The sequence below is a fragment of the Lithobates pipiens genome, unplaced genomic scaffold (assembly GCF_037356315.1).
Source record: "Lithobates pipiens isolate NorthernLeopardFrog02 unplaced genomic scaffold, aLitPip1_a1.2 Scaffold_8, whole genome shotgun sequence".
In the NCBI taxonomy this organism is placed as follows: domain Eukaryota; kingdom Metazoa; phylum Chordata; class Amphibia; order Anura; family Ranidae; genus Lithobates; species Lithobates pipiens.
In genome coordinates this window covers 293,452,506-293,524,594 of record NW_027507903.1, presented here as the reverse complement: position 1 = coordinate 293,524,594, position 72,089 = coordinate 293,452,506, and positions in this window count along the sequence as shown.

Sequence of the window (72,089 nt, the reverse complement as noted above, 5' to 3'; positions counted from 1 at the left end):
GCATAACTAAAGTGCGACACAAGGGAGGGTAAATATCCATATCAATACTTAGGAGAGCTTGCTCTGGTTTGAGCGGGTTTAGGATACCTGTCAGTCGTGCTATTACCTTAGAGACTGAGCCCCAAAAACTACGTACAGACATACAGTACCAGAGCATATGTGCTAATGTACCCACCTTATTACACTCCCTCCAGCATAGATTTGATCCCTCTTTGCTATATTTTCCTATAATGTAAGGGGTTCTATACCATCTCCAAATTATTTTCTGGGCTGCCTCTCTAAAATTGGAACATCTGGTGAGTGAATAGTTATAATTAATAGCAGTCAACCATTGGGCTCGTGTGATCCTAATGTTTAAATCCTTCTCCCATTTAAGCAGCGGGGGTAACACTTCAAATCTTGACTTACTTCCAATGATACTGTATAATCTTGTGATTCCTCTCCCGCGACCAAACTCCGGCTGCCACATTTCCCACATACTTTCTGGAATTTCAAGGTGATATTTGCCCGTTTTAGGTATTATACTAGCCAATCTGGCATAAGTCAGGAATTCAGTCGCGGGCAAGGAAAATTGGGATTGAAGAACGTTAAAGGACTTCACTTGCGAGCCTTCCATTAAGTCATGTACATAAGATACACCATGGTCTGACCAAGTTTTTAGGTTTAAATCTGTAGTAAAAAGCGATAATGTCGACAAAGGGATAGGAATAATTCTATGTTTATTCGTCACATCTCTGTTATGCATAAGATAGTTCCACGCCTGAATTGTCGCGGCTATCGTGGGGTGTTGAGAATACAATTTTGGGTCACCAATAGCTGTAGCGTAAATTAGCTCCTTTAGAGATCCTTGGGTTACTTGATGTTGTTCGCAACTACACCAATGTTTTATTTCAGGGGATTGGAACCAGAATCGAAGCTGATCGATAATGGCCGCAACATGATAGTCTTTAAGGTTTGGTACACCCATTCCCCCAGCCTTTGTGTGTTTAGTCAAAGTGTAAAATTTACACCTTGCTTTTTTCCCTGCCCAAATAAAGTTGGCTAATTGACCTTGCAGCCTACGGTAGTAGGAAGAAGGTATCCGTATTGGGAGCGCCCTAAACAAATATAGCAGCTTAGGGAGTAAAAACATTTTATAGGCCGCTAATCTCCCTGACCAGGTTAGGTAAAATTTCTTCAGCCTATTTACCTCTTTTTCCAGTTCTCCTATCAAAATTAAGAGTGTATAGTTGAGATATGGAGTTTGACACCTGAATCCCTAAATACTGTATTGCTCCTTCCGTCCAAGGGTATGGAGTCTCGCCCTGAATTTGCTTCTGGGTCTCCATGTCTACTCCCAAATTCAAGACGTTGGACTTTGTGGCATTTATTTTATAATAGGAGATGTGGTTAAATTCAGTCAATATGTCATGAATAGCACGTAATGACCTTGCAGGGTCTTCAACTGATAGAATCACGTCATCTGCGAATAATGTGATCACATGTCTAGATTCCCCAATCTGAATGCCTCTGACCAGAGGGTGGGTCCGTATTCTCTCCGCCAACGGCTCCATCAGTAGTGCAAAAATTAAGGGTGACAACGGACACCCCTGCCGTGTCCCATTTGTGATACAAAATTGTTCCGAGAACATACCTTCAGTAAAAACATGCGCCGATGGTTTCGAGTATAGAGCCGAAATGGCGGAGAGAACCTGGCCCTTAAATCCAAATTTCGAAAGGACCGCTGAGAGGTAACCCCAGTGGACACGATCGAAAGCTTTCTCGGCGTCCAGGGACAGGAGCACAGCTGCACTCCTGCCCCCGGACGCCGAGTGGATCAAATTTAAAACCCTCCTTGTAGCGTCAGTTGCCTGCCTACCAGCCACAAAACCCACTTGGTCCTGCTGTATCAGGGAAGGAAGCAGCCTGGCAATCCTATTCGCCAAAAGTTTGGCGTATACCTTCAAGTCCACATTCAAAAGAGATATGGGCCTAAAGTTCTGTGGCCTGTCTGGTTCCTTCCCCGGTTTTGGAAGCGTAATGATTGTGGCTTGTAACATTTCCTCTGGGAATGAGGCGGAAGAGGCAGCAGCATGGAACACCCCCTGCATTTTAGGGATCAAAGTTTTAGCAAAGCATCTATAGTACTCTGATGAAAAACCGTCTGGACCAGGTGCTTTATTGATTGGTAGGCTAGTTATCATTTTTTGGATCTCCAAAATCGAGAAGGGGGTATTTAAAATCTCGAGGTCGGCTTGTGGAACAGTCGGAAGATGAATTTTCTCCAAAAAATTGTTAATAAGTTCTGGAGTAGGTTGGGGAGTATCAGTGCCCTCTTTCAGATTATATAAACTATTATAATAGAAGCTGAAAGCATCAGCAATTTCCTTTGGGTTAGTTAATTTAACACCGGAATCAGGATGAAATATAAAAGGGAGTTTTTGTTTAATCATTTTCTCTTTAAGTTGTGTGGCCAATAGCTTTCCCACCTTATTCCCTTGGGTATATTGATTTGCTTTAAGAATATGAATGTTTCGTGAATATTGGGCTAGTAGTAAGGCTCGCAGTTCATTTCTTGCATCTGCTAGTTTATTACTGAGTGAGAGTGAGGGTTTTTGCTTGTTTGCACTCTCCAATTCAGATATGTCTTTCAATAGGGTGTCCATACGCTGCCTCCTCGACCTTTTTAATTTCACACTCTCCTTTATTAGATAGCCCCTCATAAATGCCTTGTGAGCATTCCAAACCACAAATGGATCTACTTCACCATTATCGTTGATATTAAAAAATTCTTCAATTGACTTAGCTATACCTTTAGCAATGTCTGGAACTCCGAACAACTGAGTATCATTTTTCCATCTATTGGCACGAGTCGAGCAAATATTACCACCTATTGTGATCGAGATTGGAGCATGATCTGACCATTCTATACACCCAATATCTGACATAGAAATATGTTGCAGTAGGAACTTATCTACCAGGAACATGTCAATTCTTGAGTATGATAGATGGGCTCGTGAGAAATAAGAAAAATCTTTTTCTGTGGAGTGCTGGCATCTCCAGACATCATATAAACCCGTGGTGCGGGAAAATTTTGATAAGGTTGGTCTACGATAGGATGTAACCGACGCGTTTGCCGTGTCCATATGGGAATCCATAACAGTATTCAGGTCGCCACATAATATTAGGTGGCCCAATTTGACCTTCTGAATTTTCTTCCATAATTTATTTAGAAAATTAACTTGTTTGGAATTAGGGACATATGTATTGACCAATGTATAGGCCACGTTGTTAATTTCAGCAATCAAAATTATGTACCTGCCAGCACTGTCACAGTGGTGAGAAATGTATTTGAATGCCACCGTATGTTTAAGCAATATCGCCACACCTCTCTTTTTTTTCGAAGCATTAGCTAAATAGATGTGGGGGTATTGCTTGTGAGTTAGCATGGGATGGGTAGTATCTCTGAAATGCGTCTCCTGCAAACAGAGGACGTCACATCTCAGAGAGTGCGCCGTCCTCCACAGCATATGTCGTTTGTTAGGTGTGTTAAGACCATTCACATTTAAGCATGACATTTTAAAAGACATTGTAGCTAAATAATGAGAGTCACAATCCTATACCACTAGATTAATTACCGTACTTTTCCGTGAGCTGATCCCCTGCTTGGAAGACCAAAAATTGCATCAAATCTATGCAGTCAAGTGTTAGCTCAAATAATACAAGAGAAGTAAAGATTGTTCGAGACAAAATCAAAAATGTCTGCTGGTGACAAATGTACTGTTGAGTAACCTGGGGAGAAGTTGAAAAACAAGTAAAAAAAAATAAAGAAAAACAAAACGAAAACAATACCAAAAGTCAAAAAGTGAAGTCGCCAAGTTAAACAGTGAACTTAGGCACTATTTCAGTGCGTGATTAACACAATAAGAACAAGCGATTCTTACAGAATCTGAGCTTGTGTAAACAGCTGAAAATTGGGGGTAGGTAATCAATTGGATGCCGGGCGAAACATCCAGAACTTGTGATACTGTTGAATAGAAGGGGCATTGTAACAGTACAAAGAGAGAAAATCTCAACTTATGTCTCCGTCGTTGGGGATCCCTGGCGGCTTCTGGGGCTCGCTTCTTCCGGGATAAGAATCCGCCACTTCTCCAGTAGACGTAATCCCTCCTCTAATGTGTTGACTCGGTAGTCCCGATCGTCTCTATGAATTACCAGGGTGGCTGGGTGGTTCCAACGATAGGGGATATTATGGTTTCTTAATGGCTTCGTTACTGTCATCAGGTTACGTCTCCTTCTCATCGTATGAGCCGAAAGGTCTGGGAAGAAGGACAGGCCTTGTAAACAGTCTGGGGGATCCTCCATGTTTCTGATGGTTTGAAGCAGGTGTTCTTTAACCCGATAAAAATGTATCCTGGCTATTGCATCCCTGGGTAGTTTGGCAGGGATGTGCTGCGGTTTCGGGAGGCGATGGATCCGGTCGATTATCAGATCTTCTAACGGTAGGTCTGGCAGTGCTTCTTTCAAAACATTAGTAAAGTAGGCCATTAATTCTTGGGGTTGGACCGATTCAGGGATGCCTCTTATTTTAACGTTGTTTCTCCTGGATCGGTCTTCCAGGTCTGCTACTTTAGCTTTAAGCCAGGTGATATCGTCGTCATGGTCGTTGTGGGCATCCACCATACTGTTGAAAGTGTCCGTGAATTCCCCCATTTTGTGTTCTATGTGTGTTACCCTTTCGCTGACCACCGTCACCGCCGATTTACATTGGGACATTAAGTGCAGCATATCAGTATGTATAGCACTCCTTAAGGATAGCAGCATGTCCTTTAACGTGGAATCCATGACTGGTAGGTTGTTAGTAGGAAAGGACGCTATGGCGTCCTGAAATTCCAGTGTGTCATCCAGTACTGCTTGGGCCTCCTTCTGTCCCCCTTCAGTAACCTCGTCAGAGAGTCTGGGCCTAGATTTCACCGGACTATTAGCGCTGGATGAAGGCCGGGAAGAAATAGTCAAAGCTCTGGTCTGGCCCTTTTGCTTACGGTCGCTTCCCTTCTCCACCTCTGCCCTGCTAGACTGCATGTCTGAGTGGCCGCGTGTATCGCCGGCGCCATCTTGGATTAGAGAGCGGCCGGAGTGCGGATAAAAGTCCGTCATCTTACCGGGATGTTTCCTCCCGATTTCCTCCGCCGTGACATCCTCCGAGGTTGTGCGAGATATCAGGCACCGAATACAGCGTAGATAACTGCCCTTCGTAGCTTCGGTTGCCGCTGGATGTTTCGGTCCGCTGGGAGCTCTCTTCCTATGCGACCATGCTCCGCGCGCGCCGGCTCCGCCCCCCTGTGAGGTTCCCCTATTAACATCTACTGTGCCTTAAAAAAGTATTCATAACCCTGAGTAGTGCGCATGCGCGGAGTTTTCAAGATGGCCACTTGAGCCGGAGCTCCGCCGAGTCCAGCGCCAACGGCATTCACAGCGCACCGCCATCCGATCGCTCAGAAGCGAAAACGGGCGATCCGGCACCCGGACAACCCGGGGTATCCCGCCGTGTGCCTGGAAAAACGATCCGCAGAGATCTTGTGCCTCAATTCGATGAGACATCTCCACTGGGGTGTACCAAGATAGCCGCCGCGGCCCAGCATCATGCCTCAGGGAGAGAGACCCACGCGGAGATGCGGCAAGTACTCGCCCCTGCTTCTCTCACATATACCCCACCTCAGCTCAGCGAACCTGTACAGCACCTCACTCCCTCCCCGGCATCCACCGAATCTCTGCTCGGCAGAAACTTCTGTGATCCTCCATACTCCCCAGCAGGCCCGAACCTCAACCCACCACCAGGGGGATCCTCTCCATCTTACTCCCTCTCTGAGTCTGGCACCCACACTGATGATCTTCTCCTGAACGACGTGACCAATCAAAACTCAGAACACATCCAGACTCTGCAAGATAGACTGGACACTGCCATACTCAGAATTGATGAACTTGAAAACAGATCCAGACGCTATAATATCCGGATCAGAGGACTTCCAGAACCCATCTCTGATGTGTCACAGGCTACCCAAGACATCATCCAATCCTTGATACCAAAAATACCACAGCATCGTTTGGAACTTGATAGGGTCCACAGGGCCCTAGGACCCCCTAGAACAGACGGAACCCCTAGACATGTCATTGCCAAGCCATTTTTATCTAGTCAAAGAGGAGATCATGAAACAGTCCAGAGCAACGAAACAACTCTCTTTTCAAGGACATCCTATCCAGGTCTTCGCCGACCTTTCCCCCTCCACGATCCAAAGAAGAAGAGCCCTGAAACCCCTTCTGCTGGTCCTTGCACAAAAAGAAATAAAATACTGGTGGACTTTCCCTTTTGCCTTCAAGTTCCAACATAAGGGCAAATTTTACTCCTTCTCCAGCTTCCAGGATGGAGAAAAGATCCTTTTATCCCTGAAGCTCATCACAACGGAATCAGACATGGATATCTCTCACCCGAATTACAATCCAGCTAAGCGCCCACCTCCAACTAGCCCGCTTACACCCCTGTGGAACCAACAACTACCGAAGAGGACAAAGGACCGCTCACAGACCTGAAGCCGGGTTCCCCTATGAGTCCTGGCCTCTCTAACCCATCTCCTACTCCATGATGGAGTATAACCAGGGAACTTCCCCCCACCTGATGTGAGCTTCGGCTCCACTAACCTCTCCCGAAAGGTTTTTCCTTTTCTACTCCAACTGTGGGCTCCAACTCCAGTCCCTCCTCTAGCTGACCTGTTCTTCCGATGGCCTTTTCCTGCCTAAAGGAGGGGGGCTCAGACTAAACTGCATCAAGTTTCGGTTTCTTGCAAAGTTGCAAAGTTTTTCTTTAACACAGGGCTGCACGGGACCTCCCCACGAGCCATTCCTGCCTAATGGTTGAACTTAAACTTTTTGGATGGAATTCTCCACAGTCACCCCCAAGCAGCTCTGTACCGACCCGAGACCCACCTAGAGGCCCACAGCTGGACCCCGATATCCCTAACATGTTTTTATTTTCTTTTACATTCTCTTCTTTATTCTCCAGGTTTTTTCACAACCGTGCTCAATAATTCGAATTTTAATTGACTCATGCAGCTCAGAAGAGCGTTCTACAGTATGTTTCACTTCAACTACATCCTTCATATGTTTGGTGCTTGTTGCACAATTTCATTTTGTTTTACAGAAATGCCGGGCGCTGGACTTGGTACATGCGCCTCCACCTATCCCACGGAGCTTTAATGTTCAGTGGGCTAAGAAGTCTGCCCTCAGAGGAGCAGGCGCTTCCAGCGGGGGTAGCTTCCGGGAGACGACTCCGGGGGGTTACCCTGATACACCCGATGAAGTCTTCTAAGGCCCCCTCCACTTCCTCTCTTTCTTCCTCCTTTCCTCCTTCCACCTTGTATCTTTTCACTATCCCTCTCACACTATCCCAATGGTTCTCAGTGGTCACTCTCTATTCTCTTTTCCTCCAGGTCCTCCAAAGGGTCGTTTATAGCTCATTGTTCCCGCTCGATGGATTCCACCATAGGACGGCAGGCTCTAGGGTCTCCCTAGAGGTATGTGAAGCAGGAATGGAAAGCATCCCCTCTCTTTGTTACAATGGCTGACCACCCAGGCTCCATACTCAAAGTAGCTTCGCATAACGTTCAGGGTCTAAATTCCCCTGTCAAGAGGCAAAGCTCTTTAATAATTACAAAGCCCTAAGATTGGACGTTGTCCTCATCCAAGAAACTCACTTTCCTATGCGGTACAGCCCTAATTTCTTACACCACCACTTCCCCCAGTTTTATCTAGCAAAAACCGAAAACAAAATGAAAGGAGTGGCAATCTTATTTTCTAAATCCTGCAATTTTATTTGGCAAGCAGAATATAAAGACACAAAAGGGAGATTTATTCTGGTTAAAGGGACAATAGACGGACAAATATACTCATTCGTGTCATACTACGCCCCCAACAAGGGACAGCACAAATTTTTCCAATCCATGATGTCCACTTTTGACCCCCTCCTGGAGGGGAGTGCAGTCCTGGGGGGAGACTCCAACATTGCCCTAGACCAAGGACTTGATAAGTCAAACCCGGTCAAAAGCAAGCTCACCCGCCCCTCCAAGGCTAGCCTAAAATTTGCTAAACTGATTTATACTTATGGTCTGGCAGACGCATGGCGCGAGGCCAACCCAACAAAAAGGGATTTCACCCACTTTTCCAATCCACACCAATCCTATGCCAGGATAGATCATGTACTCATGCCCATGCAATTACTGCCCAATATTGAAAACTCCAAAATCATAGACACTGTCCTCTCGGACCACTCCATAGTGACTGTCACACTGCACAACACGCTTCACAGATCTAAACACTACCACTGGAGACTCAATGAGTCTATTTTATCAGAACCCACTAGGGTGGTGGAGGTTCATAACGCACTGCTTGAATATTTTGAGCGCAACAGAACAGAAGGAATCTCTGCAGAAACCCTATGGGCAGCACACAAAGTTTCCATTAGGGGGAAATTTATTCAAATAGCATCACAACTCAAAAAAGAGAGAGAAGCTGACATCCGCAAGCTTGAAAAAACTTATGCTGAACTCAAAGCCCAACACAAAAGAGATCCACATAGTATTCCCTCTTCCCAACTGGACTCCGCCAGGCTGGAATTAAACCTCGCTCTGACAGTGAGAGCTGAGAAACAATTAAGATGGAGTGGGGCCAAATTCTACTCTCATAAGGATAAATTAGGGCGCATGCTGGCCAACAAACTCTCCCCCAAAACACGAGTTAGGACTATCCCTAAAATTCGAACTCATGACCACATAACCACCTCTGACCCCACTAAAATCATTTCCGCTTTTCAGGAATTTTATGCTAAACTGTACAAAGATGACCGTCAAGTTCCCCCTAGTTTTATAACGAAATTTCTAGACACTTTACCTATCCCGTCCCTCTCAGGTACTCACAAGGCCATCGTGGAAGAGAGGATCTCTGTAGAAGAGACCTTAGCGGTAATTAAGAACTTAAAGAGGGGCTCGGCTCCGGGATCGGATTGCCTAGCGGTGCCCTATTATAAATCCTTTGCCGAGATTCTAGCCCCCTATATGACGAATTTTTTTAATGAAAAAGTGAACGGCTCCCCACTGCACCCTGATTTGAACTCAGCTTTTATAACAGTACTTCCGAAACCTGACAAAAACCCGGAAGAAGTAAGCAATTACAGACCAATCTCCCTGATAAATAACGACCTCAAAATCCTCACCAAAATCCTCGCAAATAGGCTAAACTTCTTTATTCGCTCTTATATCCACAAAGATCAAGTCGGCTTCATACCAGGCAGACAGGGACCTGACCAGACCAGGCGTACTATAGACATCATCTCTATTCTCCAATGGAATTGGCCGGGGAGACCCAAACAACAGGGCATGCTGCTCTCCTTAGATATACGAAAGGCGTTTGACTCAGTCTCATGGCAATACCTTTTCACGCTATTAGATAGGTGGGGGTTCGGGGAACGCTTTATGGGAACCATAAAAGCTTTATACTCTACACCCACAGCTGCCATTAGATCCCAGGGATACCTATCCACCCCCATCAAAATAGCTAGAGGCACGAGGCAAGGGTGTCCTTTATCCCCATTACTCTTTGCTATAGCGATTGAGACACTAGCAATTGCAATCAGGACAAACCCAGACATCAAAGGGGTACTCTGTGGGCCTCAGGAGCACAAATGCGGACTGTTCGCGGACGATTTTATACTCTATATCACCTCCCCCCTTACTTCCCTACTGAATTTATGTAACACCCTGTCCTCATTTGCAAGAGTATCTGGTCTGGAAGTAAACTTCTCCAAATCCCAAGCCCTCAATGTTTCTCTCCCCCCGGTGTAGTGTCACATTTTGCTGCCTATCACAGGATGCTGCGGAAGTGACGTTGCCGGCAGAAACTGCGTACTGCGCATGCGCGATGCGTTCCAAACACTCGCGCCGTGCGTTCCAACATAGTTTCGGCAATACAGTTCAGCGAAACCATCACATAATGTTACGGAAGTGATGTTACACATAACCCAAACACTGGGCCGTTCGTTACAACACTAATACTTCCCTTGTTACCTAGTAGGTTTTACATTGCTGGGACTTGTAGTGCCTACCCTGAGCTACATGCTTCAATGTTCAGTGTCCTCATCCCTATCCCCGAGCTTCAATGTTCAGTGTCCTCATCCCTATCCCCCTGCTTCAATGTTCAGTGTCCTCATCCTTATCCCCGAGCTTCAATGTTCAGTGTCCTCATCCCTATCCGCAAGCTTCAATGTTCAGTGTCCTCATCCCTATCCCCATGCTTCAATGTTCAGTGTCCTCATCCTTATCCCCGAGCTTCAATGTTCAGTGTACTCATCCTTAACCCCGAGCTTCAATGTTCAATGTCCTCATCCTTATCCCCAAACTTCAATGTTCAGTGTCCTCATCCTTATCCCCGAGCTTCAATGTTCAGTGTCCTCATCCTTATCTCCGAGCTTCAATGTTCAGTGTCCTCATCCTTATCCCCGAGCTTCAATGTTCAGTGTCCTCATCCCTATCCGCAAGCTTCAATGTTCAGTGTCCTCATCCTTATCCCCGAGCTTCAATGTTCAGTGTCCTCATCGAAGCAGGGGGATAAGGATGAGGACACTGAACATTGAAGCACAGAGATAAGGATGAGGACACTGAACATTGAAGCAGGGGGATAGGGATGAGGACACTGAACATTGAAGCTCGGGGATAAGGATGAGGACACTGAACATTGAAGCATGGGGATAGGGATGAGGACACTGAACATTGAAGCTCGGGGATAAGGATGAGGACACTGAACATTGAAGCTCGGGGACAAGGATGAGGACACTGAACATTGAAGCACAGGGATAAGGATGAGGACACTGAACATTGAAGCACAGGGATAAGGATGAGGACACTGAACATTGAAGCTCGCGGATAGGGATGAGGACACTGAACATTGAAGCTCGCGGATAGGGATGAGGACACTGAACATTGAAGCATGTAGCTCAGGATAGGCACTACAAGTCCCAGCAATGCAAAACCTACTAGGTAACAAGGGAAGTATTAGTGTTGTAACGAACGGCCCAGTGTTTGTGTAACATCACTTCCGTAACATTATGTGATGGTTTCGCTGAGCTGTATTGCCGAAACTATGTTGGAACGCACGGCGCGAGTGTGTTTGGAACGCATCGCGCATGCGCAGTACGCAATTTTTTCCGGCAACGTCACTTCCGCAGCATCCTGTGATAGGCAGCAAAATGTGACACTACACCGGCACTGGTAGACCTACTCAAATTGAACTTCCGCTTTGGCTGGAAGATCATGCCATTACTTACCTAGGCATAAATCTTACCCCCAAATTCGATACTCTATATGAAAAAAATTATCCCTCCATGTTTCGCAAGCTAGACGAAGACCTACAATTTTGGTCCACACTAAATATCTCCTGGCTAGGCAGAATCAATGCCATTAAAATTACCCTGATGCCAAGATTACTATATCTTTTCAGAGCTCTTCCAATCCCGATACGATCTGACCATCTTCGATCTTTCCAAAGCAAAATCCTGAAATTTGTCTGGGGAGGCTCAGGCTACAGATTTTCCCAACAAATCCTATACTTACCCCGCAAACAAGGTGGCCTTGGTCTCCCGCATCTTCATAGATACTGTCAAGCGGCCAGATTGGCGCAGCTCTCAGCGATATACTTTAATGGGGAGAAACCTGACTGGCAACAAATAGAAAGACAAGCAATCCCACGCTATACCCTGTACAATACCCTGGACTTCTTGCTTTGGACCTCACCTAAAAGTAGACCCCCAATCCTGGCCCCTACACTTTCCCATTCCTTTTCATTATGGGACAAATTAAAGTTGAACCCGAACATCACGTCGGGCCTAACATATTTGTCCCACATATTCCGTAACCCAAAATTCCCTCCGGGGCTAGATATACAGGCTTTTCAATGGTGGCTAGACAAAGGGCTGTACCGCATAGGACACTATTTCTCTACCAATGGACCCATCTCTCTTGCGCATTGCGTTAGAAAACTAGACCTTCCACGAATGGAAAGGTTTAGATTCAGACAAATTAGCCACTTTCTACACAGCCTTTGGCTTGACAAATCAAACCCTCCACGCTTCTCTACTTATGAACTCTGGTGTGGCCAGGCCGTGGAGCAGAGAGGAGGGATCTCACTCATCTATGCTTCACTATCGCAACCATCGGGAAAGTCCTCTTACATGTTAGCCTGGGAGGATGATCTCCAATTTCAATGGAGTCTTGAGTCCTGGCAATCTGCTTTTTCTACAGCCTTTAAAGGAATCTTAAACACCTCCCTCATGAAAGCAAATATAAAAAATAGTCACTAGGTGGTATCTAACCCCCGCAAGACTAGCTGAGATGTTCCCAACGGCCGATCCTCTGTGCTTCAGGGGTTGTCATCTGTTAGGCACAATTGCACACATATGGTGGGAATGCCCCAGAGTTAGGCATTACTGGAAGACACTATTTAACATCATCAAAAAAGTGACAGGATATGAACTCCCTAAGTTACCACAAATTGCCTTATTGAATGGACATCTTCCTCATATTCCTAAATATAAGCGGAAATTGATCCATTTCATCCTACTGGGGGGGAAAATGACCTTAGCCAAAGCGTGGAAGCAACCCACAATCTCCGCTAGGCAAGCGATAAGGAAAATCTCATGGATTATGACCCAAGAAAAAATAGCGAGTTCCCTTATTGATTCCACGCAAAAATTTGAGCTGACTTGGGAACCCTGGGCCTAATTTGTGGGGATCTCCCTCATTCCAGGGATCCCCCCGACCCATGCACTGAGTAAAGATTGACCATTGGGAACCTAATGAATATTCTTACCCTCTTTCTCTATCTTCTTCTATCTTTCCTTTCCTCTTTCTGATTCTTTATGGCTAGCCTCCCATTCTCCCAGGGTAACTGGTCAACCCTTACAACACTCTAGCATAACCGATCTTGAACACCATGGGGGGGTGGCTGGGAGGGTCCGCTCTCTGAGCGGGGGGCCCTCTCCCTGTGCAGTGTGATCCCGAGAGGGGTACAGGGACGGGGGTACTCCCTATGACCAACCCAGGTTGGGCTCAACCTGGGAATTTGAGTCTCCCCTGCTAAGACAAAGTGCATTTAGGCTTGACCTTGGCGGAATTTCCGGGCCACTCCTTCCCCCTTTTGATGAAGGGAACTAGGCTCATTACTTTTAGAGCTGTTATTTTCTCATATGTGTTTCGTTAGTAATTTCCTTCACTCTTTATTTGTCAAGAAGGTTGATCTGTTAGCTACCATGACTACCACCATCACTCTGTATTTATACAAATACTACCTGTCAGGCTGGGTGACTCAGTTACTCTGTACTTTTTTATATGAAAATAAAATACTTTGAAAGAAACAAGTATTCATAACCCTTGACATTTTCCACATTTTGTTATTACAACCAAAAACATAAATGTATTTTATTGGGATTTTATGTGATAGACCAACATAAAGTGGCACATAATTCTGAAGCGGAGGGAAAATGATAGTTTTCAATTTTTTTACAAATAAATATGTGAAAGGCGTGGCGTGCATTTGTATTCAGCCTCCATGAGTCAATACTTTGTAGAACCACCTTTTGCTGCAATTACAGCTGCAAGTCTTTTTGGGGATGTCTCTACCAGCTTTGCACATCTAGAGAGTGAAATATTTGCCCATTCTTCATTGCAAAATAACTCAAGCTCTGTCAGATTGGATGGAGAGCATCTGTGAAAAGCAATTTTCAAGTCTTGCCACAGATTCTCAATTGAATTTAGGGCTCTTTCACACTACTGCTCCATTCAGGTCCACCTGTCAGTTTTTCAGGTGGACCTGAACGGATACTCCATAGAGGTCTATGGAGTGTCGGATGTCAGCGTGACATGTCCGCTGACATCCGACCCGCTCCGCTCCGATCCGAAAAAGTGTGACGGAGGAAAAACCTACTTTTCCATCTGTCATCGGATCAGATCAGGTGACAACGGACTCTGTGGTCCGTCGTCATCCGATCTCCCATAGGGGAGAGCGGCGCTCTGACAGGTCTGTCTCTGCGCAGTGTGCAGAGACAGACCTGTCATCTTCCTGCTCAGTGAGGGATCGACGGAGCGATCCCTGCTGAGTAAGCGGATATCCTGAAAGAGCCCTAAGGTCTGGACTTTGACTGGGCCATTCTAACACATGAATATGCTTTGATCTAAACCATTTCATTGTAGCTCTGGCTGTATTCTTAGGTTAGTTGTCCTGCTGGAAGTTGAACCTCTGCCCCAGTCTCAAGTTATTTGCAGACTCTAACAAATTTACTTCTAAGATTGCCCTGTATTTGGTTCCCTTCATCTTACCATCAACTCTGACCAGCTTCCCCATCCCTGCTGAAGAAAAGAATTTCCACAAAAGGATGCTGCCACCACCATGTTTCACGGTGGGGATAGTGTGTTCAGGATGATGTGCAATGTTAGTTTTCCACCACAAATAGCATTTTGCTTTTAGGCCAAACAGTTCGATTTTGGTCTCATCTGACCAGAGAACTTTCTTCCACATGTTTGCTGTGTCCCCCACATGGCTTCTTGCAAACGGGACTTCTTATGGCTTTCTTTCAACAATGGCTTTCTTCTTGCCACTCTTCCATTAAGGCCAAATTTATGGCGTGTATGACTAATAGTTGTCCTTTGGACAGGTTCTCCCACCCGAGCTGGATCTCTGTAACTCCTCCAGAGTTACCATGGACCTCTTGGCTCCTTCACTGATTAATGCTCTCCTTGCCGGCCTGTCAGTTTAGGTGGACAGCCATGTCTTGGTAGGTTTGCAGTTGTGCAATACTCTTTCCATTTTTGGATGATGGATTGAACAGTTCTCTGCGAGATGTTCAAAAGCTTGACATATTTTTTTATAACCTAACCCTGCTTTAAACTTCTCCACAACTTTATCCCTGACCTTTCTGGTGTGTTCCTTGGTCTTCATGATGCTGTTTGTTCACTAAGGTTCTCTAACAAACCTCTAAAGGGCTTTACAGAACAGCAGTATTTATACTAAGATTAAATAACACCAATTAGGTGACATCTGAAGGCAAATGGTTCCACTACATTTTAGTTATGGGGTATCAGAGTAAAGGGGGCTGAATAAAAATGCATGCTACACTTCTCAGATATTTATTTGTAAGAAATGTTGAAAACCATTTATTATTTTCCTTCCACTTCACAATTATGTGCCACTTTGTGTTGGTCTATCAAATAAAATCCCAATAAATTACATTTATGTTTTTGGTTGTAACATGCCAACATTTCTAGGGGTATGAATACTTTTTCAAGGCACTGTATATCAGAGCCTCCTCTAGAATAAGGGCTTGGTATAGATGAATGGAATCCCCGGCCGTTCTGTTTGCAAACAGAACAAGGTGGCTGAGAGCTGACATTTTACTGGCAATTTAAACAAACATACTCTTTCCTTTTGTAAATATCATTTTTACTGTAGCATGTTGTATAAATCATACAGGTGTGCCACTTCACAGGAAGGGCCAGACCATCTCTCCGGGCATGTTATTTAAATAAATCTTGCATTTTTAACCCCCTGGCGGTATTCCCGAGTCTAGCTTGGGGTGAAAATTCAGAACCAAAAGTGGTAACCCCCGAGCCAGACTCAGGATTGCATCGCTGGATCCAGGATGAGTTTACTTACCTTGTCCCCTGGATCCAGCGATGTCTCCCGCACTGTGAGCGGCTCATCCTCCACTCGATTCATCACGGAGCTGGGCTCCATTCCCTGCAAACGTTGCGACACACAGGGACGGAGAACGGCGCCAAATTCCAAAAGTAAAACCCACACAGTACATACAGTAAAATGTAATCTTACAGATTACATTTCTGTATGTAATTATTTCACATTCCCTTTGTCCCTAGTGGTTTTAACAGTGTCCTGCATGCAGTTTTATATTATAAAAATTGTTCTTTATGCCTGGAAACTGGAGATTGTCCATAGCAACTAAAACTGTCCCTTTACATCAAAAATGATTTTATACCAGCTAGAAAACAGCGATAATAAATTAGAATCACTCACAGAATTGAGCGATAGCGATTTGTGGGGAGATCCGTCATCAAATACTGAAAAGTAATGACAGTGACAATTGTGCAACTGAGCGGATTTCTGTGTTTTTGATTTGATTACATTATTGAATCATTTTTATTATTATTATATTATTATTTGGTGTAATTATTTATAATTATTTATTATATTATAATTTATGATTTCATTTTTCAAACTTTATCCTAACCGGGATGTCTACTAGACTCTGGTTTGGACAGATTTAAGTGAGTTATTCCTAAGAATTACAGGACTACAATAGAAAAAACGCCAAATTTCCATGCAAAATAATGGTACCGCTTTCAGCACCTAAAATCTGAAGTAATCATACCGCCAGGGAGGTTAATGTTTCACTTTAACTAGTTGCTGACCGCCGGCCGTCAAATGACGGCCAGGCGGCGCACCTATTGTGGCGGGAGGCCGTCATATGAGGCCGCCATTCGTTTTGGCTGTTTACCACGTGATCGGCCGTGATGAAGTCACGGCCGATCACAGATGGTCACACCCCGAACGTGCACGGCACATGCGCGCGATCGCGAGCGCGCTGCGCGTGCACGTCGGTGGCGGCGTGTTCCCCGGGAACACTGCTCGTCACCGACGCTGGTAAACAGCCATTGGCCGGCTGTTTACCCACGTGATCGGCTGTGATCCTTTCACAGCCGATCACAAAAATGTAAACAAACTGCGGTAACGGGATGTTACCGGGTTCTCCTCCTCACACACCGATCGTGTGTGAGGAGGAGATTGCGGTAACATCTCGTTACCGCATACAGTGTACACCAATCATACTGATTGCCCCCCCCCCAATAAAGAGGACCTGTCACCACCCCTCATAGTACCTGTCAATCACAGTCCATCAGAGTACCTGTCACAGTCCATCAGAGTATTTGAGTACCTGTCACAGCCCATCAGAGTACCTGTCAGCCCATCAGAGTACCCGAGTACCTGTCACAGCTCATCTGAGTACCCGAGTACCTGTCACAGTTCATCTGAGTACCTGAGTACCTGTCACAGCCCATCAGAGTACCCGAGTACCTGTCACAGCCCATCAGAGTACCCGAGTACCTGTCACGGCACATCAGAGTACCCGAGTACCTGTCACGGCACATCAGAGTACCCGAGTACCTGTCACGGCACATCAGAGTACCCAAGTACCTGTCGCGGCACATCAGAGTACCCGAGTACCTGTCACGGCACATCAGGGTACCCGAGTACCTGTCACGGCACATCAGGGTACCCGAGTACCTGTCACGGCCCATCAGGGTACCCGAGTACCTGTCACGGCCCATCAGGGTACCCGAGTACCTGTCACGGCCCATCAGGGTACCCGAGTACCTGTCACAGTCCATTAGAGTACCGAGTACCTGTCACAGTCCATTAGAGTACCGAGTACCTGTCACAGTCCATCAGGGTACCCGAGTACCTGTCACAGTCCATTAGAGTACCGAGTACCTGTCACAGTCCATTAGAGTTCCGAGTACCTGTCACAGTCCATTAGAGTACCCGAGTACCTGTCACAGTCCATTAGAGTACCCGAGTACCTGTCACAGTCCATTAGAGTACCGAGTACCTGTCACAGTCCATCAGGGTACCCGAGTACCTGTCACAGCCCATCTGAGTACCCGAGTGCCTGTTCCAGTCCATCTGTGTACCAGAGTACCTGTCACAGTCCATCTGAGTACCCGAGTACCTGTCACAGTCCATATGAGTACCTGTCACCGCCCTTCAGAGTACCCAAATACCAGTCACCAGGCCATCAGAGTACCCGAGTACCTGTCACCAGGCCATCAGAGTACCCGAGTACCTGTCACCAGGCCATCAGAGTACCCGAGTACCTGTCACCAGGCCATCAGAGTACCCAAGTACCTGTCACCAGGCCATCAGTGTACCCGAGTACCTGTCACCAGGCCATCAGAGTACCCGAGTACCTGTCACCAGGCCATCAGAGTACCCGAGTACCTGTCACCAGGCCATCAGAGTACCCGAGTACCTGTCACCAGGCCATCAGAGTACCCGAGTACCTGTCACCAGACCATCGGAGTACCCGAGTACCTGTCACCAGACCATCGGAGTACCCGAGTACCTGTCACCAGACCATCAGAGTACCCGAGTACCTGTCACCAGGCCATCAGAGTACCCGAGTACCTGTCACCAGGCCATCAGAGTACCCGAGTACCTGTCACCAGGCCATCAGAGTACCCGAGTACCTATCTCCAGCCCATGTCTCATAGAATATACGTTGGGGTGTTTGCTTTCCAAAATGGGGTCATTTTGTGGGTAATTTCACTGTCCTGGTGGTCCAGGACCTTCAAATGTGTGATGGGTAGGAATGAAATGAGATGTGTCATTTATGCTCCTAGAACGCCTGCACGTACTACTTCAATGTTCAACCTCTCTATGTGGCCAGGCTGTGTAAAAGTCCTACACATGTGGTATCGCCATACTTGGGAGGAGTAGCAGAATGTATTTTGGGGTGTAATTTTTACTATATACATGCTATGTGTTAGAAATATTTTATAAATTGACAATTTTGTGTAAAAAAAAAAAATGCGTTTAAATTTTTTTCCACATATTCCAAAAACTTCTGGAAAAAAATGAACCGTTCAAAAGACTCATTATGCCTCACAGATTATACGTTGGGGTGTTTGCTTTCTAAAATGGGGTAATTTTATGGGAAATTCCATTGTCCTGGTACTCCAGGGCCTTCAAAAGTGTAATAGGTGGTTGAGAAATGAGATGCGTAATTTTTGCTCGTAGAACGTCTGAAGGTACTACATCAATGTTAGTGCTCTGGATGTGGCCAGGCTGTGTAAAAGTCCTACACATGTGGTATCGCCGTACTCGGGAAGAGTAGCAGAATGTATTTTGGGGTGTAATTTGTTGTATGCATATGCTGTGTGTGAGAAATAACCTGATAATATGACAATTTAGTAAAAAAAAATTAAAAAAAATAAAAAATCTTCATTTTGCAAAGAATTGTGGGAAAAAATGAGAACTTAAAAAAACTCACCATGCTACTTACTTAATACCTTGGGATGTCTACTTTGTAAAAAGGGGTCATTTGGGGGGTATTTGTACTTTCCTGACTTGTTAGTGTCTCAAGAAATGAGGTACACCTGATGTACTGAAGGCCTGATCAGAAGTGATCAATTTTCAGTGATTGGCACCATAGTTTGTAGACTCTATAACTTTCACAAAGACCAAATAATATATACTAATGTGGGTTATTTTTACCAAAGATATGTAGCAGTATAAATTTTGGCCAAAATTTATGAAGAAAAATTACTAATTAGCAAAAATTTATGACAGAAACGAAGAAAAAGGCATTTTTTTCACAAAATGTACGTTTTATTTTATTTATAGCACAAAAAATAAAAAACCCACTAGTGATTAAATACCACTAAAAGAAAGCTCTATTTGTGTGGAAAAAAGGACGCAAGTTTCATATGGATACAGTGTAGGATGACTGAGTAATTGTCATTCAAACTGTGAGAGCGCTGAAAGCTGAAAATTGGTCTGGTCAGGAAGGGGGTGTAACTGCACTGTACTGAGGTGGTTAAGCATTGCAAAAATTGCTGCTCCCACCAGACAGAATAAAAAAAATAAAAGATTTGACTTCAGTACATGTTCTTTAGGACAGTTCCCAGGTGTGATTTGTTTGACAATCCTTTACCTATACTTCTAGAAAATGAGCATTACTGGTTTTTACATTTGGCTCCTATTGACTTCAATAGGGTTTGGATTTGGCACCCGAGCTGTAGGGACTTTTGCAGAAACTGCCCCAAACTGCACCCAGGTATATTCAGCTCATCACCATTTCTGATTTCCTCTAGCATTTTCAGCTGCTTTCTAGCCACATGCACTCACTTTGGTGTCAGCTGCAATTTAAGATTAGAACTGGAGCAGACAGAATCTGGAGCAGCTGTGCATGGCAACCTATCATTTTCCATCCTTAGCTTGTTTAGCTATGCTTTAAAAATGAAAGATAGAAGCTGATTAGCTGCCATGAACAGCTGCTACAGATTCTGCCTTCTCCAGTTTTGATAGATTTTCCTATAAGTATTGCCATTTTTTTAATGACAGCTGCAGATTTAAAAAGATTGAAAACCCTTTACAATAGCATTGTTATCCTAAAACATTGCATAAGATTTCAATGATTGGGTTCAGATCTATTTTTCTTAAATTGAAAACATTTACAGAGGACAGGAATTACATTTAAAATCGAGACAAAATGGTACAACCTTGCTAAAATAACTGGGGCAGCAATGGAATACCCTGAACAAGTAATTCAACAGCAATTACAGGCAAATGTATAATGTTAAATGCAGGCAACAATTAACAACAACTTTTCAGTTAAGAGTAAGGAAAACTAAAGGGTTTTAATTTTCCGAAAATATTGGTAACATTTGGGAGATTTCAACAAAATGTGTCATTGTGACAAAATTCATTTTACTCATTTAGGAAGGTGAAATTATTTGGTTGAAATAATTTTCCTGTGCCAAAATAGAACCACTTTTTATTCTAATTGTTATCCTGTTTTCACTATAAAACAACAACAGACATCAAAAAGCAAAAAAGAAAATGTGCACACAAAAAAATGAAAAAGAACACAAATGCAAAGAACATTAAATGAAATATGTTAGGCTGCCCTAAATAAACCACCTAAAAAATCTAAATGATTTAAAAAAAGCTGATTTTTTTTTCAAACAAGGGTTTCTGTTTTGGTGAAATTACATGCATTGTTTAAATGACAGAATCAAATTATGACCTATTAATTTTAACAGACACACATGGCATAAAAACGTGCTCTGTACCTGTCTGTCAGTACACCCAAGCCCAAATAGTTAGGGATCTGTTAAAAGCAGAACTTATATCTGTAGGATAGTGGTGGGCTCCTGACAAAATGTAGATGTATATCAGATTGTGAGCTTGTGAAGCTGCTACTCCCACGTACATGGGATGGCAACTGATTATGTAACTCCTGTACATGTGCATAGGAATTACATTGCCCGTGCCATCCTGCTGAATTGTTGGTATTTAACAGATGCAAGAATAAGCTGGGACTGCTAAGGAAAGGAGGAACAATATTCTGGGTATTACATACCTTGCATATCCCTTCTGCAAGAAAACCCTGCCTCTTAGCAATTTTTTTCAGGACTTTATATCCACTTTAGGACTGGTGTTTAAGTATCTTTGTTGAAAGTGTCAGAGTTGTTCAATAGCATTGTAAGATAGAATTTTTATGCCATAGTGTTACTCCCCGAAGCAATCGCTGTTTAAGATGGGTCCTTTGTTCCTGGCCTCAACCATCTCATCTCGAGGACCTCTGCCCATCAATGATGCTATTTTCAAAGAACCACAACCACCAAACCAGTCAGTAAAAGAAAAAAATGTATATATTTTTCAGTTTCAAGTTAAAAACAGGCATGCAGAAATAAAGGTTAAGATACAATGCCTTGCAAAAGTATTCACACCCTTGGTTTTTTACCTATTTTGTTGCATTACAGTCTTTGGTTCAATGTTTTTGTTTTTTTTAATCTGAATTATATGTGATGGATCAGGACACAAAAGTTGGTGAAGTAAAATTAGAAAAATATATACATAAAACTATTTTTCAGAAATAAAAAAATGATAATTGGCATGTGCGCATGTATTCACCCTCTTTGTTATAAAGTGCATAAAAAGCTCTGGTGCAACCAATTACCTTTAGAAGTCACATAATTTGTTAAATGATGTCCACCTGTGTGCAATCTAAGTTTCACATGTCACACCTTTTTGAAAGACCCCAGAGGCTGCAACACCTAAGCAAGAGGCACCGCTAACCAAACACTGCAATGAAGACCAAGGAACTCTCCAAACAAGTAAGGGACAATGTTGTTGAGAAGTAAAAGTCAGGGTTAGGTTATAAAAAAAAATATCCAAATCTTTGATGATCCCTAGGAGCACCATCAAATCTATCATAACCATATGGAAAGAACATGGCACACCAGCAAACCTGCCAAGACTCACGGACCGGGCAAGGAGGGCATTAATCAGAGAGGCAGCACAGAGACCTAATGTAACCCTAGAGGAGATTCAGAGTTCCACAGCAGAGATTGGAGTATCTGTACATAGATCGACAATAAGCCGTATGCTCCATAGAGTTGGGCTTTATGGCAGAGTAGCCAGAACAAAGCTATGACTTTCAGCAAAAAACAAAATGGCACGTTTTGAGTTTGCAAAAAGGCACATGGGAAACTCCCCAAATTTATGGAGGAAGGTGCTTTGGTCTGATGAGACTGAAATTTAACTTTTTGGCCATCAAAGAAAACGGTATGTCTGGCGCAAACCCAACACATCACATCCCAAAGAACACCATCCCCACAGTGAAACATGGTGGTGGCAGCATCATGCTGTGGGGATGTTTTTCAGCAGTCGAGACTGGGAAACTGGTCGGAGTTGAGGGAAAGATGGATGGTGCTAAATACAGGGATATTCTTTAACAAAACCTGTACCACTCTGTGTGTGATTTAAGGCAAGGATGGAGGTTCACGTTCCAGCAGGACAATGACCCCGAACACACTTGAGTAGTTTAATGGGAAACATGTAAATGTGTTGGAATGGCCTAGTCAAAGCCCAGACCTCAGTCCAATAGAAAATCTGTGGTCAGACTTAAAGATTGCTGTTCACAAGTGCAAACCATCCAACTTGAAGTAGATGGAGCAGTTTTGCAAGGAGGAATGGACAAAAATACCAGTGGTAAGACGTGGCAGCTTAATAGAGACTTATCCAAAGTCACTTGGAGCTGTGATAGCCACAAAAGGTGGCTTTACAAAGTATTGACCTCAGGGGGGGTGAATAGTTATGCACATTGATTTTTTCTGTTATTTTGTCTAATTTGTTGTTTGCTTCACAATAAATAAAACACATCTTTAAAGTTGTGGGCATGTTCTGTAAATTAAATGATGCAAATCCTCAAACAGTCCATGTTAATTCCAGGTTGTTAGGCAACAAAACATGAAAAATGCCAAAGGGGTAAATCATTTTACAAGGTACTGTAAATAATAATGGTAATGATACACTTTATTATTCTGAATAATTAGGAACAAGGACAAGGCACTTGCTGTCCAGATCAGCTTAAACAATAACAACATCAGCCGAAGTGCAGCAGTGGTCAGTAAAAGAGTCTTAAACTATGAACTTTGAACCACTGGAGCTATATTGCCAGTTGCTATGCCAGATCCATTACCGCCTAGTAAGCACTGTTAGAGCTTAGAAGGGTCAAAAATAGGGAAAGGAGATGGGACGGGATTAGATACAGGTCTGAAACAGTGATAGTTTAGTATAGCATTGGTATGAATGCAGTAGGGTTTTTGTTAAAGGTGCTGTGTAAGGATGGAATAGATACAGTCCATGCTGAATGTGGTTAAGGTCCTATTCTCAGCAACTCAGTCTCTGCCAACAGTGTTAGCCAGCCTTCAATAAATGCAGGACCTGGACTGAGTGATGCTTCTGTCCCAACATCAGCCTGCCAGTCTGCAGGGCTAGATCCATGCTACACTACCGTCATTGGTGGCTAGGATTGCTTGTGTCATAGCAACCAATGACGCCACTTGTGTGCCCCACCCTTTTCAGCAAGTTTTCAGCCCATCTCCTGCCCCCTGCACCATGCTCCTTCTTCAAGCTCCTGCTCCCACCCTCTGCTTTCTTGGCCACAAGGACTTATCCATCAGGTACACTGTTCTATCAGTCTGCAGATGCACTGTGATGGTTCACAACTATGGCAGGGACATCTGCTCTCTGATAGAGACACTTGGGGGGTACATGCTCTATAGGGGCACTTTGCTTGGGAAACCTGCTCTATGGTTAAATTCCGATGGGGATACCTGCTCTATGGGGGTACTCTGATGAGGACATCTGCTTTATGGGCGCACTCTAATGGGGTCACCTGCTCTATGGGGTCACTCTGATGGGGAAACCTGCTCTTTGGGGTCACTCTGATTGGGACACCACCACTATGGGGTCACTCTGATGGGGACATCTGCTTTATGGGGACACTCTGCCAGGGAAACCTGATGTAGAGGCACTCTGATGAGGACATCTCATCTATGGGGGCACTCTGATGGACACTCTGGGGCCACTCTGATAGAAATTTTACATTTCTCATGTTTTGATAGACTCATAGCACAAACTTGAGATTCAGACCTTGGCTGGAAGAAAATTTAAGTGACCAGACCCCCTTGCATTTGAATTCAATACCCCTGGTGTAAGTGATAGGCTAATAGCCCTTTCACCAGTCCCAAGAGTACAGTTGTGAACAGTGGCGGCTGGTGCTAGATAATTCTGGGAGTGCGGCAAACCAATGCCCCTCCTCCTCCCTCCCCTGTCCGAGCCGGGGAGTGCTGGATGGTATCCATGTCACAGTGGTGGCTTGTGGGTCAGTCAGTCTTCTCCACCGGCCATGCTCTCCTCCTCCTCCTCCTAGAAGTCCAATAAGAATGCCTGACATTTTGGCCAATCGGGGAAACGTGCCTAACAACCCGCTTACTGATTGGTGGGGGGGAAGTTTAGCGTGAAAATAGTGAATATTCATTTGCTATTGTCACACAGCTGGGTGGGCTTTGGGCACAGTGCTCTGCGCACTGAGACTCTGGCTCTAATCAAACGCCCGTGCGCCCCTAATGTACAGGCCGCCACTGATTGTGATCGCATTGAAGGTGCTACTGGTGCAGCTGACACTGCACTGTAACAAGTGTCCTCACTCTCAGTCACATGGTCCAGTCCCCTCCAGCCAGACTCCCCATGGACACAGAGAATGCAGGCAGAGAACCTCTATCTTCCAGACCTTGGCACCATAAAGCACCAAATTGTCCTGGTCCATGTACTAAAAATCCTCTTCTCAAGTTTTGTAGGTTTTGTAATTTTTCAGCCATCTCTGTAAAAGGCAGCAGTCCTCCTATGAACTACACTTCCCAGTGTGCAATGCAGCAACTCAAGTCCCCTTTCCCTTGCTGCTGATGGACTCTTGCTGCTACCAGGAATCCACACAGCACCTGCTTGGCTCACAGCATGTGCGGCAGGGAGAAGAAAGGAGAGAGATAGCTGGCAGGGAAACACACGCACATCTGTCTTTAACATGCCACTGTCCTGGTCCCTGTGCAGAGTGCTGGCAAGGGGAAAAAAGAAGGACAGCCCACAGCATTGCGCCATCTCTCCTTTCTCCTCTACCTACAACAGTAGGGGAAGTGGGATTGCATAATGCAGCTGGCAGCCAGCTGCACAATCTTTGAAATAAGTCAGAATTCTGAAATAGCTCTAAATGTAGTTTGCTACAGAAAAACAGGCCAAAAACTCATGTAGCTAATAGATATTTGTTTAGCATACACAAGTATATGTAAAGTGTGTTTTGCTCCATTTTGATGTCCTAGATGGGCCTGTGTTTATGTCATACCAGCCCACCTCGAAAGGGGTATACATTATTGGTTGGTTTTGGTTTGTGTTTTTTTTTTAGTCGGCCCAGGGACCTTTTGCATTACAGCAGTACTCTAATGGGGAAGACGAGTAGCCCAAATTCTAGCGTAATTATGGTGAACTATGGTACTCTAAAACACCTCTTGCTATTTACTTGGAGATAATAGGCATTTGTGCATAGACTGAATGTGCTTTTACCTGCGGAAATAGCTTCCACTAATGTTTCACCTTTTGCTGACTTGGGAGAGGAAAAAGCTTCTTTTAAAACACCATTTTTGTGAATGCTTGTTTTCATTCTTTCTCTGTGTTTTGTTTTCTTTTTTTTTTTGGAGTGAAATGCAAAAAAAACTGTGTACAGGTATTACTATAATTATACTGAATAAACATGCATGCAGTTCTGTTTGCAGATCTTTCATTGCATACATATAATTTCAATACATCTATAATGTCAGCACAATGTGTACATAAAAGCATTACTCTACACTGCCTTCTATAAATAATTACAGGACTGCACATTTTGCTAGCGCAGACACAAAACACACAAACCAGGGATGCTTTAATTCATTTTGTTATAAACTCTACAAATAACATATGTAAATGTGGAGTTTTGGTTAAATATTCCCAATAATAAGTGTAGCGATATGACCCAATTGTGCCTGAATGTAAAAAGCAAACCTTATTGCACATGGAGATTTTGTTTGTATATATTTCTGCCACCCTGTGATCTTTTCTCTGAGGTAAGTAAGAACTTAACAACATGTCACGTCTGTCCTGCTGGGTGAGTGCATGATTTAAGCCACACCCATCATAATTTCTCAATTATTCTTAGGGATATGTGTTTGTCTTTGGCTAAGCAAAGAGTGTGGCCATGAGACCCTCTTCTAGAGATGTTCTCTATATTCTCGTGGTGATGGACTTTACAAAATGTTTGCTGAGATCGTTTGTAGGCTAACACTGGGATTATGCAGTCACTTTGTCACAAAATGTTAATGCTTTTGCTACTAGGAGATACCAAATGTTGCATGTCAGGACGGTCCATTTGAGCAAAGCTGCAGGGTTCAGAAGCAACTGCAGGTATGTCCTGGCCCCTGTAGAAGCCTGCACTTGATACTTGACAGCACTGACAGTTATACAAAAGTTGCTTGAAAAAATTATTTTCAGGGTTAGGTTTAGGAACACCTTTACTTGTTGGAGAAAGATTAGGTGTTAAAAGTAAATTTTTTTAGGGTTAAGGTGGAACTAGCTGTGATGATAACAATATGATCCCATTTCTGTCACAAGAATTTGACGATTGTATGTTTAGTCTTAACCTGCACAGAGATTTCCAGCTCTTAGAACAACAATCAAAGCACCAGCATGTAGGCAGGTGTTGGGTTGCAGTTTATCTACCGACCTCAAGGTGGCACTGTGCCATTTTTTTACACTGGCAGGAGACCATTGGGAATGTATTTGGGCTCTAGGCATCTCCTATTGAATACCAACATTTGGGAGACCATCTTCACACAGACGTGCTTAAACATCAGGTTCTGCATGATTTGGTTTTTCCGACAGTATGGGTAGAGCCCCACTGGGTAGGGAGAGAGTAGGAGACGTGTTGTTGAGGGATACCTGACGAGGAAGGAATAAGCCCAAATACATCCCCAATGGTCCCCCTGCCAGTGTAAAGAAATGGCACAGTGCCACCTTCACGTCAATAGATAAACTGCAACCCAACATTGTTATTACAATTGCTTGGTGATTTTCATGTTCAAGTAGAATAAGGTGCTCTCTCAAGGTCTCTGGTACTGCTAAGCAATGAGATCAATGGACAAAAAGGCTATGAACTAAGGATAGTGCATGTCTAATTCTGTAGTAAGGTCATAGAACAAGGCTCAATTTATTTTCTGAGTTTGGCCATTATCTTTGTAAATTGTTCCATAAATGTTCTTTTACTGTGCATTCAAGAAAAGCTTGTTCGAGCTCAGATGCCATAACTGCATCTATATCAGTAAATGCGATTTCATGCTCCTCGTGTATACTAGGAGCTGCTGATAAGGAAAATTGTGACAAACAGCAGTAACATTTTTTACACACACTTTGTATTGTATTGTGTAGTTAGAATTTATTAGCCTTGCTGATCATCTGGCCAGATGCATTCCTGTTCACCCTCGCTCTTTGTAGTTAGTAGTATTGGGTACAGGACTATGGGCAGTCTGCAAGGTAAATTGTTGACCCCACGGGTATGTTTTCCATTTTAGCATACACATATGCTACAGTTGAGTATTTTTGTTCTGCTTCTGAAATGGTTCTGAATGCCAAACCAACAGTTTCTCTACTTGGTCTGCAAGACACTGTGTAAGGACCGCACCAAGGCCATAGTTGAAAGCTTGTGGTAACAATAGCAGGTAGAAAAGGATCACATGCTGCACTGCTAATCCATTAAAATGGAACAGACCCTCATGGGTAATAAACAGAGGGGGATCTCTACCTTCCTTATCCGGCTAAACTTAAAGTTATGCACCTTGAAGTATTAGGATAGAAAATAATTTAACTCATTGTTCTTCCACATGTAGGAAGAAGTGACTATCAAACACAAAAGCTTTATTTGGTTCACAAAGGTTAACATGCAATCTAATTCCTCCTATTTTTTTTCATTTTCAACTGAATAGGAGATCATTTTCAGATGCGTCAATTTCTTTTTCATTCACATCTTATAAATTAAGCAGAATATTCTTATTGCACACATTTCCTGGAATGGCTTGAAGCATGTGGGTGTTGTAGCAACTATCATCTAGGAACCGGTGTTAACACAAGTCAAAGTATTTATTGCCATCACACCACGGATGCTCAAAATAACTTTGAAAAATGTATTAAATTGATCATATCACAGCAGTAAGTTTTGGGGCCACACAGGAGGACCCCTTCATCAGGCATGTGATAAGTGCAAGGTGCAATAAAATGACATTCAAAGTACCATTCACATATCAAAGACAAGCATAAAGGGTGTCTGCCTCCTGACCTTGGACAACATAGTGATGCCACAAACCTGCAAAAATTTATAAATACATTATAAATGTCACACAGTATGTCAAAATTAAATACCAAAATTATAATTAAAATGATTGCAAACAAAAGATGCATTATAAATATAAGAGAAAAACACACAAGAAGCACCCATATGATTATAAATAAGTGCCTTTCTTGCAGCTTGCAGTGGCACCATTACCTGATCGGGCACATTTGTCAGATGTGGCCAATGAAAGAGGCGTGAACTTATCCTACAGGACTCACATCCTGTTGCTGAATAAGCTAGACTTGAATGATTCTTATGATTGATTCACACCTATGCATTTTTTGTGCTTTTTGCATTTTACAGAATTGCACTACAGCCCATTTAACATGGTTTCCTATGGAACACGTTCTGTAGAGCAAATCTGCAAAATGCATCAAGCACTAAAAATGCATAGGTGTGAATCAAGCCTAACAGAGAAGGGTAAATGGCTTGATTTTTGACACACTGATTTCACACCTGATAGCACTTTAATTCTGTGTACAGCAAAAAGACCCCTGTCGGGTATAGCAGTCTCTTTCTCTACAGTGTAGAATACAGCTTACAGCTTGCACGCTACTTGATTGGAATTTTGGAGTTACCTAAAAACAACCAAGTACAGGAATGGGGGTCTCCAAGATAACTATCCAGTAGGAATGAACAAATTGGTCTGGATTGGTTCATGGCCTTTTCTTTAAACCCATTGAAAAATCCAAAAATGTCAAAACTTTAATCTTGAAAACCAATTCTGTTCCATTTTCATGGCTAATAGGCAAGGGATTGTCAAGCAAAAGCTAGGCACTGCTCTGGTCAACATGTACCAATGCAAACAGAAAAACAGTAAAAGTAGGGTTCAGTGGGGAGAGGGTCCTCCTTTTTATAAGACTTTAAGGGCAACAATGAGAAGCCAGCAGTCCTTATAATCACATGCTTAGAAGAGGCCTTTAACGTGTTATTAAACTCAAGACCCCGCACTCACAGTACACACAAACATGGAAATGCAATTATTTTAGTAAATATAAAGACTGGGAATGCTTGGAAGTAATGGTGGCATGCATTTCTTTGCAAGTCAATTTGTTCAGAAGGATCTAAGAGTTTCTCCAGATTCTGACGCAATTGATGCAATTAAGAGATCCATTTCTACTCAGGAGAAAGAGAGAAGATGTTCGGAAAACCTGTGTTTATATTGTGGGCATTACTCATTTAACTGTCCTAACAAGATTAGAAGAACAATTGCAACGACTGATGTGATCATGCCTGAACAATAAATTCTATTACCCAGTCGATCTCCCCATTAATTTATGAAGATAATACATTTTGTACTACCTCATTTTATCATCCCTATTAAACTCATCTCTGATGGTTTTGAAATTTCTCGCTCTGTTATGCTGGACTCTGGGGCTGGGGGGAACATTATGGACATAGAATTCGCCCACAGCAATAATATTCAAACAAGAAATAAGTCTGCTCCTATCTATATGGAAATGGTTGATGGTTCACCCTTAACTTTAGAATCTATTACCCATGAAACAGTTCCTTTGGTACTGCAATTTGAGGCTAACCATCATGAGACCATCAGTTATCAGCTGATTACATCACCCAAATTTCCTGTCATCCTGGGCATTCCTTGGTTTTCCACCCATAATCTCTCCATCAACTGGGAAGCACGGATTATAAACTTTAAATCCCCCCTCCCCCCATTGTGAGGAATTCTGTTGAGAACCTTGTCAAACAAGTTCTTTTTCCAGTCAAGGTATCACAGGTGGATGTTGTTACGAAGCAGTCATATGACAACCTGCCTCCACAATATCATGAATTGTCTGTGATAAGAAGAATGCCGATCAGTTACCTCTTCATCGCCCATATGATTGTCCCATGGAACTGCTCCCAGGGGCTGAGCCCGAAATACCCTTTGGTCGCCTTTTAAATCTTTCAGAACCTGAATTAAAGCATCTTAGGGAATGGATTGATGAGAATTTAGAGAAGGGCTTCATTAGACCCTCAACATCTCCTGCAGGGGCAGCCCTGTTCTTTGTTGCAAAGAAAGATTCCACCTTGCGTCCATGCATTCACTACTGGGACCTGAATAAAATCACTATTAAAAAACCCCTATCCACTTCCTTTAATCTCTGAAATGTTGGAAAGACTCTGCTCTGCCAAAGTAATCACAAAACTAGACTTACGGGGGGGCATATAATCTCATAAGCATGCGTCAAGGAGACGAATATAAAACCTCCTTTAGAACCAGATTTAGCCATTTTGAATCCCTGGTTATGCCTTTTGGCCTCTGCAATGCCCCTGCCACTTTCCAACACTTCATCAATGATGCTTTTTGAGACCTATTGGACCAGTTTGTGATTGCTTATCTGGATGATATTCTCGTCTTTTCTAATAACCTGGAGGAACATCGCAAACATGTTTGCACTGTCTTTGAAAGGCTAAGGAAGAACCAACTTTTTATTAAATTGGAAAAATGTGAGTTTGAACGAACCCAGATGCAATTCTTGGGCTATATTATTTCTCCTAAAGGAGTAAGCATGAATCCTGAGAAGATCAAAGCAATGGTGGATTGGCCTGTCCCTAGAAATGTTAAAGAAATACAATGTGTAGCTTTTGCCATCTTATACAGAAAATTCATAAGAAACGTCTCTAAAGTGATAGCACCAATTACACAGCTGACAAAGAAAGGGATACCCTTTGTGTGATCAGCTGAGGCACAGACTGCTTTTATTAAGCTAAATACTCTTTTCACTTCTGCACCAATATTGGTACATCCCAATCCTGAAGTTCCCTTTATAGTGGAAGTGCATGCCTCAGACTCTGCTGTGGGAGCTATCCTTTATCAGCGAAAAGGAGAAAAGATGCAGCTTCATCCTTGTGCGTATTTCTCTCACTTAATGTCATCAGCCAAAAGAAATTATGACATCGGGAATAAGGAGTTACTGGAAATTAAGGAAGACTTTCTGAATGGAGGCATCTGCTGGAAGGGGCTAAGCATCTCATTGATCATAAAAATCTCGAATTAATTTGTTCTGTCAAGAGGATGTCTTCTAGACAAGCACATTGGTCACTGTTCTTTTCCAGGTTTAATTTTATCATCTAGTATCGACCTGGGTCAAGGAATGGTAAGGCCGATGCATTATCAAGGTTGTCGACCGAACCATGCAAGGAAGGCAACCCTGAATGTACTATCCTGCCTCAAAAGAACTTCATAGGGGCCACGGGTTTAAAGACATTCTTGAGTCTCCTAAAGGATGAAAATGACTCTCTTCTCAATCATCTGCCTACGGATATTAACCTTGTGTACAAGAACGGCTTTTGGACTCATGCACATAGTCTCTATGTATCTGAATCTGCTTGGATTGAAGCCCTCAGGTTTGTTCATAACTCAAAACTTGCTAGCCATTTTGGGATTTCCAAAACAGAAGAGCTCTTGTCATGTTCTTTTTGGTGACCCAACTATAAGAAAGGTGTCAAACACTATGTGGCCTCATGCCTGATCTGTGCACGCAGCAAGACTCCCAGAGTTTCTCCTTTGAGGTTGCTCCAGCCACTCCCTGTTCCATCAAGACCATGGGGCTCAATTTCTATGGACTTCATGGTAGATTTACTATCCCTCAAAAGAAATGATCTTGATCATTGTATGTTGACCGTCTCCCTAAGATTGTTCATTTTATACCTGTTAAGGGGGTACCTTCAGCTGAACAAACTGCTGACTTAATGGTTCACAAAGTATTTAAACTGCATGGAATTCTCAATGATGTGGTGTCTGACAGAAGAGTACAGTTTACTTAGAAATTTTGGAAAAACTTTTGCTCAGCCTTAGGTGTAACAGTTAATTTGTCTTCTGCTTTTCATCCCCAGTCTAATGGTCAGACCGAGAGGACCAATCAAACCTTGGAGCAGTACCTTCGATGTGTTGTCAGTTATCTTCAGGGTGACTGGGTCCGAATTTTGTACGAAATACGAAATTTTGTTTACGAATCCCCAGGAGGAAGTCAGCACAGCACCGGGATGGTGGGAGCCCCTCATCTAACGAAAATTCGTATTTCGGATAGGAAATTCTTCAACGGAATTTTGTATTTTGGATAAAAACCAAACTTCCATCAGCATCGACTGTCATATTGAGGTATATTTTTGCCTTTAAATTCATCGTAACGAACATTCATACAAGTTAACGAACCTAACGGCAATTCATATTTCGTACGAATTGAAACGGAATTAATTTTAATACGAACCGTAATGGAACAGAGCAAAACGAATTTATTGACGGTGCCCATGTCTACCTGGTACTAACACACAGCTAAATCAATCTCCACCATCAGGAGCTCCGGTGAACACTGGTTAGTGCTTAGATTCCACACCTGAGGTGAGCTTGTGTCATCTGCCAGGGTGACTGCTTGTGTACCTATCCTGCTGGACAGTGGTAGTCCTGCAACCGCTATAGCAACTGGTCTTCAAGCCTGACGCCTGATTGTGACAATGACAGGGCATCCACTGCCTCTGCTTGTGGATGCGGGAGGGGAGAGAAGAACCTGGTTAGTTTGGCATTCTCAAGGGTGGTAAACAGATCCACCTGAGGGGGATCCCAACAGCTGACAATTTGATGGAAAATATGGGGATGAAGGGCCCACTCTTTGTTGTCCAGGAAGTTTCTTGACAGCATGTCTACTTCTGTGTTCAATCTGCCTGGAAGATCCACCACCCTGAGGTCCAGGATATGGGCGCCAGCAGAAGTTTTTTCAGGGGGGGCATACTTTTAGGGTCACCCATGCGCCGCCCCTTTTCGACAATGTCATTATCACATTATCATGGTCAGAGACTGCAGACATAGTACAATCCCTAGGATAAGTAATGGATAATAGCCAACAGGTCCTCTTACCAGACCCAGGGAAACTACAGCAGTGATCCCTCCGGCTGGACTATCGCTCACTCTGGGTTCCCCCGGGTGTGACTCTGGTCAGTTGTGTAGTATGTCTGTACCCTGGCAGTGGCTCAGTCTTTCTCTCTCTGGGGGTGCTAGGCAGCGTGGCTCTCTCTGGTGGCACTGGACAGCATGGCCCTCTCTGGTGGCACGGGGCAGTGTAGCTCTCTTTCTGGTGGCGCTGGGCAGCACGGCTCTCTCTGGCTTCTGCTCAGCACACTCCTCATTCTTTTTCCTGTAGCACTCTCTCCCTCAGCTTTTTTCCAGGCTGCAGTCTCTCAATCTTTCTCTTAATCGAGCTGTAGCCTCCTCCCTGTGGAAAATGGTGCCCCCAATATTTGGGATTACATATTCCATGATGCTCTCCTCTCCTAGTCTCCTTTGATTGGCCCTCAGTTGTCGCCAATAGGGAAGGAATGGAGGGGGCAGAAAGCTGGGCGAGGAACCTGGTGAGAGGCGACGTCTCTTCTCCCTGACAGGAGACTACAGTAGTATCACTTGGTGGTATATCAGCTGATCCAGATTGCTTGCCAGGAGGATGATATCATCCGGATAATGATATATCCTCAAGTTGCTCTCCCGCAGTGGGGCTAGAACGGATATTAGTATCTTGGTGAATACCCAGGGAGAGGAGCACAGACCAAAAGGCAGGGCTTGAAACTGTAGGTGGATCGGTCCCACCGCAAACCTCAAGTACTTCTGGAATGCAGGGAGAATTGGGACGTGCATGTAAGCATCCTGAAGATCGACTGTGATCATCCAATCTGTTGGCTGGACTGCCTGAATAATCGCCTGTAGAGATTCCATCTCAAAGCTCTCGAGGTGGATGTACTGGTTGAGCCTCTTTAGGTCTATCACAGGCCTCCACCCACCCATCTTTCTTTGCACCAGAAACAGGGTGGAGTAGAAACCTGTGAAGCATTCTGCCAAGGGAACTGGCACCGCTGCCCCCTGAAGCTGGATGAGAAAAGTTCCAAAAATGCCCCCACCGAATTGTTGGCAGAACCCAGGGTCCTGGCAAAAAGAAGCCCAGACCGTAACATAGTTTTGCCCCTACTGGAAGTGTCTGGGTTAACCTTGCATATACACACACACACACATATACCTCACCCCTTTACTTTTCTTTTCCTCTTTTTTTATTTTTATTTATTGTCTTAGCTTCCACTAAATAGTACCAGAGGAATCCTGCAGGTCATGGCTGTACACTGCTGACAGCCCTAGCCCTGAAAGATTCTGACACTTGTAACTAAAGGAGGTGAGTGGGTTAATTCTTGTGCCCACCGACCTATTTAGAATCCAGCTAGGAAGGGCAAACAGGGTCCTTTCCAGAAGGGAAAATGGTAATTGGGTGGCTGGCCATGCCATTGTGCATGCTCAGTGGCTACCGCTGTCAGTAATCTTGATCAGAGATTCCTTGCTGGCCAGCTTGCACATGCTCCACCACGGGACCGCACACGAACACCGACCAAAACTGCCAGGCAGTAGTATGTTGGCCAGGCCACGCGGGGAGCTCGCCAGCTCCCAGCACCGCCACACACTGGAAATGAGAGCTCCAGAGCAGAGGACCACAAGCAACCCACCCGAAGGGAAGCCCCTGCCCCCCCAGAGACTAACAGTTACCCCGAGAGAGCCCATCAAGGATGGGCCAATCCACACCAACCACGCATGCATGAAAATTAAAGGGGAATGACTCCAAAAAGTAATAAAAAATACAGGAAAAGGATAAAAACAAAAAAGGGACAAGAAAGAAAAAGCAATAGGTCTGGGATATGAGAGCTGATCCTTCTGTCAATCCTCCTGAATTCCCCATGATATGTGATGGCAGACTGCGTTCCTGTGAGGAAACTCTGCAAGATGACCCCAAAAGAGCCACAGAAAGGGTTTCCAGTCTTATGAGTGCTGTGAGCAGCCCAAGAACAGGGACTGCACGTGGGAGAGGCTTGAACCCGGCGGAAGCTGCCAAAGGCAGAAGTATGTACATACTGCTACTCTTCACCAGCTCAAGAGATATGAGGAAAAAAGGAGAATGTTAGAGGAGGGACTGTGTCTTTAATTTATGCTATTCACTAGTCCTGAGGGAGGAGACGAGGTGAAGTTCTATCATCTGTATGCTGCCATGGAGGCACCAGTAAATTGCACTCTTTAAAATATATATGCTTATGCCTTCAACTTCAGCTGTAAATAATTTCCGTAGCATAGGTTTCGGGTCTTGTCCTTTTGGGGCCTTCCCTCAGCCAATTCATGGCCTATGTTGCACTAAAGAGGCAGAACCATTTCATCATCCATTGCAAAATCTTAATGAATGAATGAATGAATTAAATACTTGTATAGCACACAATGCGAACTGAATCACCTATAGGCGCTGTGGCGAACTTTGATCATCTGCTAAAAGAGGAAGGTCTTGAGTTTTTTCCTAAAAGCCAGGTGATTTTCTTCCAGGCGGATGTTGAGTGGTAGAGCATTCCATAGCCGAGGCCCTTGGACAGCGAATCTTCGATCCCCCTTGGATTTATACCGGGCTTTGGGCATGAGGAGGAAGTTTTTGTTGACTGATCGAAGACTGCGGTTTGGTGTGTAATGATTTATGTTCTCCATTAGGTTTTGCGGAGCTTCTCTATGCATGCATTTGTGGGTGAGGCAAAGGGTCTTGAACGTGATCCGATTTTTTACGGTTAGCCAATGTAAGCTTCTCAGTGAAGGAGAGATGGATTCCCAGGGTTTCTTTCCTGGTATCAGCCTTGCCGCCGTGTTTTGGATCAGTTGTAATTGTGGTAATCCTATGTAAAGCGAGTTTACGTAGTCCAGTCGCGAATTAATGATTGTTCCAACTACCAATGCTTTGTCATTCTTTGGGATGAAAGGGATGAGTCTGCGAAGCATGCGCAGCAGATGGTGAGATCCACTGACTACTGCTCCTATTTGCGCATCCATTGACATTTGTGCGTCTAAAATAACCCCGGGACTCTTGGCTTTGGTCTTTGGGGAGATAGTCTGCCCAAAGACGGTTGGTGGAGACCAGGAGGTTTTGGTTACGGGATTATGATTTGGGTGTAAGATAAGAAGCTCTGTCTTTGATTCATTCAGCTGGAGGGAGTTAGTGGTCATCCAGTCCTCTATTGATTTGAGGCAGTTTTCAAGTTGTTGTTGGTGATCTTTTTTTCCATTGATTCTGGAAATAAAGTTGCGTGTCATCAGCGTAAGAGTGAAAGCAGAGATCTGAGCATCTGATGATTTGAAGGAGTGGGCGAATGTAAATGTTGAGGAGAACAGGTGACAAAGGAGAGCCTTGAGGGACTCCGCAGGTGACTGCCTGAGTTTCGGAGAGGAATTTTCCTAGTTTCACTGTCTGTGACCGATTTCCTAGGAAGGACGCGAACCATTGGAGATCTATGTCTTGGACTCCGGCTACTTCTGTGAGGCGGACGAGTAGAGTATTGTGATCTACTGTATCAAACGCTGCACTTAGGTCTAGCAGTATGAGGAGACACGACATCTGCTGCTTCTAGGGCGTCGTCCCAAATCTTAAGGAGTGCTGTTTCTGTTCCATGACCCGGGCGGAAGCCTGATTGCATCAGGTCCAGAAGTTTGCGAGTATCCAGGTGGAGTTGTAGCTTATGTACTACAGCTTTCTCCATGATCTTAGAAATGGTGTTGAGGCTTGTAATTGGCCTACGGTTGTTTGGATCCTGAGGGTCCAGGTTTGGTTTCTTGAGTAGAGGTTTGACAATGCCTTGTTTGAGGATGCTGGGAACAATCCCTTTGTGGAATGATCGGTTTATGAGGTGGGTTATGGTTGGAGCCACGATGTCGGAGCTTTCTTTCAGTAGTTTTGTGGGGATGATGTCAATAGGTGAGGTACTGTCACGCAGTTTATTAATGATTTTTTTTGCGGTGTCTACGGTAATTGGGGATAGTGAAAATTTTGGCGGTTGCGGTATGTTGGTGCAGACATCTTCTTTATGTATTTGCTGGCTGAGGTCGGATGTTTTCTTCTGACAAATTGTTTCCCTGATGGTTTTGACTTTATCGATGAAAAAATCCAACAGTTTGTCACAGTAATCCTGGGATTCACTTTCTGGGGGTTCTAGGCATTCATTGATTGATTGACTAGTTTAAACAGTTCCCGTTAATGTTAAAATCAACATTATATTGAATTATATTTACAGAAAATTTTCTAGAGAGAACAGATAGATTAGAACACCTGTCACATTTCTGTTAAGGAGATTCACCCTCTCTATTTGTTCTGACTAATATCACCAAAAGTGAAAGAAAATTGCAAATTTCGAATGGTCACCAGAACTGGAATAGAGAGGAAATGTTCCAATAGTTTTGTGATCCTGTGACCACAAGGGATTCCCTTTGCTTTGGAGGGTTTTCCTTTCACTTCCTGTTATTTCTACGGAACACGAATTGAAGAAAGATCTCTCCAATGGGACACAGATGGCAATAAAAGGAAAAAAAATGGTAGAAGTTATAACCATCTCTTACTCTATATCCAAAAAAATAAAAAGTTTTTCCTTCAGTTCCACTTTTATAGATAGACACATTTTGAAAAGGCTCCAGTATAGAACAAAATCAACATTTGGGTGGATTTTCCAGGCAGCATTTTCACAGATAGAGAGCAGGGATCATTTATATGAAAAAATTAAAGTTTACTGTATACTGTGCTAGGCACGGCCAGTGGTCCAGACTACACAATATTCTGAGGAGTCTTCTACTCATTTCAGAGAGTGAATCATATGGTTTAGGAACTTATTTTACATTTGCTGATGATGATGAACAATTTAAGCCTTTCTAGCTGCATGGGCATAACCTTTTGTCGTGTACACGTTATGTACATTGTATTGAATCACTTGTCCTATTTTAAAGAGGACCCCCAATAGCCATTTTAAAATGTAGAAATCCACATTAGAGTACTATTTATCCCCCCCCCCAAAAAAAGAGCCCACAGTTACAATATTTTGCCTACATTTGCAGTGTAAAATTTATTAGCACCAGGCACTATTTTTAAGGGGACCCTACACAGCCATTGTAAAGTCTAGAAATCCATACTAGAGTGTCATTCATTCCAAGAAAAAAAAAAAAAGATTGTATTGCCTAAATTCCAGTTTAAATATATTTGTGCTTCAACCTCAATTCGAATTGGTCCCCCAACAGCCATCTGTACAGTTCCTCGTGAAATCAACATTACAGTATAATTTATTCCCAAGAAAAATATTGTGAATACTTTACCAGTATTAATTTATGTGCACTCAATCCCCAGTTTGAACAGGCCCCTCACAGACAATTTTAGTTGAGAAAAAACACCCCAGATATTGTAGTGAGTATGTTTACAGAGTTGATTTATTTGTGTGCTACATTTAATTTGAATAGAACCCCCAAAAGGTATTTTTCAATCTAGTCTAATTTGAAAAGTCATTTATTGGCAGAAAAAAATAACACAAAAGATTGTACATTCACACTTGCAGTATTAAAGGAGCTACAGTATATGGTCACAGCATACATTTTTTTTGTTTTATAACATAAGCATTATAATGGCAAACAATAGATATATTTAACAATCCAATATAAGAATACTTGAAAAATCTCTTTTTATGTTGTGAGTTCTGCCTGCTAGTCTTCTCTTTCCACAACTTCCTGGATTCCCTGCATGATCTGCAGCTTCTCCTCTGCTGTTCACGTTCCATTTCTAAGGACTACATATCCCATGGTACATTGCTTCCTTCAAGCTGTGATTCTTGTACTGACTCTGCCTCCTGAAACTCCTCCTCTCAGCACCTCTTCAGATCAGAAGGCAGGCTCTGTGAAATGTGTGACATAGCAGTGCTACTCACAAGGCATGGGAAATACGTGTCACAGAATTCAAGGAAGTAAATGTGTGAGGATTTACAAAATCCAATGATTTTCCCTTACAGGTCATCTGAGTATGTGCCTTATGAAAGGCAGATTGTGAATTCGCAGCCTATATGGTGCCAGTAGTCTCCTGACTGAGGGTTTTTGCCTTAGTCATAGTGGTTTAAATTTGGCCTGCAATTGTAGTAGCCTTTTGCTACAGTTAAATTAATTTTCTAAGAGCAATTTTGTATTTTTCTATTACTCGGTTTCATTTAATTTGTTATAGCGGTAGCAAACTCTGCTTTTTATCGTGTATCTACAGGAAAGCCTATAATAAGGCTTACCTATAAATACAGTAAATATCTCCTAAGTGTGCAGCGTTTAGGAGATATTTACATATGTAGCAGCCAGTGATGACACCGACGCATGCGCACTGCACCCTCAGTGGATGGCACACTTGAGTATGCTGTCCATTGAAAGAGCTGTACCACAACCATTTTTTAGGTAAGTCTGTCATACAGTGCTAATATGCAGTGCATACCAGCACATTATGACAGTACCTGCAGGGGGACCAGTTTTACTTTTTTTTTTTTAACACAGTTTACTACCGCTTTAAAGTACCAGACTCATGGGTAAAATCAAACCCTCTCAACCTGTATAAATTGTATTGTGGATTTGCAGTTATGCTGTTTATGTTGCCAGAACTTACATTTTGCAACCCTAGCAAATTCAGACAGTTTATCATGTTTGACAGGCAGCACCACCTGTCAAACTCACTCATTGGGTAAGTTGAAATCAATCTCTCTTGATACTAAAAATTACAACTGAAAACAAACCTTAGGAGTAGCAGGATTTCCTCCTGAATGCCTGGAAGCTGCTGCACTATCACCTTTTATAAAAGCAATCCACCACTTTTCAGAGGGCCTAAGACTGCTGCCCATGTGCAGTGATCAAAGTGTTTGTTACCACAACATTTCATATTCCTGATATGAGCCTGCTGTGCCATATACTTGTATGATAAAGTATCATGTTCTCTTTGTATTTCTTCCTTTGCATGAAATCCTTGGTTTTCCTGTCAGGTCCCTTTGCTTTCCTATTAAAAACTGACCACACTAAGCAAGAGAACACATCTTGGTTAGTTCTCTAGCTATGCTGGAGCTATGATCCTCCAATGATCAGACCTGTCCTGACATGCCTCCTATGCACAACCTATCACTGGGAAGCTCAGTGTACTGTTGCTTTTCTTCTTCCCAGCTCTTATGCACCTGAGAGCAGAAGGAATGTGATCACATATAAAAAAAGGGTAAAAAAAAGGTATTTATAATGTTTTGTTTATATATATATATATATATATATATATATATACAGTATACACTGTACACATATGTTTTGCCTTTCATTATGAAATACTAACCTTAGATCAAAGCCCCCGTAGTGGTCCCCGTACACCGCTCCATCCAGCTCCATCGCTCCCAGAGTTACTTCCGGGTATTGCAGGCTCTGGCACTGTGGCACTGTGATTGGCCTCCTGTGCATGCGCGTGAGTGCCGCTGGTAACGGCACACTGGCTGACGTTTGTGCCATTGCTTCAGTGTGCATGTGCCAATGATGTCGGCACATGCTGATACAGGGGATATCTCCTAAAGGTTCAGAAGATATCCGGGGTAGCTACAGGTAATCCTCACTATAGGCATGCCTGTAGCAAAAAGTGGTCTGTAAGGCCGCGTACACACGGGCGGACTGTTCGCCCAACTTTGTCCGCTGAACAGTGTTTGGGCGGACAGTCCGCTCGTGTGTGGGCTTTCAGCGGACAGTTTCAGCGGACAGTTGGACGGACAAGGTTTTTCGGAAATTCCGAAAAACTGTCCGCTGAAACCTTGTTTGAGCGAACAGTCCGCTCGTGTGTAGGCTTGTTCGTCAAACAAAGTTGCGCGCATGCTCAGAAAGGATTTTCACGCCGAAAGCTATAATGCAGTGTATAGGACGTCGTATTTTTCGTCCCGTCGTACGTGCCGTTCACGTCATCGCGCACGGTTTCAGCAAACTGTTCGTTCGTCGTGTGTGGCCATGTCCGTCCATGCTAAGTTTGAGCGGACTGTTTGCCGAAACTGTTGGACGGACAAAGTTGGGCGAACAGTCCGCGCGTGTGTACGCGGCCTAAGGGTTTACAACCACTTTAAGTGGTAAAAGGAATTGCAGGTTCACCAGGTTGTCAAGGAAAAGGTGCAGGCTTCTGTAGAGATAGAAGAGACATCTTTGTTGCCAAACTTGTTGTGTCCTGGAGTCTGGAGAAGAAAGTAATTATAGAGTGCTTTCTTTTTCAGACATCAATATATACAGTATCAGATCAGGAACAGAGACTGGAACAAACTTGTCAATGTATAGAAAGTACTAAACATGTAAAAGCTTTAACCATTTCAATACTGGGCACTTATACACCTTTCTGCCCAGACCAATTTTCAGCCTTCAACGCTATCACATTTTGAATGATAATTGCACAGTCAAGCGGTGCTGTACCCAAACAAAATTTTTATCATTTTTTTCCCACCAATAGAGCTTTCTTTTGGTGGCATTGGATCACCACTGGAGTTTTTATTTTTTGCGCTACAAATAAAAAATTTTGGGGAAAAAAAAGTTTTTCTTTGTTTCTGTTACAAAACTTTGTAAATAAGTAAGTTTTCTCCTTCACTGATGGGCACTGATGAGGCAGTACTCATTGGCACTGATGAGGTGGCACTGATAGGCACTGATGATGAGGCACTTATATGCAACACTTATGGGCACTGATAGGTGACACTGATATGCAGCACTGATGGGCACTGAAAGGTGGCACTGATGGGAACTCATAGGTGGTACTGATGGGCACTCATAGGCAGCACTGATGGGCACTGATAGGTGGCATTGGGAACTGATAAGTGGCACTGGGGAGCACTTATATATGGCAGTGATGGGTGGTAGTGATGGGCGGCACTGATAGATGGCACTGTTAGGCAGCACTGATCAGGGGACACTGATTGGCATACCTGGAAGTTCTGGGTGGGCATCCTGGAGGGCTTCACTAATAATCAGTGCAGACCCCTGTCAGTAGAGCAGCAGATCAGCTCTCCTCTAGTCGTGCCTGTCAGCGTGAGTGGAGGAAAAGCCGATATACCGCTCTACCTGTTTACACTGTGATCAGCTGTGATTGGACACAGCTAATCACGTGGTAAAGAGCCTATGTCAGAGGCTCTTTACTGGGATCAGAGATGCGTGGTGTCAGACTAATACACCACATCACCAATCACCTCGCTGGGTGTCCCCCGCGGGCGTACGTGTGCAGCTTATCCTGCTGGACGTCAGATGACGTTCAGTTAGGATAATGCAACCATGCAGGGGCACATCACATTGGTATATGGAGGGCGGGAAGTGGTTAAATATGGACATCTTGCTTTGTGTCTTTAAGGGCTTTTGCAGTAAACCCAAAGAAGCAATTAAACATCTGCAGTGTATTAATGTGCTTTTACTGAACAAAATGCTGTGCCTACAAACTGTTATGCCCCATACACACTATCAGATTTTCTGCAGATTTTTGTCTTCAGATTTACCAAAACCATGTAGTGCAAGGGCCTGCCTGATTGCATACAAATTGAAACTCCTAAGGTTTGACCTCATATTATATGGTTTTGGTAAATCCGAAGGAAAAACTCAGCAGAAAAACTGATAGTGTGTATGGGGCTTTTCAGTTATGGGAATATAGTACAAGACTGTCAGATATTACAAAATATGCCTACAACATGCACACGCTATCTCCGTGCTAACAAATATGCATGTACAATGTATGTAATAAGTATACTAAACAGCTCCCTCCTTCTCAATGTCCTCCAGCACAACTGTTCCTTTGTCTCTCATCACATGGAATGCTCAATTCCTCTTTCCCCTCCCTCTACTTCCTGTAGCATCATTTCCTGTCCTGAGCTTCATCAATCAGTCAAATAGGTTTGTTAGGGTTTGAATAGGGGAGGCATAGCTCCCAAAATACAACACATTTAGCTAAAATATTTGTCAACATATCTATGGTATAAAAATCACCAAAATCACCATAGCACACATCTATAGGCCAGAGGTAGGAACACCGCACCAGTGCCAAGTTCTTTGTTCTGAAATCTAACATACAGTAAAAATCTTATTGATCTGCAAGTAGAACAAAAGTGTAGCTGCAGGAAGACAGTGCTTAAAAAAAGAATTTAAATAGCAAATGTCTAAGTGTATCCAGACTGTACACTTTAAGGCATTGAAGCAAATGAATGAATTGCCTTCCTGCATGCTCCTCTTGTCAATGTTATAGCTGAATGCTAGGAACACAGCTGAGGCGAAGAGATAAAATCACCACTTTGTGGTATTATGGGTCTGTTACAGACGTGTGAAATGTGCTTTAGAGCCTAACCAAAATCTTGACCACTGTAAGCTGTATAATTAAGTCACTAGCAGTCCTGTACTGGAAGCATAAGTTGCGGAATAATGCATTAAATATTCATTATCTGCACTGCATGTGCTTACATATTGGTAGGCATAACATCAAGTCCAGTCTTTCGAAATGCACATCTAGACTCAATACCATACGTTCTAAAGAAGCAACACTTGTGTTGATCCACTTTATGAGTCAAATGTGACTGAATTTGTGTGCTTGCTCTGAAGGTACACGATGACCCATAATTGTGCTTACACAACATATTTATTATAATGGCACAATCGTACTGACATAGTTTTAGGCTGACCAGCTGTTTCCTGTTAAACCCTCATTTCCAAAGCTTTTAACACAATCTACGAATAAGATTAGGCTGTTGCCCCAGCAATATTTCTCTGTTAGGGAGAAGAAGCTTAAGTAGTCTATTCAGAGGAATACGATTTTTGTTTTTAAAAAAAAAAGATAAAAAACAAAATATAGCTATTTATTAAAGGCATTTACTGTATATGTATTGCAGGCAGTTTATGTAGCACTTTAGATAAACTGCATATTAACATAAATCCCTGCCCTCAAGGAGCTTCAAAATGGGGAGAGCAACCAAGGTGGGAATTTACATGAGTGCAATAAAGTAGAATTTGGTGAACAATTAAGAAAATGTATTAATTGGTTCATAAAAATTAATATATTGACAGTATAAGTATTATCAATTCCATGTAAGAATAGATATGCATAGTAAACATAATAAAACAACTATACATAGTAATATGAACACAAAGAAATGTCCACAGTACACCAAATTGATGTTAATGTAAAACCGTAAATTATTATTCTAGACAAGACACACGCGTGCTGCTGACGAGTGGTACCTCAGCCACAAAACACGTAGACCTACCAAATGTTGTGTTCTTTACAAACTATACCCAACTTCCCATAATTGTCATATAAGGTCTTCGCTAAAGGATATCCGAGCCACTTGGCATGTAGGCATTATCTTATATTTACGGTTTTACATTGACATCAATTTGGTGTACTGTGGAAATTTCTTTGTGTTCATATTACTATGTATAGTTGTTTTATTATGTTTACTATGCATATCTATTCTTACATGGAATTGATAATATTTTATGTATACTGTCTATATATTAATTTTTACGAACCAATTAATACATTTTCTCAATTGTTCACCAAATTCTACTTTATTGCACTCACGCACTTCATGTAAAGTCCCACCTTCATTGCACTCCCCATTTTGATCATTACAGGGATGGAAACATATGACTCTATCAGATAATTGTTTCATTCAAAGTCCCAAGGGGTGAAAATAGGTGGCCTTACCAGGCCATAATTTCCTCCCTAAACTCTCTCTCCCCCAATTAATTACTCAAGGAGCTTACAATCTAAGGTCCCTATCCCAGGTGCACACATACTAGGACCAATTTAGGCAGGATCCAATTAATCTACCACCATGTCTTTGGAGGAAAACAGAGTACCCAGAAGAAATCCACGCAAGCGCAGGAAGATCATAAATGCTCAATGCATAGTTCTAAAAAAAAAGTTTAACCAGGGATCCTGTTGCTGCAAGGCAGACATGCTAATCACTCACTGTTTACTATCCCAATGTTCCACTTAGTTGTCCATTGAGAAGATTGAGTAAAACCCTATGTAAGCTTCATATTGGTCTATGTTAGCATTTACACAGATTTAATGAACTTCTCCCCTTCCGCCGCTAACAGTGTTATAGACTGGTGATTGGTCACTCAAGTCTATAAGAAGTAAGGAACAATAGAAATGGAGTGGCCAGGGAACATGGAAAAAGTATCAGTATGTGGGAGATACCCCAACAACAGAACTTGTCACCTTTCCTGATATGGGCAAGGTGACAGCTTATTTTAAGAAAAATGGTGTACATATATCTTGGATCTTGTAGCCCGCAACTAACCAGATTACATGACTGAATTATCCACTGCTTATAATATTCAAGATAAAACTGCACTGGCTCCTACAGGCAACAATCTCCTATTTTCTTTTTCACTACCCCCAACATGCACACACTTCATAGATGGCATTCTGTAAAAGCTTTTAACTCAGATTTGCAAACAATGAGATTCAGTAAAAAGTTTAGTAATCATTGATAACTTTGTCTTTTATTAGTAGGGGAGCTATGGCTAGCAGACTATCTGTCGTTATTGGAGGAGCTATTGTGAAACTCACTAAAACAATAGGAGCAAATAAAAGAAAACATCTGAAAACTTGCATTCACAAAGTGTTAGTGGTCTGTTAAGAATTATAAAACACTGCAAAAATAAGTGAGCTTAAAGGGCCACTATTTCCTTTTAGTACTCTTGCGTTGTCATCCCATCATATGGGCTTCCAATGGAGACTGCATGTACTGTTCCAACTAACATTGCAGAGAGAGAGTCCACTGTAGGAAACCAAACCAGTACTAAGAAATTATGGGTAGCAGTTCCTGGAGTACATAGATTTAGACAGAAAGTAGTGCAAAGAGGGAGGCAGGGATAGGCTTAGTGAATTAGTGGATCAGAATTAGGGATAGGCTTTGAGTTGAACCAAACCTAGCCTGTTCACAGTTCGGTAAACAGGTGAGAAAACTGGCACATGTTTCTCTAGGTATTGGATGGAAGTTGGTTTTATTCTGGATTATTTACTTATCATTTATTTTTTATAACAACCTGCCCATAAACCGCCTGATTTGTGACATGCCCACCAGGTGGAACTCGACTTTGGCAATGCTGCAGCAGCTGCACATGCAGCAGAGGGCCTTCAATGAGTACCTGTGTGAGTATGGCACAACGACAGGCTCAGGCCGGCTTGGCTTTTTTCCCCACACCAACAGCTGCTCATAAAGGATACATGCAACCCTTCTTCACCACCATTATAAGGGAAAAGTCTCATCCTGTCCTCACAGAGAGTACAGAAGATGAAATCTCTTGAGGACACCTTAAAGAGGAGTTTATTAAATCCGTTTCCCGACTCTGGTAGGTTACAGTATCATGGAAAACATTGTTTTGAGGCTTCTGTTGGTCAAGAGAGACGCGATGGAGAAGGTGGCCGCCTAATTGATGCATTTCTCAATTTTCCTTGCCATTTAGGGCTGTCAGCTTCCACATCCTATCTGCAGCGTCTGCATCACTTGGTGGATGATTATCTAGGGTGGCAAAAACAGAGATGGAGAGCTTTCCAGTTGATGATCCACTGGCTTACTGGGTCATGAGAATGGACCACTGGCCAGAACTTGCCCAGTATGCTATTGAGCTGCCCTGTATCCAGTGTGCTTTCCAAATGGGCATTCAGTAATGCTGGAGGTTTTGTTACTGATCATAGACCGTGTCTGTCCACAGACTCCATGGACCATCTGACTTTTGTTAAACTGAATATTTTCTGGATTACCAGCAGCTATGAAGCCCCTGATGCCAATGCCACAGATTAAGTCTTTTTGGGATGTGGAATCTCTGCAGGACTTCTAGGCTGCCTAGTGATGTGAGTATTGATTTCATCTGGAAGAATGTTTTTGGTGTAGGTTTCATAGGCACAATTAACACCCAAAGACCAATTTTTCCTCACCTGTTTGACAGGTGCATAGTGAATGATATAAAATGTAGCGCTAAAGAATAAACATAAATCTGTATGTAAGTGAATAATACAGAAATCAAATATACAAAAATAATGGAAATTGGAAATGTGGAAAAGTTCAATGGCTATGAAGGTCCTAAAAAGGACCAATATGAGTCTGCCACCAAATAGTGACTAATCAAGGACACACAAATTCCTTTGCTGTCAGGGCAGAGGAGACATGTCGTTTGCTCCTACTAAGGAATAACAATATCCCCCCCCAGTAAGTCACATCCCCATACAGTTAGAACACACTGAGGGAACACACACTTAACCCCTTGATCACCCCCTAGTGTTTAACCCCTTCACTGCTAATGACATTTACACAGTAATCAGTGCATTTTTATAGCACTGATCCTTTAAAAACCGCGTACACATGACCAGACTTTCCGGCAGACTAGGTCCGGCTGTCTTTCCGACAGACTTTTGGCGGAGTTCCGACGGACTTTCCGAATGAACGGACTAAGTCCATTTGAAAGTCTGTTAGTTTTGAACATTTTGACGTAAGACAGGACTAAAAAAGGAAGTTCAATAGCCAGTAGCCAATAGCTTCCCTGTGTCGTATCTGGTCTGTCGGATCAGCATATAGATGAATGGTTTTCCAGATAGGAATTGAGTCCGTCGGACAGATTTGAAGCATGTTCTATTTCTAGGTCCCTCTGATCTAGTCTGCCTGAAAGTCTGGTTGTGTGTACGCGGCATTGGATTTACTCAGGTTATCTTTGTGTAATATTAAATTATTTTTTTGATGATCTGAATCAATCATTTGTGCACATAAGTTTACATACCCTGGCAGAATTTATCATTTCTTGGCCATTTTTCAGAGAATATGAACGATAACACAAAAACTTTTCTTTCAATCATGGTTAGTGTTTAGCTGAAGCCATTTATTATCAGTCAACTGTGTTTACTCTTTTTAAATCATAATGGCAACAGAAACTAACCAGATGACTCTGATCAAAAGTTTCCATACCCCAGTTCTTACCATATATTGCCCTCTTTGAAATCAATGACAGCTTGAAGTCTTTTGTGGTATTTGTGGATAAGGCTCTTTATCTTCTCAGATGGTAAAGCTGCCCATTCCTCTTGGCAAAAAAGGCTCCAGTTGCTGTAAATTCTTGGGCTGTCTTGCATGAACTGCACGTTTGAGATCTCCCCAGAGTGGCTCAATGATATTGAGGTCAGGAGACTAAGCTGGCCACTCCAGAACCTTCACTTTATTCTGCTGTAGCCAATGACAGGTCGACTTGGCCTTGTGTTTTGGATCATTGTCATGTTGGAATGTCCAACTACGTCCCATGCGCAGCTTCCTGGCTGATGAATGCAAATGTTCCTCCAGTATTTTTTGACAACATACTTCAATTATCTTGCCATCAATTTTGACCAAATTTCCTGTGCCTTTGTAGCTCACACATCCCCAAAACATCAACGATCCACCCCCGTATTTCACAGTAGGAATGGTGTACCTTTCATAAACAGGCGACCCCGCCTTCCTCTGACGTCACAAGTCATCAGAGGGGGAGCGGGGTCACTCATTTACGTCAGCGGGTGGCCCTGCCCTCAGCTATATAACAGCTATCATCGAGAAGTAATGTCACTTAGCGGGAGCCTCCCATGGAGGCGGAACTGTTGCAGCATTTTTTTACTTTTTTCGGTTCATCGGCGGCGTGAGATGGATTTACATTGCGGGGACTTTTTTATTTTTTTATCTTTTAATAAAGGACTTGTCCCAAAGTGTCTCCTGTCTTTTTAACAATTTTTGACAGTTTTTAGTGAAATGGTAGGGGCACAATGGGAGGCCAGAATCTGGGGGTCCCCTTGTTAAAGGAAACTTCCAGATTCAGATAAGCCCCCGCCCACAACACCTCCACAACCACCAGGTAAGGGTTGTGAGGATGAGACCCTTGTCCCCATCAACATGGAGATTATATGTTTTGGGGGGACCCCAAAACATCCTCCCCATGTTGAGGGCATGTGGCTTGGTACGGTTCGGGGGGGTGCTCTCTCATCCCCCCTCTCTTTTCCTGTGGCTTGCCAGGGTGCGTGCTCAGATAAGGGTCTGGTATGGAATTTTGGGGGGACCCCTGCTCCATTTTTTTATTTGGTGCAGGGTGCCCCTCACCTCCCTTTTGGTGTGGGGTCCCCCCAAAATCCATACTAGGGCCTTTGGGTCTAGGGGGACTCCCAGATCCTGCCCCCCCTATGTAAATGGGTATCAGGTACATTGTAACTCTGCCCATTCACCAAAAAATTGGTAAAAAGTAAAAACCCCAACAGACAGTTTTTGAAAATTCCTTTATTAAAAAAGGGGAAAAGAAGTGTCCTGCAATGTCCATCCATCTTCAATCACGCTACCCGACGGACTCAAAAAATAGAAAAAATTATCGATAAAAGGCTTCCCAGCGACTGCTGTTATATAGGCAAGTTATATAGGCTGTTATATAGGCAATGGCGGGACCACCCGGTGATGTAACCGAGTGACCCCGCCCCTTCTGATGTCATGTGACTTCAGAGGGGGGGTGGGGTTATCCAGTTTAAGTCATTGTGCGGCCCCTGCCCTTGCTATCAAAGCGAAAAAACAGCAGTCGCCGGGAGGGCAGCATAATTGAAGATGGATGCACATCGCAGGTCACTTTCTTTTTTTTTTTAATAAAGGAATTGTCAAAAACTATTGTGTTTTTTTTTTTCTAAAACTTTTTTTGGTGCATGAGTAGTGGTACAATGTACCTGATACCCATTCACATGCAGGGGCGGGATCTGGGGGGCCTCCTTATTAAAGGGGGCTTCCAGATACGGATAAGCCCCCGCCCACAGACCCTGACAACCACAGCCCAGGGTTGTCAGGAAAAGGCTCATGTCCCCATCAACACGCATAGCACTCTTCCAGCACAGAGATGGGGCTCTCACCAAAAGCCTTGTATTTCGTACTGACAATTAGGACCCAGGACTGGCGGTTCTGGGTAACCTGATCACTGGGATAGGCTCTGATTGGCTATCACAGTGATCAGTCACTGTGAGCCCGCCCCTGTGTTTATTTCCACTTTCTGAATGACTAGAAAGATGCATTATATCTTCCTCTTTTTGCAGAAGAGGAAATGTAAACAACCCAAATTGTGTAAAAAGTCATGGATGGCACAGGTAATAAATACGTTTCACAACCTAATTGGGCTCCAGAAACATAAATAAATACTTATCAACGTCTATTGCCACAGTCAAATGCCTGCTTATTGTTTTCTTAACTGCTTCCCAACCGCCTCATGGCAGAAGGGAAGGTACAGGCAGCATCACGTACCTGTATGTTGCCCGGGAGCTTTGTGAGCATGTCCGTGGGGATACCCGCGATTGTCTCATGGAGAGGAAGAATGGGGAGATGCTAATGTAAACAAGCATTTGCCCGTTCTGCCAAATGACACTGGCACAGATCACAGCTCCCTGTAATCGGAAGCGATGATCAGTGTAGTGTCACACACAGCCCCCCCCCACAGTTAGAATCACACCCTAGGACGCACTTAACCCTTACAGCGCCACCTAGTGGTTAACCCCTTCACTGCCAGTCACATTTACTCAGTAATCAATGCATTTTTAATTGCACTGATTGCTGTATAAGTGCAAATGTCCCAAATTCGCTTCAAAAGTGTCCGATGTGTCAGCCATAATGTTGCAATCATGATAAAAATCACTGATTGCTGTCATTACTACTAAAAAAAAATAATAAAAATGCCATAAAACTATCCCCTATTTTGTAAACGCTATAACTTTTCTGCAAACCAATCAATAAAGGCCTATTGCGATTTTTTTTTACCAAAAATGTGTAGAAGAATACGTATCAGCCTAAACCGAGGAAAAAAATGTGTTTTTTATATATTTTTTGGGGATATTTATTATAGCAAAAATTAAAAAATAATGCGTTTTTTTTTTCAAAATTGTCGCTTTTTTTGTTTATAGCGGAAAAAATAACAACTGCAGAGGTGATCAAATACCACCAAAAGAAAGCTCTATTTGTGGGGAAAAAAAGGGGGCTAAAAGCGCCAGTGTTTTGGTGCTTTCAAAGTTCGGTGTTTTCAGGCGCTTTGGAAGTGCTGGCCATTCATTTTAATGGGCAGGGCATTTTGGGAGCTTTTAAACCGCTTTTAAACCGCCCAAAAGATGCTGCTTGCAGGACTTTTCCTAACATTCCCAGACATCCAAACCTGCAAAAACTCATTTCAGGGAGGTTTTGCGCCATCGCTGAAACTTCTCCCCCTCCAATTAAATGCAGCCTCACATTGCCCATCATTGCAGCCTTACCGCGCCCATAATCGCAGCCTTACAGTGCCCATAATTGCAGACTTACAGTACCCATAATTGCAACCTTACTGTGCCCATAATCACAGCCTTACAGTGCCATCATCATTGTCATCTCAGTTAGGCCAATGAAGATGGCCAAAGATGCGTAATGAAGAAGAAACCGCATAGAAGATTTTGGCGCTGGCAAAGGGGCTTGCAGATATAGCATCCCTGCAGGGAAGTATGATTCCACTTACTAAATTATTAGTAGTGTTTCTGTCATCCACTACATTCCGTGTTACTGCTGGGTTTATATTTGCCACATTTTCAGAGAAAATACATGCATTGTGGGATTCTCCCCCAGTCCTCCCACGATGCAGTGTTGTGTGCCCAACAGAGGGTATTCGCCATGTCTAGCTGTTCTTATATGGGAGAATGGGCCTAGCAATTCTAAAGGAATGGACTTTTAGTAGGGAGCTTTGCAAAGGGGGCTTACTATTAAGTGAAAGAGTACCTCCACTTTTGTTGATAAAAAAACAATCCCCTCTGGTTGATCAATAAATGGTACATTGCAAGGGTTCTGACAAACTTTGTTGCAGATTCCTACCTGCTTGTTTAATTTGGTGGCTTCTGAATGGGAGTGACTAATTCAGACAATGTTATAAAAGAGAACCAGAGGGTGGAGTCCTGTCCAACTGAATGTGTATGTTCTATGAGTACCATCCCTTAACCTCCCTGGCGGTATGATTATTTCAGATTTTAGGTGCTGAAAGCGGTACAATTATTTTGCATGGAAATTTGGTGTTTTATATTGTAGTCCTGTAATTCTTAGGAATAGTTCACTTAAATCTGTCCAAACCAGAGTCTAGTAGACATGCCGGGTATGATAAAGTTTGAAAAATGAAATCATACATTATAATATAATAAATAACTATAAATAATTATACCAAATAATAATATAACAATAATAAAAAATATTCAATAATGTAATAAAAAACACTGAAATTTGCTTAGTTGCAGAATTGTCTTTACTTTTCAGTATTTGATGACGGATCTCTCCACAAATCTCTATCGCTCAATTCTGCGAGTGATTCTAATTTATTATCGCTGTTTTCTAGCTGGTCTAAAACCATTTTTGATGTAAAGGGACAGTTTTGGTTGCTCTATGGACAATCTCCAGTTTCCAGGCATAAAGAACAGTTTTTATAATATAAAACTGCATGCAGGGCAGTGGACAGAACACTAGGGACAAAGTGGATGTCAAATAATTACATACAGCAATGTAATCTGTAAGATTACATTATACTGTATGTATTTTGTGTGTTTCACTTTTTGAATTTGTCGCCATTCTCCATCCCTGTGCCTTGCAACGCTCACAGGGAACAGAGATTGGCTCCGTGATAGATCGAGCGGAGGACGGCTCACTCGTACAGTGGGGGGACATTGCGGATCCAGAGCACAAGGTACGTAAACTCTCCCTGGATTCAGCGATGCGGTCCCGAGTCTGGCTCTGGGTTACCGCAAATGATACAAAATTTTCACCCCGAGCCAGACTCGGGAATACCGGGAATTTTTAATAAACAAAACCCCTCATCCCAAACAAAAAAAAGTTGGGAAGGAGGTATATACACTTTATTGCTAAAAGTATTGTGACGCCTACCTTTATACGCACATGAACTTTAATGGCATTCCAATCTTAGTCAGTAGGGTTCAATATTGCATTGCTCCCTCCTGCCTGGTGGGTTCTCGGATGTGGTAGTGGCTTATTGCTGATCAGAAGCGCTTTTTTTGAAGAGCATTTTATGATCAATAGAATTTTGTTTGCACAGTTTGCAAGAAGGAACTTTTATGGACAGTATTGCACAAGATAAATGATAGCTGCTGACTTGAAGGATGTTTTTCATTATTGGACTTTCTCTTTAACAGCTTGCCGACCAGCCACCGCAGTTTTACTGTGGCAGGTTGGCTCGGCTGGGCAAATCGACGTTACCTTATGTCGCTTTTTCGTTTTACCACTAGAGGCATGCTCGTGCTGGCAGCGTGTGCCCGGGGGCCAATGCGAGTGCTTGGCGGTCATGATGAATGCCGGGCTCCCGTGAACGCTCGTGACAGAGCAAGAACTGGGATCTGTGTGTGTAAACACACAGATCCCGGTTCTTTCAGGGGAGAGGAGACAGATTGTGTGTTCATACTATGTATGAACACCAATCTCTCTCTCCTCCTAGACAGTCCCATCCCCTCCAAAGTTAGAAACACACATAAGGAACACAGTTAACCCCTTGATCGCCCCCTAGTGTTAACCCCTTCCCTGCCAGTGACATTTTCACAGTTATCGGTGCATTTTTATAGCACTGTTCGCTGCATAATTGTCAGTGGTTTAAAAAATGTGTCAAACGTGTCCGATGTGTCCGCCATAATGCTGCAGTCCCAATAAAAATCACAGATCACCGCTGTTACTAGTAAAAAATAATAATAATAAAATTCCATACATCTATCCCCTATTTTATAGACGCTATAACTTTTGCACAAACCAATCAATATATGCTTATTGCGATTTTTTTAAACAAAGATATGTAGAAGAATACATATCAGCCTAAACTGAGGAGAAAATTAGTTTTTTGATAAAAAAAATATGGGATATTTATTATAGCAAAAAGTAAAAGATATTGGGGGTTATTTACTAAAGGAAAATCCACTTTGCACTGCAAGAGCACTTGGAACTAAAGTCGCTGTAGATCCGAGGGGGACAATGAAGGAAAATAAAAAACAGCATTTTAGCTTGCACATGATTGGATAATAAAATCAGCAGGGCTTTCACTCACTTCAGATCTACCCCTTAGATTTAGAGCGATTGCACTTTCAAGTGCATTTGCAGTGCAAAGTGGATTTGCCTTTCGTAAATAACCCCCATTGGGTATGTTTCAAAATTGTCACTCTTCTTTTGTTTATAACGCAAAAAATAAAAACCACAAAAGAAAGCTCTATTTGTGGGAAAAAAAGGACATCAATTTTGGTTGGGTACAGCATCGCATGACTGCGCAATTTTCAGTTAAAGCGATGCAGTGCCGAATCGCAAAAAATGGCCTGGTCATTGAGCAGCAAAATCTTCCGGGGCTGAAGTAGTTAAAGATACATTATATAGATTATGCTCTATATGGGACATTATCATTTTAAAATTTAGTATTATTTGGTATAATTTGTGGTTGATGGATTAAGCGTTGTGTTACACACAAGAATATTTTTTGGTCACCGAGCGCAGATGTTTCATAGGTATTCAAAAGAAAAAAAAAACACTGAAAGTACTGAAAAAGAACTGTTGATGTGCCAGAAATATAATGTTATCCCAAATTCCTCTTTGACAAGACAACACATTGGGGTTGATTTACTAAACTGATAAGTGCAAAATCCGGTGCAGCTGTGCACTGTAACCAACCGACTTCTAACTTCAGCTTGTTCAATTAAGCTTTAACAAAAAAAACAAAAAACTAAAAGCTGATTGGTTTCTCTGCAGATCTGCACCCGATTTAGCACTCCAGTTTTAGTAAATAAACCGCAGTGTATTTTTGGTGCTTAATTGCAAAGCCTGTGGTCTCAGCCCTGCCTACTTTATTGCTGATGGATTACAAAGAACAAAGACTTTTCCTCTGCCCATTCTTCCTCTTTATCTGCATAACCCCTCCTTGTGCACAGGCAGGGCACAGGAATTTGTCCACTTTGCAAGATTTCTAGCAAAGTCAACAGGTATTTTTTGCACTTACTGAACAGATATAACAAAAATAAATGTTCAATGGTATATTTAGAAAATCAAAAGTGAGGAGATAAGAGGATTACATTTTTAGGGTTTACTTACACTTTAAGTTTGGAGTAATTTATAACACACCATCGGATACTGTGATGGTGTAATATACAGTTAATATCCGCAGCTTTATGTGTGCCGATTCTATACATCCTCAGTTTGTGTTTGCCAGTTGTATTTTGCATGGCCACTTATTTATTTTTCTCCCACGTTTTTTCTCACTTTCACTTTTGAGTGTGTTTTTTCACTAAGTAAAGGGTCTAAGTCCTCAGGCCTTGCCGTGACATCTAGGGAGGGATGGCCATCAGTTTCCTTCTTTCCCTGCCTCTGGGAGGGGTCTCTCTTCGGAAGAGTCCATCGACCAAGAATTCCATGGTTGGCTTTGGCTAACCTAGAAGAATGGGGTCTGCCAGGCCTTCTGGCTAGGCAGACCATGGAAACACTTTGTCCCTGTCAGGAGCCTTGCGGATCAGTGTAGAAGTCCCACTCCTTTGGGGGGTGGACTAAAGCACACCCTTAAGTGCACTTTTTAGTGTGTGTGTTTCACATGCACGTTTTTTGTTAACTTAATGGTTTTTCCATTTCAAGTTTTTGCACCACTTAAGAAAAAAAATGTATGCATTTAGGAAGACGCAAGCTCCCCTCTGTCTCTATAATTATGTACTAATACTATACCAGTGAAGTTAAACTTATTTAATTTTGCTAACCGTTATATCAGCTCTATCAATGGCTTCACGTACAGGTATTAAGCTTTAAAACAGTTTCCCTTTAATACCGAGATTTTCAAGCTTGGAGGAAAAAGTTTGCAACATAATGTTATACTTTAAGCTGTTATCTATGTTGCATTAATATAAGGGCATGAATATACGCAGAGAATGTGGCAAGCCTCTGCCATAATGGGGTAATCTTCAACTCAGGTCTCAATGAAGAGCTATTTCCAAGTGTCAATAATGCTGCCCGGTAATTATCTAATTTATAATTCAAATGTCATGAGTTTAATTGTGTTGAATTAAAAATATAATGACTTAGTCAAGGAGGACAGTGGAGATAATGACATTGAGAGCAGACAGTATAGCTGGAGATGGAATAGATGGGCGATTGCTTGAAGAGGAACAGGTGCTGTTAATGCCTAACTAGGACATGTGGGAAAGAGTTGAGAAATTGTAACATACTTTTATTTTATGCTGCTGTTTAGGGCTGAAACATGACTTTTCTTAGTCCCATAGTACTTACCTCAACTGTGTTCAGGAGTTACTGGTGATGGAAAGAGAAGTCACTAAAACCTCATTCAGTTCAAGTACTGAAGAAAGGCAGAAACGACAGCACACCTCCTTCAACAGCACATTCTAGCATTAGCTTTTATTAAAACAATCGCATGACCTTGTACAAAAGGGCATCAACATTCAAGTGTGCCTAGGACAGCATAATGTGTATGTAGCCACATGGTTGTCAGAGGTATCTAGTAATTTTAGCCTTCCTGGGCAAGACATTGCACTTTGTTCAGGCTAACTTGTAGTTTTTATTATCTGGTTTCTCCCCTAGGTCCAAGATTGCTGCAGTTCTCCACTGCCTCCACTGGGTGTCACTGGCTTTTGGGGAATTTGTTATGGGGGCAGTGATAATCTTGTGCTAGTGAACATTTGTGTCCCCTCTGGCAGCTACTAGAATGTTCCTGGGCAGTGGTGCATGCTGAGGGAGGCTACAAATGTTTGGGGAGTAGCTTGGTGGGCTTGTTTTTCCTGGGCTGTGGACCAGGGAGGTGTGTGTAATGATTTATGCTGTGTAGGCCTGGGATCTGTATGGGACCCATCACAGAATTCCTCAAGTTCCCCTGTCTGGTCAAGGAGATGGCAGCTTTCATGGTGGAAGATCCAGAGGATGAAACTTCTGCTGGAGGGGAATTTGTGTCCACCCTCTGCAAATTTTTGGAAAGAGTCTGATAGATGATGTCTGATAGTCTGGATAGATAAACCCTGGGTTAATGTCAGCCCCCTCACTGTATTGGAGGAAAGTTATGCCTCTACCCTTGCCAGGAGGAGTGCTACATTTATATATAGCTTTGCATACTGGCAATTTAACCTCTGTCCTGTTTGAAAGTAGTTAATCACAAAATGATACTGTTCTGCATAAATATGCCTGTAATGCCATACTTACATACTGTACACCTCTGTGGCATGCCAAATTGAGACATGTGTATGGCTAGTGCTAGTCAACAAAACACAACCGACTAAAAAGCCCAGCCACCAGACAATCCTGGTATAGAAAGTCTCATTTAATTCAATTCATATTAAGAAACACATAGATGCAGAAATAAAATAAAAGGACGGGGCTCTGTAGCTTATGCCTGTATTTGCAAATGTGTGCAAACTAAACTCCTGTTTTTAACGCATACTGTTAAACAGGATAATTTGGTTGGTTGACGGCTGGTCAGTAAGTAAAGCTTGGAATTTCTTTGGTTTTGTTTCATGTGTTGCCCTTCCATGTGCTCCTTGCTCCTTGCTGCAAAGGCCAGTTATAGGTGAGGGCAGTGGCCATGTGTTTGTACTGTAGAAATAAAAGAAAAGGAGCCATGGTCTTGATGTCATATTGAAGACCATAGGTGTGCCCAGCCTATTGCATTAGGGTATGCACCCCAAAGCTTAAACATGCATGCCTTTCTCTGCAGCCTTAGCTGCACATAACAGTGAATGGATTGGAAGTGCTGTGTTCTGAGAAGCTTCCTGTTCACTTAAAAACGAAAGCATAGTAAATACAGTTTACTATGTTTCAGTTCTGAATGGACACAGTGAGTGAATGTGTTCACTGTGTAAATTTAAAAAAGGAAGACACTGGTAAATTACATATATACTAGCCCCTTCCCTCACTCTCCATCCTGAAACATCCCCCACAGCAGCTGGAGGAGAGTAGAGGAGGGAAGCCAGCAGCACTGTGGGGCAGAGGGGCCAACACGGGGGAAGTTCGGTTAGTAGGGGGAATCGACACTGCATGTAGTGATTAGGGTGTGCCCAGGCACACCCCCTGTGCACGCCTATGTTGAAGACCATGTTTTCTGTAGAGCGTTCATGTTCAGCACAGGCTTCCTTCCCTGCCCTTCACAAGTCGAAGATTTATTTCTTTCTTAATTTGCCATTGTGCATGTAGCGCTGGCTCCTGACGAGCAGGCGCTATGGTTTTTTTCTAAAGTTAATTTGCCTAAAACCACAGTTGGGTTTCAGGACTATTCTCTACATTTCTGGCTTCAGTACCAGTCCAGCTGGGTTGCACTGGATTCTCCTTGACTGCAGGGGTTGCTGTCACCGCCGGCAAGAGTAGAAACGCAGTTTAGCTCTGTGTATTGAATGCCACTAGTCTCTCGGAACCAGCCCAGTGGGAGTGTTCTCCTGCTATTCATTCCGGGGGGTGGTATTTACGGTACCGACACCACTTGGTTCGGGGTTCCATATTTGATTTTCTGTCTGTTCGGTTCTGGTGGTCCTCCTGACCCAGCCCCATGGCCCTCATGGCCTGGGGTGTGGAACCATGCATTCCGAGTCTTGGGGCCGGCTGGCCCGAGGCAATGCAACTGCAGGGACAGGCCTGAGTGGATTTCAGGTCCTATTGATACAAGGGTGGTCGATTGAAGAACCCCAGGGGAGGAGTCTTCAGTAGAAGGCAGTGCACAATGCTGGCTTCTCTGAAGGAGCCTGGAGGCTTAGTTGAAGGACACAACCTGGATCCACACTTATACGGTATCGATGGATCGGCTGAGAGAACCTGGTACCGTATGATAAATGTATCTACGTCCCTCAGTAACGCTCAAGTGTACATCACAAGTCTGTGGCAGAGTCTTTGTCAAACACCCTACTGGCTGCTAGGCCTAGTGAGAGGAGGTCTATCCGGGGGTTGTATCTTTTGCAGTCTAAAGTACCTGAACTTGGGGGTGTGACCGGATGTGGATGGGAGTGGAGGTGTGTGGAGAGTGAGAGCATGGTGCTGCCCTGCCCCGTGCTCCCCTGCCTGCTCTGATGTTCTCATGTTGATCCTCCCTGGATTACTTGATGCCGTCTAAAACCCCCTAGTACAAAGTGTTTGTATGGTTTCTAGCCTCTTATGCCACATGCCTTTATGCTTGGATATATTTGCTTAATGCCTGACATGTTGATCTGAGCCGTTTTTGGCTTGCTATTTTTTAGTCCGTGCATTGTTATTTTTCTCCTTCCTGGAGAACGGGGGTGCTGCTGCCTGTGCTGGGCTGGCGTAGCGTGAGCCGAGAGTCTCGATGGGGATCTTGCGATCTCGCGAGACTTCGCGCGGCTCCTGGACTCCTGTGACGTTATAGAGCCTCTCCCTTCGCTTTGAATGAGCTTGGCGCGCAGACGGCGCGCAGCGGGCCCGGTATCCATACTAGCTCTCAGCGGTGGGATCCCTGGCGTGTGACCTGTAGGAGAGAGGGGACTCCCGTGTAGAGTTCCCCCCCCCCTCCCGCCCCCCCTCCTCTTTTTGCTGGCTGCTCTCTATCAGATTAAATGTCAACTGAATAGAAAACCACACTGACAGCGAGGCTTGTCTGAAACCTTGGGGGAGAGAGAGAAAGACCTGGACAACTGGGATGCTCTGCACAGACTGATGGAACACTGCATAGCTACGGACCAGCAACCAAGATAAGTGGCAATAAATTTGTAACTTCACTGTCTGCTTAATCTCATGGGGAATTGAGAGGTAGTTCTGGATCTCCTGATGCTTTTCCTATAGATATATGGGGCTATGTATTGGCAACTGAGATAAATTACTCTCTTCCTTTGACCTTAAAATATTATTGAAGTAAATCATCGACTGTTTTGCTCTATCTTGGCTACCTTGGCTACATATAGTGAATATGTGAACATATACATAAGTATAAATATATTACTAATACGGCGATGAGTTTTTGGCTGTGGGGTCGTCTACTGAGACTGGAGGTCAGGGGTCAATGAGCACGGTCTCCTCTGATGAATGAGGGAGGATTTTTTTTACATCAGGATTGTTGCCATAACATTGTGATCCCCCCTCTCCCGAAGGCTCCTTCTTTTTTTTTTTTTGACCTGTAAGGCGGGCTTTTTACGTGGTCATATAATTTAATTAACTTAATTATGTCAAGAAAAAGATCTCCAGAGGTGCAAACGCCCTCAGAGGGTCAACAAATTACGCGTGCCGCCAAGGAAAAAACTAACCAAATGGTTTCGGCGTCGACGGCGGCAAAACTGGAGCGTTATGCTCATTCTGGCCCAGTCTCTCCGAGCAAGTCAAGCTCTCAGCAGGCAAATTTACATAATAAAGATATTAAAAACTCTTCGGCCGATAGGAGGAGTCAAGGGCAGTTCGTGGCCAACCCCCCCACTCCAATAGCCACGAAATTAGGGGGCAGTAAGGGAGGGGGTGGAAGCAAACTAGGAATAGTGCCAATAAATCCAGAAACAACTAGCTCCCATCTACCAACGACAGGTAACCTGGATGAAGAACCCACATTAAGAGACATTTTTAATGCAATTAAGGAATGCAAAGATTCGATATCTAATTTTGATGTACAGCTAAGACATATAAAAGAAGAACTGTTGTCTATGAGGCAGGAACTGAATAGGACCATATTAAGAACTACTGAGCTTGAGGAACGTATGGGTGCAATAGAAGACGAGCTGAGACCGGTGAGGCAGGAAGTTGAATCACTCAAGAAAATAGTCACCACACAAACGGATAAACTCGATGAGTTGGAAAATAGGAATCGAAGAAATAATATTAGAGTGCTAGGCCTCCCCGAACACTGCGAGGGGACTAATTTGATTGGTTTTCTTGAAGGGTGGTTCCGAGAACTGTTTGGGGCTGCAACATTTACCCCGATATTTGCAATAGAACGGGCACATCGCACTTCGGTAAAAACTCGCCATGTGGGGGAGCGCCCTAGGCCTATAATGCTCAAGATCCTAAATTATCAGGATAAAGTGTCCCTACTGCGAGAGGCCAGAATGAGGGGAGATATTAGGTTTCAGGGAGCTAGGGTTTCTTTGTATCCTGATTTCTCCCCTGATCTCCAGAGGAGAAGAGCTGAATTCGTTCCAGTCAAGCGAGAATTGGTTAAATATAAGTTGGACTACGCCCTCCTCTATCCAGCTCGTTTAAGGGTGACTGCCTTAGGAAGAACTTTTTTTTTTAATACGCCAAAGGAAGCAGTTCAATGGTTAGATGAATTTAAAAAAAGGACCTATAAAATTATATCGTAGGATAGCTAGATGGATCTCAAAGAGATTGGGGGTGTATATATTTTTGGTTTTGGGGGGGGTGGGTAGGAATAGGGGGCAAGTTTGCTGTTGTAAATTTTTCCTTTTTTATTCTGCACAATTATAGGTGGGAGGTAGGGGTTGAGCAGCAAGGGCGAGTGGAATATAAGTAGGTATTGGTAGTGGGGGACAAGGGGTTCCCATGAGTGGGTGTAGACCCTGGGTGAAAGTACCCAGTAGGTTTGGTTTGGGTGAGTGGTGGGAGTATGGTAAGAAGGTCACAAGAGTACCCCTAGGGGGTAGCCCTATGGGGCCGGGGGGTTGGGAGTTTGGTAATGGGGGGGGTGGGAGTGATGGGATGGGAAGGGGGGGCAAGAGAATAATAAATAACACAAAGATACACAAATGGGGAGATGCACTATTCAGAAGGAAGTGGGAAAAAATATCATGCACTATAAGGGGAAAGTTTTTTTTTGGTGTTAATATATTTACTTATCTATTTATTTATTTTTTTCTTCCTCTTTTTTTGAAATCGGCTCAATTCATAGGTCGCTAAGTAGTGATCCAGGCGAAAAGAATTAAGATAGTATCATGGAATGTGCGAGGTCTGGGAGATCCGACCAAAAGGAAAGTGGTTTTGTCTGCCCTAGAGGGTAAAGGACCTGGACTATTGTGCCTTCAGGAGACGCATTTGATAAGTGATACGACTCGGTGTCTACAAGGTCGGAAATTCCAGACCCAGTTCCATTCTATATTTTCAACATATGCAAGAGGGGTTAGTATCCTTGTTGATAGGGCGGTCCGATTCCTTTGTTATAATAGCTGTATAGATGTGAAGGGTAGGTATATTTTCTTATATTGTCAAATTGAGAATAGCCCCTACGTGATAGCCAACATATATGTTCCTCCTCCATTCAAATTAGAGATCCTATATGAGTTATTATCCTTTGTAATAGATAAATCTGATATCCCTGTGATTGTAGTAGGGGACTTTAACGAAGTTTTGGATAAATCCTTGGATAGGTTCCCAACTGCAATTACCCCAACAGTGACAGATCCAACGAGGCTAGCACGTTTTTTATACGAAGCTGGTCTATATGACGCATGGCGTACTCGGTATCCGGGGGTGCGACAATATTCCTGCTACTCAGCATCCTTCTCTACACTATCGAGACTTGACATGGTTTTGGTAAATAGTAGTGCGATGTCACGGGTTGATGAGGTAAAATATGGCCCGAGAAGTATCTCGGACCATTCACCCCTAATATTGACAATTTGTGTAGGCAAGAAACAATACGTTAGCCAATGGAAAATTGACCCGGTATGGTTTGAATTAATGAAAGACACGGATCGGGTGACAATTGAGCTAAAGGAGTTTATTGACGCTAATGTGGAAACAGCCCCAATAGGGGTTGTTTGGGATTCTTTAAAAGCCTTTTTAAGAGGTCTTTTTATTCAATCAATGGCTAGAAACAGGGCTGAGATGAAAAAACAGGAAGAGGAAGCTATTAAGGCGGTGTTGGAGGCAGAAAGACAGTACATTATAAATCCGAATCCCAATACACAAAAGGCTTGGCTCGATAAACAGCAGGAATTCAAGGAAATTACTAGGCGTAAGATGGATAATAGACGTATATTGCAGAAACAGGCAAATTTTGGGGAGGCAGAGAGAGTGGGACGATTGTTGTCTCTGCTGGTTAAAACAAACACGGCCCCCCCAGCGATACTATCAATTAGGACTCCAGAGGGAGAGACTACGTCGGAATCATCTAGTATAAACAATGCATTTTACCATTATTATAGTTCACTATACAAAACACAAGGGGGGGATGAAGGGGGAGCCATAGCTGCTTTTTTGGGGAATTTGAACATGCCAACAGTAGCAGCAGAAGATCTAGCTGTATTGGAGGCCCCAATTACTATTGAGGAACTCCAAAGAGCGGTGGCAGAGATGCCTAATTTAAAAGCACCAGGGCCCGATGGATTACCAATCGAGGTCTACAAGAGATATGGGGAGGTCCTGCTGCCACAATTGCTGGAGACATTGAGGCAGTCTTTGGAGTGTGGAGCCTTACCCTCTTCGATGTTGGAAGCCACTATAGTGGTTATCCCTAAAGAGGATAAGGACCCTATGGACCCGGCCTCATATCGCCCGATCTCGCTGCTGGGGTCGGACGTAAAAATTTTAGCAAAAGTCCTTGCAACACGTTTAAAAAGAAGTGTCCATAAGCTCATTCATCCCGATCAGTCGGGTTTTATCCCGAATAGATCTACTAGTGTCAATATACGTAGACTTTTCTTGAATGTTCAGATTCCGGTAGACAATGGGGATTCCAGAGCAGTTTTGACTCTGGATGCAGCTAAAGCATTCGATAGCCTTGAATGGGTATATTTATTTAAAGTGCTTATTAGATTTGGGTTCGGACCAAAATTTATCAAATGGATAAAATTGCTTTATACAGACCCAAGAGCGAGAATTAAAATTAATAATGAGCTCTCTGAAATATTTTTGTTGGAACGAGGCACGAGGCAGGGGTGCCCCCTCTCCCCCCTATTGTTTGTCCTGGCGGTGGAGCCCTTGGCTATCGCCATTAGGGCCAGTCCTGATATACAGGGATTTAGGAGAGGACAGCTAGAGGAAAAAATTCTTATTGGCGCTCCCCAGGACATCGTGGATCTGAAACAGGTTGAGAAGTTCAAATATCTGGGAGTGTGGATTACCAGAGATGTAAATTCTTATTTGGATGACAATTTATCCCCTCTCCTAGTAAGGTTAAAACAAAAGGCCGATATCTGGAGTCGCCTTCCCCTTTCGATGGCGGGCCGCTGCAACTTGGTTAAAATGGTGTGGCTTCCTCAAATTTTGTATTTTCTTCATAATTCACCACTATGGATTAAGGAAAGGTGGTTTAAAAAAATAGAATCCCTATTTAGATTTTTTATATGGAAAAAGAGTCCACCGAGGATTAGCTTGCGGACCTTGCAGCTGCCGCCGGAAGAAGGGGGGTTGGCGATCCCATACCCCAGACTTTACTATCTAGTGGCTCAGCTGCAACACTTAGCTGGACCAATAACAATATACGAAGCGAATCCCTGCCATAGGCTATTAATGCTAAGATGCCCACATAACACGCTTATGGAAGCGCTTGAGGCAAATTCGTTGGATATGCGATTTCCAACGTTCACCCAGATAGCTAAACTTTGGGAAACAGCTAAGGCCCTATTGGGATATCAAAAAGTATCTGTATTTGCTCCCCTATGGGATAATAGGAACCTAGATGAGCTATATAAAGTTGAAAGATGCAAGGAATGGGTTAATCAAGGGATATGTAAATTAGCGCAAATGTTCCAGGGTCCAGACATTAAGTCATTTGTTGACTTGAGGTCTGAATTCTCTTTATCGAACCGCTCGCTATATAAATATTTTCAGGTTAGACATGCAATCCAGGCCCAATTTAGATCACAGGAGGTGCAGCTGATCGAGATCCCGGTATTATCCCAAATTATGTCCCGGGACACGTTTAAAGGTTTGATTTCATTTCTATACACTAAGCTGGGAGATAAACTATTAGACCGAAGCGGTATGATAAAAAGTAAAAAGAAATGGGAGAGAGACGTGGGTCCAGTGTCCATTCCCGATTGGGACTGGATAATGGAACAGGGAACTAAGGTTTCTATTTCCCCGGCACAAAAAGCTTCTCAACTTTTCTTTTTTCACCGGGTATATTATACACCTAGGAAAATGTTTAAGATGAAATGGAGGGATAACGATCAGTGCCCCAGATGCGGTCGGGTTGGAGACTTCATTCATATGTTCTGGAGGTGCCCGAAACTTTTCAGATACTGGACACAAGTTATAGACCATGTGAATGAAGTTTTTGGGTTGACATTAGAGGCAACAGTGAGGACTTGCTTGTTGGCTATACCGGAGGGGTATAAAATCCCTAAAAATACTTTTGCACCAGTTACTAGATGCCTTTTCCAGGCAAGGAAGTTAATTGCTCAGAACTGGCAAGCACAATCCAGCCCACTACCAGAATTATGGTTGGCTAATATGAGAAAGATTATAGGTAATGAAAGGGTTTTCTTTATTAAACAGGGTAATGGTAAGGAGTTTAAAAAGATATGGAGCTCTGGATTGGGAAAACTAGGGATCCCCTTATAACTAATTGTGATAGAACAAGTGTTTTGTTCTCTTTTAAGCTTGTACATCTCATTCACTCATTGTCATTATATATTTTTTTGCTTAGTGTGTCTTTTTTATGAGCGGGGGATAGGGAGGGGGGGGGGTGGAGGAGGGGAGTAGGGAGAGGGAAACTTGCACTAGATATGAGATACCAGGACAATAGATAGCATCACAGGGTGTAACCCATAAATACCAGGGAAATTTTTATTACCTCTGTACTTAAACTAAACGTCACAAAATTTTCATATGATTATATTAGTTTTAAAACTTGTACAACTAAATATGCCACGATGATGTGAAATTGAGACACTAGTGAGCGATAAGCTGAACTTAGTCTCTGGTATAAAAACACTGATGTGGAAATAAAAAAAAAAAAAAAAGTACCTGAACTTACTCCTAACCCGTTACCCTTTATTGAAAGACTGTCTCAGTTCCAAATAAATAACCCAAAAGAAGATTCAGTGTTAGTTTTCACATTCTTTGGACCATCTACCATGGGAATCCCTAGACGAAGAAACAACCAAGGAGGTAATGGTAAGCCCAATAAAACCAGCATCTCCTTCGGGGGTCAGTGCTACATGCATATTTGTATATTTCTTTATTTTTTGCATTATTTTATTTCTTATGTGCCTATACTTTAACTGTTACCTGCATTAAACCCTAGTGTGCCACTATGCTGAAGGCTTAGGGCAGTAGAGGAAAAGTATACTATAGCTGTTACAATAATACTTGCTGTTTTTTTTTTTTTTTATTATTATTATTTATATGTTTTTTAAATTAATGTATGTATTAAAAAAACACACATTACATTCAAATCCCCATGACATGGGCTGATTAAAAAAGAAATAAACTGACGGGAATGTGAACTAATTATAATTAAAGTCTACGTTCACCTATACAGAAAAAATAGAAAATGCACATATTTTTGCAGAAAAAAATTGTGCATTATTTATTTTTCCTGCAGGAGCCTGAAAAGAATTACAACCATGATAAGTAGATGCAATGTAGGCTCCTGCAGACATGTCTCTTGGCCTTCAGCACACATCTATGTACAGGCTTTCTGTTTGAAAGCTGGACATGTAAGTGGACTACGAGAGTAATCCCCATTTGGGACCATAAGCTGTCTCACGCGGTGGAGGACGGTACTTGTTTATTCATTCACAAGAAATTGTTTTGAAAAGCTGAAAGTGGATCCCATGTCTGCTGTCACATGCAAGGGGGAGGGGTAGATGGGACAGAAGCTGGAATATGTTACATATACTACCCTAAATATGAGTGCCAACATTCCCATAGAGAACCTGGGACTTTATAAGAACCTTAAGAATTAAATAAGTATAGTAAAATCCATACCAAATTTTAAAATCACAGGAATTTTACTTAGCACTTACTGAAAACGTATTAGATAACTTTTCCATAATCCAAATGTTTACATGCATGCTACAAGGACTGAGGGAAACTTCAGCCATGTAGATAACGTAAAACATATATATTGATGCTTTCACTGGACAAACACAATGCTATTCTGCTACTGCTAAGAGAACATCACAATGGTTTTTAATGGTGTGGGGGAGTGTAAGCATAATTTCCTCCTAGGTGATGGGTAGTCTATGTATGTGTGTCATATTCTTAAATGGCACAGGTGCATAGAATAGATTTTTTATCATATGGGCTGATTCTGAATTATGTAATTGTTTGTTTGTAATTGTTTGTCTCACATGAAGTCAAACACATATAATCTCAAACTTATCATGTCATGCCACCCTGAACGCATTACCTAACTAGACGCAGAACTACAATTCATGTCATCTGGATGTTTAGGCAGTACCCTTTTTTAGGAAATCTACAGCAGGCAATACCATCTTGCCAATGAACAATTTCCATCCTAAGCCCCTGGTGAATGAGCGGCGAGAAGCTGAGGACATCATATGACACCTGCCCAGGATGGGAGATCCCATCTGCGGACGTCATATGACTATAGCCCGGTATTGAAGTGATTAATGAAGCTATGAATTTCAATTCTTATCTAGATAGCTTTACATCAGGTAATCCCAAAAATTTAAGGCATGGTTGTACTTTTCAGAAGAAGACAACTTGTTGAAACATGTTGGGCAACTCAACATGAATAATGTCACTTAAAAGCAGGATTTGTTTGCAATTGATGTAAAATGTGTATCAAGTTGTGGCATCATTTCTGCAAGCTATTGTAACAAGGTTCATACAAATTTTGATCATGATATATCCTTTTTTTAATAAGTGCTAAATAAAATTCCTGTGATTTTAAATTGTGGTATGTATTTAACTACATTTATTCCATTCTTAAAGTGTTACTAAACGCACAACAGTAAAATTAGTCTGTATATGCAGGAAAAAATGCTTGTTATACTCACTGTGGAACCTAAGGGGTTAATTCTTTGAATTGTGTATAAAGGCTGTTTGATCCTGTCTCTCTGATCCCCCTCTGCTTCTACTGTCTCAAAAAAAAATCTGATATTTACAAAGCCAGGGGACAGACTGCACATGCTCAGTTTTGTGTGTATTGCTAGAGGTTTATTTTTCTTGGGGGGGGGGGGGGTGCATTTGATCAGCACAGAGCCAGACATGTCCAGACAGAGGATCAGGGGAGAATAACAACTCCTCATAAAAGGTTTTAGCAGAGACTGATACAAGTCACAAGATTGCTATACAGTATACTGTGGATAAGAAAAGGTATTTAGCAGTTTATATTTACTAAAATAATTGCATTACCATGTTCTGTGTACTGTGCGAGACCAGATATAATGAATGCAAGTTCTGGGTTTAGTAAAACTTTAAGTTAACTTATCAATACTGCACTATTTATCATAGAGTTGCGAGTATAATTATTGGGTGCCCATTAAAGTGCATAAAAGGAATTACTCTACATCGGTTGTTAAGGTATAGTGGTGGTGTCAGTGAGACTATGGGCTCAAATAGGAATGAAGCAAGAGCAGAGGACCTGATTCAACCAGTGGCTCCTATGGGAGTAGCGTTACACAAGTAGCTCAGCTGAGTCTGAGTAGGAGGTATGGAAATGAAATAACTACATGACCTTTGCAAAAATACACGTATTTCTGCCATTTCTTAAACATCCGATCTTACAGCAGAAGACAAGAAGCTATATGGACATTAGAAATTCTGTATTGTAAATGCAAAGCAGTATAATGCGAGGCGCACACACAACATCTAAAATCGATTATTACTGGTAATGATGGTGTTGTTGTCAACAGTTGTTGCAATGCAAAATATGGTCTTTCGCATCCACTACATTTCTAGCTGTTGAGAACTGTGAAGAAGGCATTTGAATGGCAAGTTGTCTGTTCTTTGTGTTGAGTATTTCTGAGTATGTTTGATGGATCGAGACATTGCTTATGCATAGCTATTGCAATCATGCAGCTACATTATTAAAATTAGATTTCTTATGCTATGTGTACAAGATATTAAAATGAGAGATTACAGTTCTGAGATCAAATGAGATGCCATTCTAGATTGTGCTCAGTGTTGCAAATACTAGAGACTACATAATAAACACACTTGAAATAAAGAAAGCCAAGAGCTAGCTATCCATGCTGTTATGTTTTTCAAATATCAGGCAACTAGCCCAGTGTCATAGAGTGTTACAAGACAAATAGAATCAGCTAATTATCCTAGTAGATGTTGATAAACATAATCCTGGATGTTGGGATGGAATCAAGAGATGCCTGGTGTCCAGCGCTGATTTGTGTATGCCATTGATTTCTCCTCAAAAATTAAATATTAAACGACTTAAAATCTCCCCAGTAATAAAACCCTGGTATTAAAGAGGAAGTAAACCCTCTCTAATAAAATAAAAAACACCCTGCAGGACAAATGCATAATGAGCTAGTATGCAGAGCAGCGATGACGTCACTTCAGCGCATGCGCATAGGAGCCATCAGTGACAGCATGATCCCCTTCACTAACTGCACGCTCAGTGTGCCTGTGCCGCTGTCTATAGCGCACGCTCAGTGCGCCTGTGTGGCTGTCTATGGCGCACATGCGCCGTAGACATCGATGTCCGTTTTTAGGGAAATATCTCCTTAACCGTGTATTATCAGTAATAAAACATGAAAATAAAGCCAAGGAACTGACTTCCTGTGTTTGGATGCAAGCGGGAATGTGTGTTCCCTGGCTGTGTAGGAGTAGGGGAACTATTTACTAGCGGCTCCTGCAAAGCTAGTACTACATATGGGGGCTCACCTGGGATTCTCCTATAGTAACCTGCAGGGCCATTGCCCATAGCAACCGACAACCAACAAGCCATCCATTTTTTACCAAGCGTGTCAGAGGAAAAGCTGGGCTGTGCTATTGCTTCTGGAACTGTACCACCTGCAGAAGTTTGCCATTTCTTGTGTTTCATTACCCTTGGCAATCATGCTGACCTCTTGCAAATGTGACGTTTTAAAAGTCTTCCTGCAGCCTAACAGTGGCTGGAGCCAAAGACTTTGCTATGTCTCAATATGGTCCTGTCAGTAAGAAGTGTGTCATTCTGCATCCTGTTGCCTGTAGCAACCACAACTGTCATTCAGTTGCCCAACCATGGTTAGGATGTATGTTCATCTTGCTGTACAATCTGCTAATGTCAGTGAGAATTGTACTATGCTGCATGTCATCCCCTGTGGCAAACATGGTGGGCTATCATAGTTCTGTGGATTACAAGTGTCCAGCTGCCGGATAATAGATGGAAATAGTATTGTACTGCATGCTTATGTTTCCCACCAATCTCAGTGGGGAATGCATGGCTACATCTGCTGTTGCTCATAGCAACTGGGGCAAATCTCTATGTTCTTGTGATCTTGTTGTATCTCTGTTTTCCAACCATGGCTGAGTTTATAGATCATTCAAAACAAAATCCTGCTCAAATCAGTGGGGCATATGTTACACTCTCCACCGTTGCCTGTAGCAACTATTGAGGGCCTTCACTATTATCTTCGCCTGGTTGTCCAACCATGGCTGTGACCAAGTACCATGTCCTAACAAGTCCTGCAAACATCAGTTTATGTAAATTGATTGTGTATGTAAAGACTACTCCTGCAGGTTTCAGTTCGGTCATAAAAGAGTTACGGTGTGCGTGGGAACAGACCTGCTCATCAGAGTTGCTGGTGTCAACTTGTCCGGGCAAACCCAATACAGCCAGCACCTCAGAGTGAAGAAGAGGAGCAACATTGTGGGTCACCTGCAGCTTTATGGGCAGTTTATGAACTCTCCTGGAGTGCAGGAGATGATGTCTGCATATCGGATGGTAGATACCGGTGTAAAAATGGAGCACCGGATGGATTCACTCTCAAGTCAGTTAGCGGCATGGAGAGGCTGTGCTTGCTGTGTCCTCACTGTTGGAGATCAACTGCAGTGATCAAAGCCTGGCTAAGGTGTGGGCACGGTGAGGAGCCATTGGTGAGGTTGGTGCATAACTCCCAACTGTCCCTGATTTTGAGGGACTGTTCCTGATTTGGAGCAATGCCCCTCTGTCCCTCTTTCCTTCTCATTTGTCCCTATTTGGTCTGATCTATACAGTTGCATATAAAATACACTTTTTATCTTTCAAAAAGTGTTTCCCAGTGCTAAACCTTTCATCTAAATCCAAAATTGCTGCATTTGTAAATGTTAAAAGTCACTATAAAGGAATAGGAGGGGCAAAAAAAGTCCTTGTGGATTTGATTAACCTTTTTTTCGGGTTAATTCTCCTTTATGGGGGGTGTCAGGGGGGGCGTGTCCTATGCCTACATATGTTTGCAGGTAGGTGTCCCTGATTCCCATCTCAAAATATTGGGAGGTGTGTTGGTGATCTGCTACCAGTCACATATTCATAGGGCCTGAATTCAGCATTGTGTGTGGAGTGGAGAGAGGAATCCCGGTCGGCCAGAGGAAGTCATGAGCTATGTGGTGTACAGGCCTGCAGTTTGTTATTCATCTTCCGCTACACCCGTGGATGAGGCTGGAGGTCAGCAGCGAATTAGAGTTTGGGCGAGGATGAGCCATGGCAGGAGGTGAGAGATGCCAGCCCAGCTCAAGTCATCCCACCAGAGAAACCAGCTGCTGTCTATCCTGTCAGCCCCACCTGGATGGAGCCAGATCAAGATAACAGGATGTCCTCAGGTGAGCCAGTGGGTAGTTGCAAGGGGCTGTAGTTAGGGTTGCC